This window comes from Melitaea cinxia, chromosome 7 (genome assembly GCF_905220565.1).
Source record: "Melitaea cinxia chromosome 7, ilMelCinx1.1, whole genome shotgun sequence".
NCBI classification, from domain to species: domain Eukaryota; kingdom Metazoa; phylum Arthropoda; class Insecta; order Lepidoptera; family Nymphalidae; genus Melitaea; species Melitaea cinxia.
The window spans coordinates 10463461-10515748 of NC_059400.1; the positions used below are offsets into that span (position 1 = coordinate 10463461).

Below are 52288 nucleotides of genomic sequence, written 5' to 3' on the forward strand. Positions count from 1 at the left end.
CTGTCAACTGAATTTGAAATTATTAATAAAAAATCCGTAACAGATCCGCTAGAAAAGTGACGGATCTCATTTTTCCACGGATATTCGCGGATACGGATACGGATACGGATATCCAGAACTTCACTGATTGTAATTTACCAATTAACCATTATCGAAAAATTATTTAGCAAATACTATAATTATTTTTATACCAACGAACGTTTAACCTATAACTAAATATAAATTGAACGTATCACGTTTTCAAACGTAAACAATGCGCTAGAGTAGAATACGTAAGAATTTATTTTTTAGTTTTCAATAGCTATCTAGGTACCTACGGTTAGTAATAGAAGTAGTAGGTACGTATTAAAAAATGGCTTCAATTAGAAATTTAATAAAGGTTTTAGTACAATGTACAACGTGTATAAAACAGATAAACTACAAAAATTCTGTATTGAAGTTAGATGATGAATATGTAGGAAAATAACATTGTACATACATATTATATACTAACAATAAACATGTTTTTGTATTGAAAGGCTACATTTTTTTTTTCTCTTGTTTTATAGATCTTCATAGCCCATACACTTCAATAAAACTGTTCCTTTTCTTCAAACTTGTAAATCCATTTAAATAAAAATAAATTTTTCAATTTTGAACTAAATATCGCCTACCCAGAAATTTTTATTCAAACCCTTTCGCGATTATTTTTAATATAAGAAATGTGTGGCTTATCCCCATATATACAGACTTTTTATATAGAAATAACAATGAAACCTCATTTCATGTTTTTATATATTTGATAAAAAAAAATTTTGATAGATGTCAAGAAGTTGTATGTTAAATTCTATTTTATATTTATACTACCAAGCACGTTGTTTTGGAATTCTATTGTATATTTTGATAGGAGTACATTGTATTTGATTTTACTATTCATTAATAAAAAAAAATTACTGTAGTTAGAAGTATAATATCAATACCACATTCGCTAAAAATATAATTTTTTTAAGAATATGGCGATATATAAAAGTGTAGAGTGGAAAAACATAGACGTGGCGAATTCGTATTAGCAAGCTTCGCTCTCACTCCTTCCCATGATCTACCTAAGTCTAGTATTCGCCAATGTAACAGTAACGGTCTTTAAAGGTTCAAAAAGTACCAAATTAATTAGTCATGTGTGGTCAAGTCTGAGAGCATCGCCAGGCACCTTTTAGAGTGTTTTGAACTGAAGCCATTCACGAGGGATACTGGTTTACTTCAGTCAGTCAGCACCACTCCTATAAGTCGTAGCTTGACATCCTATAGCAGAAGCTTTTGACAGGCGTTCTAAATTAAAAATATTTGTCAAAAATCCGACTTTTGTAGTACATCATCATCCAGACGGTAAGAGACTTTAGAAACCTGCAACAGCAAAAACATCGCAAGTGTTTTGCTAACCCTACCCGCGAATCCCCTACAGGACCTTATACACCACGAGAGCGTAACTCTACTTAAGAGCAGTACTTCCCCACTCGGACTACGCCTAATTTTCAACAAGAATATTTTTTTAACTAACTAATAAATAACAATTATATAGGTTTATAATTTTTTTTGTCTATATGTCATAAGCATATTTCTATTACAATAAGAGTATACTTAAATATTTCAGTTGTCACAGTTAGAATTTGCACTGCGCTGCGTTACGTTTGCTGTGCTGCAGCATCTCAACGTATGATATTTTGCGCATCGGTGCCGAAAGACGGCACTAATAGCAGTACTAAAAATTGATTTTTTTTTTGTTATTGTGATATCTTATGTTTAAATTCAGATTTCAATTTTAATAATTAACTTATATATTGGTCATATCAAGCAATGCAACTTTCTACTACTTAGTGAGAAAATCACATGAGAGCAGAGCAAAACAGGAAGCAATAAAAGAAAACAAGTGACAGAATAGGGCAAACAAACAAAAATATTAATATATTTGTTATATATTTATCCTTCTATTGTTGTAATTTCTCCACCATACATATTTTAAAAGATAAAAGCATAAAATTGTTGTAGCTCCCCTTATTGAAGTAAAAAGCGTGCAGAGGATCCTTATAAAAATGTAGGATCTTGGAAAAAGATCATGCTTTACCCGAAGTGGGTGGCCGCCTCCCTTCTGATTTATGGTAACATGTCGCCAGGAGCGCGTACGGCAAGCTCGCTTTTTGTCATTAACTGATTTTTATTCTATTTCCTTTGCTGGCCCACAATTCCTATGTAACAAAAAACAAAATCTTATTTACCTGATATAATTTATTAGAAAATATTTTCAGCTAAAAATAGTAATTGGGGTACCTAGGTATTTATAGGAATAAAGTATTGAAAATTTTACAAACTTAGTTACCAAACTTGTCCGTAGATGGCGTTGTAATTATTTGTTAATATTCGTATTCCACAAATAATAAATGTTAGTTCATGATATTATGCTAAAAATCCATTAGGTCTTCATACTTCAATTAGATTTTTTCATTCTACTAAATTATTTTGTTACATGCAAAGTGCACAATTTTTAACATTCTAAGCGTTTGATTTTCCATCTAGCGTCAAATAAAAAAAAGATAAAATAAATTGTATTCGTGATCTATATCAGGTATGCTATATGTTTTGAGGAATTTTTTCAAGCATTAAAATGTCTACATTCAATAATATATGCTAATGAAAAAGGTAAAAGTAATTATAAAATGTTTTACGAAGTTGTACATAGAATTCCGTTTACGATAAATAATTTATCGATCAGCACCACCTAGTGTCGAGTAGTGATATTGCTTTACTAGAAATGTTTCAAGCAGTTGAAATTTAAGTTAATAGATGGCGAGCTACACCTACAATTTTTTTTTGTAAAATTAAAAAGTATAATTTTTTCGGTGAAAATGGGTAGTAAATTACTTATTTAAATACTTACTTAGTAAATTATACAAAGGTCTTTTATGCAAACTTATATAATTATTAATAATAGGATAGAATTTATTGTTTACATGTTGTCGAAAACGGAATATTTTTTTCTAAAAGATAAATTATGGACAGTATCACAAATTAATAATACTTGTAGTATGTAATGTAATATAGAGCGACTCAAACTGCTTTACTATTCATGATACGATTATAACTTAGCTATTTACGATATCGATGCGGCAGTAGAGGATTGAAACAACACAAGCATTTGAAGTATTTTAAAGATGTCAAGATAATAACATCAATTCATTTAATTTCATTTATTCTTCAACCATTAATCAACAAATAAACATACATAAGTAAACTTTAAAACCGATATTAATAGTCCTATGGCGTTACAAGAAAAAAAAAACACAGGGTTTACTGGGAATCCAGCCGAAAATTATTTCGAGCGATCGAATCATTTTACTGTCTCCAGTAAGTACTCGTATTTTCTTTTTTACCAACTTATAGTTTTGGCCGCGATAACGACATAAACCTAAAGCCACTTTCACAATTTCTGACTTTCTGACGAGATGTGGTATATAATGCTGTTCAGTCACAAATATTTTATGACCTCTTGTAGCTTTGATCGATTCACGTGCGTTTATGCGTAGCTTTCCAGTTTCATAGCGATAATTCCAATGTCAAACATCTCTTCAGACATGTCAAAACGGCTGCAAATTATAATTTGCATCCGTTGTCACTTGTCATACGTGACATGACACTAACATGACAGAAAATTGGGATGATTTGCTTGAACTTTACGCAATCAACTGATAAGGCAGCTTTACTTTTCTACAGAGGACCCATCAATCTGTACAGATAGCTTTTTGTAGAGATTTAAATGTTTTATTCTCTGCGCCGTTACCAAGGTTACCTTGGTGAAATTGCCCTTACAAAAAAGCTAGTAGTGTAGACTAAGCAGGAAATTTATTATAGGTACTTGGGGTGCCTTACATGCCGAAAAAAACCACACGTTTACGACTATAACAAGAGTAGAGAACTACCAGAGAGCCAAGATACCAAGATTTAAACATAATTGCATGTTGCTTTCGAACTCTTGCGGATAGTCTCATTTCTAATCCTTTTTTTAAAGAAACCCTCAAGCACAGCCTGTTCCATTGCACGTTGAGCGACTTTAAGACTTGTCCGTTCGTCACTGTCCACGTCTCGTCATCGTATATTACAATAAGCAGGGCGAAGACTTTTACTTCTCGACGAAGCCTGCCAAACGTCGCCCCGTCCAACAGAACCCTCCTCGGCTTCGTTCTAATTTTGTTTTGGCGCAGTTGAATTGTATGGCTTCATCACATCATATCATCACAGCAGCCTTTCGCAATCCACTGCTGGACACAGGCCTCCACAAGTTCACGCCAAAAATAGCGCGAACTCATTTGTTTTACTCAAAGTCACCACGCTGGGCAGGGTTGGTAACCGCAGGGCTGGCTTTGTCGCACCGAAGACGCTGCTGCCCGTCTTCGGCCTTTGTATTTCAAAGCCAGCAGTTGGATGGTTATCCCGCCATCGGTCGGCTTTTTAAGTTCCAAGGTAGAAGTGGATCTGTGTTATCTCTTAGTCGCCTCTTACGACACCCACGGAAAGAGAGGGGGTGGCTATATTCTTCGATGCCGTAACCACACAGCATTGTATGGCCTAAGCAGACATAAGCCTGACAACTTCGAGGTGTTAACTGGGTTGTTAAAAATAATTTTCGTTTTGTCCAAATTCATACCGATACCGACTATTCGAGAGGACTCGTTTTATTTCTAGCTCCGTCAACGTCTCCGCAAAGATGACGAAATCGTCGTCGAAACGAATGTGAGAGATTATTCGCCGTTGAGGCTTCGTAACCGTCCAAGTTCTTAAAGATAAGTAATTAAATACAGGTAAAATGAAGCTACTATATATTCGTAATGTAGACTCTGCAGAGAAATTTTAAAAAAACTGAATATAAACCATTAACCCGAAACTTTACTTAAGCTAACTTCAAGCGGTCTTAGTCCACATGGCTCTAATTTCTAGTCCTATCTTGGATAGAAACTCCCATTACCCGTTCCATAGCAAGTTGAGTGACTTTAAGCTTGTGAACTAGTCCCATTATCTGTGTCCACGTCTTGGCATCGTCAATACTGGCAGAATAGTAGTTGTTTACTTTCTTTTAATTTTGACTCTAGTTTTTTTTTCATACAATTATATGTACAATGTATGTTAAGTACAATGTATGTTATGTACGAGTACAATGTGTATGTTTGCTGTACTAAATTTAAATCAGTTAGTAAGAATTACTTAGTAAGACACTCCAAAAAAATATTTTTGGAGTGTCTTACTAACTGATAACTAATTTCTAGAAAGCTAAAGAACTACTAGGGCTAGATAACAAAGTATTATCGTGCTTATATTCCAAGCCTGAGTTCACAATACTACCTAAGCGTTTGAAATAAAAAAAACAGGTGATATTATTTTGAAACAAATAATTTATGACAACGTGTCACGTTTTTGTGTTTAGTTAGTTACTAGCGTAAGATTAAAAATAGTAATCATAATTGTTTGATATACAACTACCCACTAATAAGTGATTCCTAGCTCCTTGTTTTTTGCATGCTTGTGTTCAGTCTAGGTTGCCTGGAAGATTGCTTTTAGCGATAAGGCTGCCTTTTGTAAGTACATATTTCTCTACCTAATTATTGTTAATGTTAGTAATTTTACTTAGTGTACAATAAAGTGTTTTTGTTTTTTTTTTCTATTATTAGGTATATAGTCAACACACAAAAATTATTATTCATTATCATTACGAGTCAATGTCACCAATATTAATAATCAACATCACTAACTCTTTCCAAATATAGCGTTGGAATTTGATCTAGTAAATAACCTATATGATGATGAAACATTGCAATAATGAATGTCGGTATACCTATCGTTACTCAGGAAATGCAATGTATTTACGGGAGGTTTCGTGTAGGTTGACCAATAGTATCGTTTATTTGTTTAACCGACTTCAAAAAAAGGAGGAGGTTACTCAATTCGACCGTATATATATATATTTTTTTTTTTATGTATGTTCGGAGATAACTACTTCGTTTATGAACCGATTTTGATAATTCTTTTTTTGTTGGAAAGGAGATATTCATAGTTTGGTACCATGATAAGGAAACCAGGATCTGATGATGGGATCCCAGAGAAATCGAGGGAAACTTTCAAAAATCGTAAGGGTGATTAGTAAATTTAATCATGTTTTCATTAAGTACTATAAAGCACTACTATTTAATAAAGGTCTGGAGTCGATCTGATGATGGAGAAGAAAGATAGTCGAGGGAACTCTTCAACAATTTATAGCAATTACCTTCTTTTTGAACTCAATTCGTTTCTATTGATGAGAACTTTGCACCTGTGTGAGTTATAAGTGCCATTACAGTCTGATGATGAAGACAAAAGTTAGTCGAGGGAACTCTTTAACGATTTATAGCAATTACCTGCTGTTTGAACTTAATTCGTTTCTATTGATGAGAACTTTGCATATATATGAGTTATAAGTGCCATTTCAGTCTGATGATGGAGATGAAAGATAGTCGAGGGAACTTTTCAACGATTTATAGCAATTACCTGCTGTGTGATCATCTGTGTCGCAGGACCAGGTTTGATGATGGAGCCCATAAACACTCGAGGAAATTTCGCAACAATTTACAGCAGCTACTTTTTGCTGTTTGACGACCGCTTTGATATAATGGTGCATGTGCCGTGTCGGCGGCGCCTAAACACCGACGGTCGCGGGTTCTATTCCCGCTCGGAGTGGATATTTATGTTTATACAAATATTTATTTTCGGTCTAGTTGTTAATCCTTGTGGTTCTCCCAACCTAGCCTCGGAGAACACGCTAGGCTGTCAGTCCCGGTTGTTATTACGTACACCTGATAGCGAACTTTACTCATAGTATGTCGACGCGTGAGCGCAGCGGTCACAGCACCGGCTGTTGCGCTGGCATTAGTGGGTTCAATCCCCGCGCACGACAGACATTTGTATTGGCCATATAGATGTTTGTCATGATCTGGGTGTTTGTGTTTGTGTATTGTGTATGTTGCCGAACCCCCGACATAAGAGAAAAAGCATCCTTGTTAGGGTCTACCCATCACTAAAAATTGTAAAATAAAATAATTTTTAACAAAAAAAAAAAAGACTTCAGAATTATAAAATATTTATTTAATCATTTCTGATTAACTAAATCAAAATACGAATTACTTTATACTAAGTAAATTTATTTTTCACTTTTTAGTTTCCTTTTTGAAGTCGGTTTTTTTTTTGTTAAAAATTATTTTATTAAGTTTTTTGTTTTATTCACAGATATTTGACAAAGCTTCAATAGTTAAAAATAATTTTTTCAAGGTCTATAAAATATTATTTGTTATTTTAGTCTGAATCTTTTTGATTACCATATTTTATATAGACCGAGTAATGAGTTGTCCAGACTCTGATGACTGTTGACTGACTATTGTGTTTACTGAGTATTGAGCAAACCTCGCAATTTTTTTAAGTTGCTTTAAAGTCTACAATGATACCTTCACCAAACGTGGTAATCAATGTAAGATCATTGATGGTGAAAATATTTTAATCGATACTAATATTATAAAACGGATGAGTTTGATTGTTTTTTTGTTTGTTTAAACGCGCTAATCTAAGGAATAACTACTGGTTCCAATTAAAAAAAATATTTTTGTGTTACATAGTCAATTTAACGAGGAAGGCTATTGTGATATTTTTTAGTGTAATCAAGTTTGTTCTAATGTAATGCATTATTTGCGAATGTGGATTTATAGACATGATATAAATCCTTACCTAAATAAGTACGTTATTCATCACAAATATTTCTTGTTGAACAAAATTGTTTATGACATCATTTGATTTCAATACCTTAGAAGATATCATAGTCTTAAAATAACTCCACGAGGAATTAATGATCACAAAAAAAAACGATAATTTCCTTAGATTATCATTAGCCAGGCATATGAATTCTAACGAATGAAAAATACTTCATCAACAAGGAAATTTTATGAAGATAAACTTTGATTTTTATAGTATTATATTTGGACGCATAGTGACATAATGCACTTCAAGTACAGAACTATAGAATTTTATAAGACTACTAGCTGACTCGGCAAAGGTTGTCTTGCCGCTAAACACTATTTAAAAATAGGGGTTGGTGGTAGAAAGGTGAAAATTTAGAGTTATGTGTGTTTTTCAACGCCAAATCATAATAAAATAAAGAATAAAAATGTATCTAAAAATGAAAAAAAAATTAGGTGTGGACTACCCTTAACATTTAGGGGTATGAAAAATAGATGTTCGATTCTCAGACCTACCTAATATGCACACAAAATTTCATGAGAATCGATCAAGCCGTTTCGGAGGAGTTTAACTACAAACACGCGACACGAAAATTTTATATATTAGATGACACAAGAGAGTGGCTCGCGTAAATATAACCTACTTGAGTGTCGACAGTACTGTAACAAAATGACGTAGCCATTGTCAAATTTGTGTCAAACGAAATTAAATTAAAAAAAAATTGCCTTTATGGTATGTTTTGTAATTATTTCATGGATGAAATGAAACTTTAAGACGCTACTGGTAACTGACTATTTTTTTTTTAGTAACGACAGAACGAACGTCAAAAAAAAAGCATGGAATTGAATACTTATCTTCACCGCATCACACTCTGGAGGAATAAACACAGAGTGCTAACGTGATTAATTACTGCAAATCGAACTGGCTAAATTACCACCCTTGGGCAAAGATCTGTTCTTCTATAAATAAATAAAAATCTTATAACATTCACACATAGCGATCTGTGTGTGAAGCAACTTAATGCTTTTGTTATAGGTAACAGCTGGCTAATATAGCTAAATATATTTTTTTTATAAATATAAATGGAAATAATCTATATCTATATAATCTATATCTTATATATAAAAATGAATCGCAAAATGTGTTGCTAAGCGCAAAACTCGAGAACGGTTGGACCGATTTTGCTAATTCAAAGTCAATTTGAACTTTAATACCATACGATAAAGTTTTTGTTAGGCGATACGAAGTTCGCCGGGTCAGCTAGTCTACAATCTATAATCTATAATAATAATAATATATATAAAAGCGAAAGGTCACTCACTCATCACGAAATCTCCGAAACTATAACACCTACAAACTTGAAATTTGGCAGGTAAGCTCCTTATAAGACGTAGACATCCGCTAAGAACGGATTTTACGAAACTCGACCCCTAAGGGGGTAAAACGGGGGTTGGAAGTTTGTATGAAAGTTCTATGGTTTTTATGTAAGAAACTTGAAATTTAAAATGTATGTTCTATAGATGGTGAGGAGGTGTCCAAATAATGTATCTTTAGAAATCAACTCCCTTTTGGGGTTAAAATGGGGGATGGTAGGTTGACTCACTCATCACGAAATCTCCGAAACTATAACAGCTACAAACTTGAAATTTGGCAAGTAGGTTTCTTATAAGGCGTAGATATCCGTTAAGAACGTATTTTATGAAATTCGACCCCTAAGGTGATAGAACGGGGGTTGGAAGTTTGTATGAAAGTCCTATGTTTTTGAACTAAGAGACTTGAAATTTAAAGTGTATGCTTTATAGATAGTGAGAAGGTGACAAAATAATGTATCTTTAGAAAACAACTTCCTTTTGGGGTTAAAACGGAGGATGGTAGGTTGACTCACTCATCACGAAATCTCCGAAACTATAACAGCTTCAAACTTGAAATTTGGCAGGTACGTTTCGTATAGGGCTTAGACATTTGCTAAGAACGGATTTTATGAAACTTGACCCTTAAGAGGATAAAACAGGGGTTGGAAGTTTGTATGAAAGTCCTGTTTTTGAAGTAAGAGACTTGAAATTTAAAATATATGCTCTATAGATGGTGAGGAAGTGTCCAAATAATACATCGTAATCTATATATATATATATATATATATATATAATCGTAATCTGTATATATAAAAGAGAAAGGTCACTGACTCACTCATCACGAGAACTCAAAAACCGCTGGACACAAGATGGACAAAGATGAAATTTGGCAGGGAGGTAGATTATAGTTAGTAGACGTTCGCTAAGAATGGATTTTGCGATATTCCACCGCTAAGGGGATTTAATTGGGGTTGATAGTTTGTATGAAACATATACAGCAGCTGTAAGTTCGCCTGAAAGGCTATTTATACTGCAGCCTGAAAACTAAAAATGTGGTGTATAGAGAGGTTTTATAAAAATAACTATTAAATTATACTAAATTGTGCGTTTCAAAAAGTTACTCAGTGACAAGCATTTCAAGTGACTGAAATAAAAAAAATTTTTTTGTCAAGCAGCTTAATAGTAATGCATATCTTTATAAGCACGCGGACGTAGTCGCGGGCAACAGTTAGTGTATTATAAAACAAAGTCCCCAAAAGCATGTGTGATCGATTCCCTCAAAATCTACTGAACGGATTTTCATGCGGTTTCACCAATGGAGAGAGGGCTTCAAGAGGAAGGTTTACGGAACGGCTAAGCCGATTTTGATGAGAGTTTCACTGAAAGTTTGCCGGGAAAACTTTGAGACAAACTGATTTCAACGCGGGTGAAGCCGCGGGCACAGCTAGTACATATATAAATACAAATATTACATTCAGACTCAGGCGGGAATCGAACCCACAACCCGCAGAGCAAAAAGCAGCGCCACTACATGGGGCTAGCTATAATAAAAGTTTGCAAATATACATATACGTATAGCTCCAGGGAATGCGCTGTGTTGACAGCAGGGTCGGAAATGCACTTATAATGTAGTGCTACAGATTATTATCCATAGGCTATACTAACAGCTTATCAGCATTAAAATGTGCGGTTATTTTTTATTCCCTTTCTGTAGTATGTGGTATGGTGGAGTACCATTTGAACCATTGATTTAGGGCACAACAAGAAATATCCTGCTCAAAATCTGGAGCAGGCCGACCGGAGAAGTATCTACTCAACTTTCAAAAAGATTGTAGCCAAAAAACACTGCTTTGAAGTAGAGTTGTGTTCCTAATGTATAAATTGTAATGAAGTCAGTTTATATATGTAACTTTTCATTAAACCGCAATCGTTAATAATTAACCGCGTGATCATTATTTTTGCGAATTTATTTATGTTTTTTAGTTAATTCTTGTTTAAACTAAAAGAATAAATGTTAAAGTTCAGTCGGGCTAATACGAGTGCTCTCAACTTTTCGCTTCGCTACCAATGAACGGTTGATAAGAGTATCAGTAACGGGTTGTTATGGGCATCTCGTCAAGTCAACTGCGCGCGCCGGCCTAGTGCGCACGCCGCGAACGAGTCTACGAGTGCAAAATATAATCGCCTCTCGTACATCTGAATCGTCGTAACATACATAGTTATTTCTGAACCGCTAAATATTTTACTGTAAGTAAAAATTTATTATTATAATCAACAAAAAAACAAAAATATTGCTTAGATTTTAGTGCTCAATTTAGTTAATGTTGTAAAAATTCTTATATCGCTTATTATCGTTTAATTAACTTTAACGTTTTAAACGATTAAAAAAATTAACTAAATTAGTTAATGTTAAGATACACCTGTTTAAAAATTAGAAACAAAAAACTTAACAAAGCATGAAATTTATAAATAGCAAGTAATTACGTACCTATTTGCATTTTTTATAAATTAGTAAGTAGGTATATACTTAATATGTTAACAAAATAAAAATATATTTATATTATTATTATATTTTTTCAATGTTTACACTTTGCTACTACAATCCAAATGAATCGGTTTTCTTTTTGAAGTGAGAGCGATGGTTTAAAGAAATAGAAAGTAGTCGATTTCTCGACACAGTTCACGGGCGAATTATTTGCAATTCTAACAATAAGTTTGATTACTCTGTAGATACTTATTTTGAATTTAAAGTGCAACTTAGGTGGTTATGTTCCTTTTATACTACACAATGTTTAGCTGTGTATTGTGTATAACAGATACATAGACAGGTTAATATATTTTTATGTTGGAAAAAATTTGAATAATTTAGTTGGGTTTAGTGATTTTGTCGTTTTCATTTTTCTTCATTCCAATGTATATAAATAGGTATGATGAATAATTTAGTTGTAAACTATTCGGTTGATGAATTCGCGATTTGTAATTCAAACGATCTTTAATGAATTTTTTACCTGCGTGTAAATTTTTAATTCGTAATTAATAACGTCGTTTTGGTTTCTTAATGATATCAAGAAATAATAATTTGTACGTACAAAAAATAAAATATTCGAGCTTGGTACCTCTATAATTATTCAAATGAAAATATGACCACATATGTGATTAAATGATCAATAAATTATGAGGAAAATCAATAAATAGTATCCCACTGAATCGTTTTGTGTTGGTTGATTCTCTTTTAGAAAATTATTCATCATTCATCATCATTCCAGCCTATTGCAGTCCACTGCTGGACATAGGCCTCCACAAGCTCGCGCCAAAAATGCGTGAACTCATTTGTGTTGCCCATAGTCACCACGCTGGGCAGGCGGGTTTGTGACCGCAGGGCTGGCTTTGTCGCACCTAAGACGCTGCTGCCCGTCTTCGGCCTGTGTGTTTCAAAGCCAGCGGTTAGATGGTTATCCCGCCATCGGTCGGCTTCTTAAGTTCCAAGGTGGTAGTGGAACCTTTTTATCCCTTAGTCGCCTCTTACGACACTCACGGGAAGAGAGAGGGTGGCTATATTCATTGGTGCCGTAGCCACACAGCACGGAAAATTATTGTTAATATTAAATTGTCATGCTCCTGCCCTTAATTTAAATGGCATGTTTCGGTAATATTTGCAGATAATAATATGTACTTTAGGATTATAGTCACGATCAGCCTGTAACATCTCACTACTGAGCATAGGCATTTTTCTTCATGTAGGACAAGAATCGGAGCTTAATCCACCACGCTGCTCTACTGTGGTTTGGTGGATATATGTATTCCCTACTATGAGTAACGATCGCTATCAGCCTGACGTGCTCTGAGAAGCACGGTGGAAAGATCCACAAGAACAGATATCCATGCTAAAAAGAAATAATTGTTCAAATAGAAATGTCCATTTCGATGTAAATCGAACCCTCCAACAACCGCAACACACTAGAGCGGTTGTTGGTAATATGTACAAACAATAAATAACAAATTTATATGTATATGTATCATGATCTTTACAAAATTTTATAAAAATCCGTCCAGTAGTTTCGGCGATTAGTCCGGACAAACATCGTGACATGAGATTTTTATGTATATAGATTATATCTTACATTTTGATCTGTCGAGTCAATGGAGTTTATATTATAGAGCAGTGGCCAAGAACTTCATATGCAGATATAAGAGAAGTTGGTTTTATTGATAATTTGAAAATTTATTCGATTTTATATTACGAGTATACCATAAATGTGTCAAAAGTAGTGTCACATTTAATCTAAGATCTGAACTAGACGTGACCTTCACCCATCTGCTTAGGGGGTAAAATTAAATTATTATCTTCTCTAGTATCTAAAATAAGTTGTGAAAGGGTTGACTGTAAAATTCCTGGCCTTGTATTGGAATTATATTCAGCAACCGCCATTCAAATCAGACTTTTAGCAAGCAACCCTATGTCCCGTATTCGCAATGAAACAACGCTCATTTTTATGTTAGATTTATTCATTAAGCATTTGGGTGAAAGTAATTAAGACAATATATATTAATATACCTGTTTATACCTACCAACCCACGCATGCCAGGAAAATAATAAACAACCCAACGTTTGCATTTTCTACAGAATTCATACTGTCGGTAGGTATTAAATTTATTCTTTAAACTCGTAGAAGTCGTAGGTGCATTTTTAAATAAAAATATTTTTTTCAATTTTTTATTAAATGTACATTTTCATTTCATTCATGCAAATTTTATTTAATCCCCATTATATGTTTTTTTTTAAACAAAAAAACAACATTAAATAAAATTTGCTAACATTCGAGTATTTTACATCTTAATACTAACACCATAACACAGTAGAAACACCGTGCACTTACATTATTTTTATTACACTGTTTATTGCATTACTTATATTGTTTTCTTTCTTTCTGTAAATAAATAAATAAATAGTTAACCAAATAACGAAAAATGTCAATAAAGTCATAACAGAAATGTCGAGGGTGCATCAGACAAAGTAACATTATTTTGCAGTGACACTATAACTCCATTGCCACTTTGTGTGTTTTGTTTGCTAATGAAGTAATAAAAATGTTAATTTTAATAAACTTGTGTTTATATCACATAAAATACATATATATAGTAATTTACATAACATTAGTCAAAATAAAAGCTTTAAAATAACAACTATCAATTACTTTGTGGTTTTATTGTTTACTTTACACATTCACTCATACCGAATAATGATTGTTTATTTTTTTATTAAATAGACAGGGCTAAAATCAATAATTAAAAAATTGTCTTATCCTTTTCTTGTTCAATACTTTTCAAACTTTAACTATCCTTTTTATAATTATACATGACGAACGTGTCTGTATGTCAAATAAAACAAAGTACATAGGGCCGCAAAGAAAAAGGGTCGGTTAGAAAATCTTCAATATCTTCAAAAGCACCTGACCTAGCTTTATGAAATAAAGACCAAAATAAATTAAAACGGAGAATATCAATCCATCAGTTTTGCTTTTGCTTGTTATCACGAACGCCTAACGTCGATCGTTACTCTGTTTAAGTTTAACCCTTTAACCGCCATGTCATAATTCGCGTGAAGTGCCTGTAGACCCAGCAACTTTTAGGTACAATTTTGCATATGCATGTGGTAAAGTTTAGTTATCGATAAACAAAGTAATGAAATAAATAAAAATTACAAATTTTTAACCAAAGGTTTAATTTTTTTATTAAGTATAGTACCGCACATAAATTAATCTTCAAACATACGTTAATCAGTCTTTAAACACACCTAATCAGTCTTAATTGTTATTTCTTCATTAAAAAAATTAATACTCTGGAGATGAACACGGGTTGCAAGTCTCTTGATTTTGTTTTAATTTGTGTTAAGTCTTTTGCACGAGCATTACGTATTAAAATGATGTTTATATACCTACACCTATGACAGACATGGAAAAAAAAATAACCTACCTATTCAATATTACTCTCCGTTGAATTGCCACTACTACAAATAGCAATGTTTGATTTCTGAAATATATCTCATTTTAAGTGAATGTTAAATTCATATAAGAAATAAAAAAAATTAAACCTATATTTATTAGTTCTTCGTCGTTGTATAACATCATCGACAACTACTAGACACTAGCAAAGAACTAATCATAAAGTGTGGACGTGTTATCACGGCGACGGCGCTAGCGCAATCGACGTTTATTCAAAATATGACTAGTTGATCTTGAGCCGCACGTAAAATTACGGTGATGGCGTTCTCGGATCGCCTGCACTAGTGACGTTCTGTTATAAGTCGGTAATTTATATTTCTTTGTTGATTTCTGTATATTATTTCATTTTAGCTTATTGTATTTTGAATAAAAAAAAAATAGTCTTTAAAAAACTATGAAATTTTACTGAATATTTAGTTGATGGTTTGATTTACCTACTACTGTATACTCTATGAAAATATCCAACATTTTTTATGAGCAAATAAAACATCGATCGATTTATTTATTACTATCGATTATCGATTTTTTTTTTTATGTCACTAGGTCGGCAAACAAGCGTATGGCTCACCTGATGGTAAGCGATTACCGTAGCTTATAGACGCCTGCAACACCAGAAGCATCGCAAGCGCGTTACCGACCCAATCCCCAATTCCCCCAGGAGCTCTGGTCATCTTACTCACCAATAGGAACACAATACTGCTTGAAAACAGTATTATTTTGCTGTGATCTTCTGTAAGGTCGAGGTACTACCCCAGTTGGGCTGCTCCATATTTTGAGCAGGAAATTCCTGCTGTGCCCTACCTCAGTTAACTATTACTATAAATATACTGAATGAACCTAGCCTTTTCATTTCTCAGTAGTACCTTATCAGTCTAACAATTACAAGTAACATTTTTCAATAATAGGAAGTAGGAATAACCGATTTCGTCTAATTTTATAATTCATACACCTATTACAATCAAACATTCACAAATCGCATGTCTGTAGGTACCTATCACTTCACTGGCGGTGCAGCGTCGGAGCATTCATGTCATCACATGATTAAACTCGCGTAACGTAGGTATAACTCGTGTTCTCACCGTTTGTGTGAAGATAGAATAGATAAGATTATCGTTTCTCACTGCACAATAAATTTAAATAAAACAATTTAATAAAAGATATAATTACCTCTTCATCAGTATCAAATTCTTCGTATGGCACAAATTCGTCATCGTCATCACCTTCTAGAATTCGTATTAATTCTTCGGCAGTCGTCATGGTAAATTTTAATTTTAAAAACACGAACGAAAACTTACTAACTCACTACTATATCACAAAAACACGCGCAACACTAATAGAAAATTCCATACGGTTGTGACTTCATGGACGGTTGTGTTTATCCGACGCAGGCGCTGGCTATGTACTGGCTATACTGGCGAAAAGAATTCACTCTAGGGATGGGAATTAGCTTTTATAGTTGTCCGTACAAAAATAACTAAATCGCTAATTTCTTACAAAATATAGATTTACACAGAGCAAAAACAACACGTTAACGTTATTAAATAACAATTACATACTTAATGTACTTTTTTTTATTTAATAACTTGGTATTGAATATAATATTTTTGTTTATGAATATTCCATATCTTATAAATTCTAACATTATGTCTCATCACTACTGTCGGATAAATACGACATAGGCGTTGGACGTCAATACACTTTCTCCGGGATAATATTAGTAAATTTACCTTAATTGAAATAGTATTTTATTTTGTTTCTTGATATAGTAAATTTGAATTGTAACACTAAAAGGTTGAATAGATACACTTTCGAAAGAAAAATGTATTTTAGGCTAAAACATCAAAATACATTTAGAAATTGAATATATAGTACACATGGTTTTGCGTCGGATAAATCCGATTCAGGCGGAATAAGCTCGAAATCATTTGTCGGATAAATCCGACTCAGGCGGTGAAAAGGTTAAGGAAATTATCCGATAGTCTGCACTGGAACAACTTCGAAATAGAAGAGGAAGCTATTGATTAGCATTAAGACAAGACATATTTTAATTCAGTTACCTTTAATAATGGAAAAAGAAATATAGAGAAAATAATTTTACATATAAATACTCCACTTTTATTTATTACTTCTACCATTTTTAGCTTTAAACAATAGCGACAATCTCATCCTGTAACTGATTCACGAGAACGACGATAATATTATCTATCGGTGAATTTCTTATTAAAGTCATGTTTCTGACCCCGGAATCGACAACACTGACAACTCAAATTAAAAACATAAATACAAAACTATTGTATGAAACACACATACATGATTGTATATGTATGTTGTTTGTGTGTGTGTGTGAGAGAGAGAGAGAGTGAGAGTGTTTGTGTGTTTGTGTGCATCATAAATAATATTTAAATCTAAATTTAAATAAAGAATTGACTTTCTTGCAACAATGCAATTACATGACATTTGTCATACGACAGAAGAAAGATTATCTAAGTTACTGCACCCCACGGTCTTATACACAGGTCAGGCAACTACAGTAGTAGGGGAACATCGGCTTAATGGTTGCGCTTTTATTTCAATTTACGGCCGTCAAGGCATGACGTTAAATTATGTTTTAAAATATAACCAATTACAATGAAACGTCACTTAATACAACCAATTCAATGAAAGGTCACTCAACACGCGTACGCAGTGCGCACTGCGCACCGCACTATATGTGACCGCACCCGTCAATAGCAGTGACGTACAGCGGCGTTAACGCGAACGTAAAATTATGACACTATCGTACTAATCTGTATATAAGACCGTACTGCACCTACTTAAGCAAAGTGTAACTACAAGCCATATCCTTAAATTAATTGTTTTATTCCTTGTGAAACGTTAAAGATAGTTAGTGACATGTCACCGTTGATACTTCAGATATCCTTGTATCGCGATGACTAGTAAAAAACCTACACAAAATTAACTTTAAGCTATAGGTAAATATAGGTGATCTACAGTATTGATAATTAGAGATAATATCACATTTTTTCAAAAACGCTCTATCACTCGCATTTTTTAAGCGACTTCAAAAAAGGGGGAGGTTTTCGATGCGGCTGTATTTTTTTCTACTTTAAAGAGTGTTTTGCCCAGCAGTGGAATTTTACATGCTGAATCAATCAAAACACTACATTTTTAGTATCATATCAAAAATCGACCGTTCCAGCGGGGATCGAACCTGTATCTCCGACTGACCGTGTCGGTGCTCTAGCCAATTAAATATTAAATTAAATATTAGAATTTCCTAATGTGTGGGTTACACAAAAATAAAATCGTACAAATTAAAACGCTACATGTCAACACACGCTAACACTGGTACGGTACTTTGGGCCAGACGGCGTGTAGTTATTTATTTAACGATATGCAATTATGGTTGCATTCACTTTGAAGCTTGTGTCGAAATCAATAGCTATTTAAGCAGATTTTCTGCTTAAAATTTTAATATTTTTTTTAATTAGAGTCATTAAAATAGATAAGTTAATTAATTTATCCTGTCTTATGATGAATTTCATTAAGAGTATTATATGTTTAGTCTAAGCTTTAGTCTAAAGCTTAATTTTGAGCTCTTGTGAGCGTCTCTATACACTACAAAATTGTAAACTCATAGAGGCACCTAAGACAGAATAACTTATCATAAACCTGTTAAATGGTACCATACGCATTTCTAAAAATTTGTACGCGTTACTTAAAACGAATGAATGATTAACGTAATTTCTCGTATCGTAGCAAATCATTATCTTAGGGGGAGGTCGAAATATACTTTAGTAAGAAGGTTTGAAAACATCGCCAACATCCAAAGAAGAAAGTTTGAACATAAATATTGAAATAATTTTACATCATAGATTTAATCCAGCCTGTAACATCCCACCGCTGAGCATAAGCCTATTTCTCCATGTAGGAGAAGGGTTGGCGCTTAATCTACCACGCTGTTCCACTGCGGGTTGTCACATTTACCTAATGTTGCATAAATTCATACTTATAAGACCTGCAACTGGAGACTAAATTGATAACAATTATTGGACAAAGACTTTCGTGCTTAAACTCTGAGGAATTTTGGATACAAATTTACCAGCACTTTTGTGAAAACTGGTTTTTGACATCGTAAAGACCATAGGTGTTAGAAACCCAAACGTAGTACAAGTAGCTAACTATGCCTATAATCAGCAATTTGGGAACATCAGCTAACAAGGATAACGATACCTACAAATTCTACTTATACACTGTTAAATAAAAAAGTGTTTAGTCAATGGTAATTCTTCGACATTTTTGATTTTTCAACGTTGGACAGGATAGAAAAAAATATATAATCTATTCACGGTAGACAAAGGCAAGCAGCCAAGTGTATTTTTAAAATAAGATTAAATTATATTAATAAAATAATTATCTACCTATCTAATACTATTTATTAAACGAGCAATTCTTATATATATGTAGAATCTCAATCTCGGAAACAGCTCCTACGATTTTCATGAAATTTAATATGCAGGGGATTTCGGGGGAGATAAATAAATCTGGCTAGGATTCATTTTTAGAAAATGTCGTTCTATCCCAGTTTTTAGACAATGAAAAAATGGCTACAATACCGTTAGAATACGAAGGTAAATTTCTAACTTGTCAAAAAAGTTGTAATACCTCAGATGGGAAATCGGTAAGTCGCGATCGACTGAAAAGACCACGGTTCAAAACCTCATATTTCCAGATCGATTATTATTTTTTCTGTTTTTCTAATTGCACTCGTTATTTTTTATTTAAATAGCCAGTTCTTATTTTTTATTATTATGTCGGTAAAATCGAATTATTATTATTCATATTTTATCATTATTATTTTTTAATTATTTTTTTATTTTTGTTTTTTTTATATTTAGGTATATATAATGCGTAATTTTCTTCCTACTCCTACTAAAGTTGCTCTTGCCCAATCTCTTCCTCATCCTATCCTTAATTACGCTGACACTTGCTATCTAGACTTAAGGGAGGATCAACTAAACAAACTTGAGCGTCTCCAAAACCTCTGTATTCGGTTCATATATGGTCTTCGCAAGTACGACCACGTCTCTGAGTTCCGTGCGAAACTCAAGTGGCTTCCTATACGTCTGCGCAGGAATACTCATGTGCTATCTCTCCTATATTCTATATTATTTAATCCCATCCTTCCGTCTTATTTGAAAGAACGCTTTGAGTTTCTCTGTGACTCACACAATAGATCACTTCGTTCTAGTGAAAATCTTACTTTGAAAATCGGCAAACACTCTACTGCCTTCTACAGCAAGTCGTTCTGCATTGAGGCTGCACGGTTATGGAATACTCTCCCATTTCACATTAGACGTGCAACATCACTGGAATCTTTCAAAAAGAAGGTTAAGGAACACTACTTAAGACTTTGAAATTACTGTCGTTCACTTCGTCATTAGTCACTGCTATTTGGATAATATATTGATATACACTTATTTGTTCTACTACTGTAGTAGTGCATAGTTATGTATAATATTATGTATATATATGTGTATATGAGTATGTATGTTTGTATGTGTATATGTTTATATGTATTTATGTGTGTAATGTATTTATATATTTTTATATAATACGTTCTGTAATTTTTAGTATAGTTAATATTGTTTGTAGTATGTAGTATGTGTATATGTATGCATGTATGTGTGTATATTTGACTTTATTCTTGTTTTCTTTTATTTTAAGTCTGTACACCCTTTCCGCTTGTTTCACATTATCTCCTCCAAGCTGGTTGTCTGGAAGAGATCGCTGTTTAGCGATAAGACCGCCTGTTGTACATTTCTTTTCTAGAATAGTTTAATAAATTGTAAACTTCTTTTTATGTGTACAATAAAGAGTAAATTATTATTATTATTATATTATTAACAACAATGATAATTATATTATAAAAAATATAATTATTATTGTCGGCAAAAAATATTATTCATATTATATAAATATGTAATTCGTATTTAAATATGATTTCCAAAAAACACGATTTACTAAATATTCCGAGCTAAGCTCGGTCACCCAGGTACTGAAAATATTAGATATATGTGTAACATGTAGACGCCGTTGGCGTCTAAGATAAACAAGTTTTAAGCAACACCCAGCTGATACAAATACAAATTGTAAAAAATCATAAATAATACACAACACGTTTAAATTGTATTTTAGAATAAAGTTAGCATTTAAAAACGGTGAGGTTGTAATTTAAATTAATAAAACAGGTACAACGATATTTATTTTTAATTTTATAATAAGTATTAAAAAATCGTCTTTATCTAAAATGTCGAACAGACAAGTTTTATTTAAATAATTAACACAACAGCTCCCTAGTATTGGATTTGTAAAAAGTTACACGTGTCAAGGTTAAAATGATGTTTATTTATTTTTTTCATATTTCGATAACTTTATATTTGTAATATTATTCAAACTTAAATGAGATTATAATCATTCTTTTGTATTAATTTTACCGCACATATATACAATTAAATGATAAGATAACATGCGTGCCCGCGACTTTGTCTGCGTGGAATTTAAAAAATATATTGTACAGTTCGCAGACATACAAAATAAATAAATTTCTACCATAAAAGTAGCCTAAGTTACTCCTTATTACATCAGATATCTGCCAGTTAAAGTACCGTCAAAATCAGTCCATCCGTTTCAGAGATTAGCCGGAACAAACAGACAGACAGACAGACAAAAATTGTAAAATATGTTATTTTTGTATATGTACCGTGTATTCATCTATATGCATTTAGTAAAAAGCGGTTATTTTAATATTACAAACAGACACTCTAATTTTATTTATTTGTATAGATATAGATTAATACTAGTTGAGCACGTGGCTTCGTCTGCGTGGAGTTTAAAAAAAGTTAATGTTCAATTCGCAGAGTTATATGAATAAATTTCTAAAATAAAATAAACCTAAGTTACTCCTTATTACATAACCTATCTGCCAGTGAAAGTCCCGTGAAAATCTGTCCAGCCGTTTCAGAGAGTAGCCGGAAGAAACAGACAGACACACAGACAGACAAAAATTGCAAAAATTGGTTATTCTGGTACATGTATCGTGTATAAAGTATAAAGCAGCTATTTTAATATTACAAACAGAAACTCCAATTTTATTTATATGTATAGATTAAAGGAATTACAATTTTGTTATACAATAAAATTATTGCTATATTTTTTTAAACAAATGATACATTAGATTCCTTTCTCATAGTTTATTAAATCAATTTAAGTTTTAGAAAATATTTTGTTATTATTGACATTTTAATTGATTTTTAATTGGTATAAAATTTATGTGGAACTGTTAAACGACAATAACAACAGTTATATTTATGACTTAAATTTAAAAAATATGAATTAAAATAATAAAAAATAAAAATTTTAATTTTAGTTATACATATGTGACCGTTTCCGCATTATCTTACAATTATCGAGACCGATGTACGAAGATAAGCTTTGCCTTAAGTAGGTAATTTGTTGTTTGGACACATAGCTTAGGCTGAGAGATACGGGAAGATGCGGCCGCTGGGCAAATACTGTATGTAGTAGTTGACTTTGGAATCTACAATAATTATCGTCGTACAGGCAGAATATAACGTTTTGATAGCGTTTTACAAATAACGTTGAATAATTGATTCTTTTATTTATTTTCTTTTCTTTACAATCTCTTCAAAATAAACATACAATAAAATTAAAAAATAAATCTGATTAATTGAAAGGATAAGAGTGTGATAATTGTGATAGCCAAAGATTAAATATCTTTTAATCTTTCTTTATAAAATATTTTTACTGATATTTTATTAATTTTTACATAATTACAAAACTATACTTCTAAGAAAAAACATAGCATATAATTAAGAATAACATCATGCAATAACTCCTGGTTATTATCATAGTAGTACGAGTAGTTTATAAATAAAACAGTGAAAACGCCCAAATTTCAATAATGTTCAAGCTTTTTTCTAAGACAGACACCACATTTTCTCTAGCAGTAAAATATGCATGACAATGTCAAATAATATATAAACAAAAACATCTATCTAAACATCATTGTACGTAGCCGGCCTAATTTTCAACCTTTTTCGGATTCGATCAAATTTTTAAATTCTAACAGACTTTATTAAGTGTGAAAAAACAGTATGTGTATAATTTTTATGACTAATTTTAAAATGAAAGAATAATGAATTTCTCCATTTCAAAACAAATTGTATACCAATTATATACCAAGAGCTACAAGTGTAGATATGGGAAGAATCTCTCAGCTTCAAGATTTGTCACTGCCATAATTATTAACAAATCTTTTACCCTAGGTATCGTTACTTCTTATTCTACATATACACAAATAATTTGATCCGTTGCTTTGTCATTTTAACAGGTCTCAGCTCTTCGTTGCGATATGTCTCTCTTCACCGGGTTGCGAAAGTAAATGGTTGGAATAACTTGCTGTGACGTTTTTGTCGGTGTTTGTTTTGAGTTGCACAAGGTTTTCTTATACAAGTAAATTAAATTGATGCGCCTATCCGTTTTCAATGTCAAAATACGAAGTTTTTACTAAATACAATAACGTAGGTAACATTAAAAAAATACAAATTATTCTTATTATAATTCCAAATACTCTCAACGATGACTAGGTGACCTATTTGATGAGTCTGTCAGTAGAATATATAATAAGGAACGATTTAAGATGTTTATGCGTTTATAAAAATAGTTGGTATAAAATTTAACTTCATAAAGTTGTGAACAAAATGCCGTTCAATACTGATTTATACTAATTTTATTGTAAACAAAAACATCACATTCTTAGAATCAAACTTGGAATTGACGCCCATAAAGGTACTTTAACTGACTTTAACTTTTCCTATGAAAGAATAACTGTGTGGTTACGGCAGTAAAAATATAGCCACCCCATCTCTTCCCGTAGGTGTCGTAAGAGGCGACTAGCGATGACACAGTTCCACTACCACCTTGGAACTTAAAAAAAAACGACCGATGGCCGGATAACAATTTAACTGCTGGATTTGAAATACACAGGCCGGAAACGGGCAGCAGCGTCTTCGGTGCGATAAAGTCAGCCCTGCGGTCACCTACCCGCCTGCCCAGTTCGTGGTGACGATGGGCAAAACAAAAAAATCAAAACAAAACAAAAAAATCAAAAAAATCAAATCAATGATCATCAATAATCAATTATGTCAAAAATGGCGTAAATACATGTATTTACGCCATTTTTGACATGAACTTGTGGAGGCCTATGTTCAGCAGTGGACTACGATAGGCTGAAGTGATGAAAGAATAGAAAATTAGGAATGTAATACGATCCCTACATGATGGTTGGTCGTCACGAAATTTTCTTCAATTCATAATATAAGTTTATTTATGCATAAAATAAAAACTGTATGGACGATGGTGAGTGAAAAAATGGCCATTATTTCGTAACTCACAATATTTAATAGTCTTAGGAAGTTAAATTTACAACATATACTCACTGGTAGTAGAACACAGGCAATGGCGCAAGACGTTACTTGACCAACCAGAGCTGTAACTTCGAGTATTTGCACGATTTCCACACCGTGAGTACTGCGTAATAAACCTCAAAAGTACTGAGATGTCGAATTGTCTATAATTGTCTATGTACTACTATTACACGAAATCTACCACTTAAATTGTGGCATGTGGCATGTGAATGTAACAACGTTACTAAGCTTTCTTATTACCTATTTATATATCAATAAAACATATGATTAGTGTGTTTGAAGGTAATTTCTTTAGAAAAATATGCAAGTACGATTGAAAGAAAAAGTATTTTCTGGTTTAGCAGGTTGTAACATGAAGAAGGATATAGGTTTCAACAACACGTAGGTAGGATAAGAGCAGTGACCTCCAACGTCAGTCTGTCAATTAAGACGACGAGTAATAGAAGCGACGACCGACGAAGCAAAAACCTACAACAACTTGTTATAATAAGTTGCTCTTAGGTTGAGCGACTAAGCGTCATTTGGATCACCTTTGTTAGATTTATTCACAAAATCGACACAAAAAAAACGTATACCCGCATACACACTATGTACAGAAAGTAATAATTATACCTATGACACGATGACACGATGATATGATAAGGTCGTAAAAGAATAAGAAGATTATGGTGATAATATTGTCTGTGTAAGAATATTTATTATAAAATATTTTCAAACAATTTAATTTCTCATTCCTATATATGTAATTTGTGTTTCTTTTGGGTTTTAACTTAACGAGGTTCTACTGTACATATGTTCGTAGTTGACTTTGCACGCTAACTGAAATATTTATACGGGTACATATGTGTTACGTTTTATACTAGTTTCTTTTTTATTCCGATTCAGTTGTTTTGTATCATGATAACCGATTATTAGATTATTAGTTAACTTGTTGTTTTGTAAGTATGTACATAGTAAGACAATACGTAACAACACCACTAGGAAATATGTACGTATCATTAATTTTTTCTCGCAAAAATGTATAAATGTATCTATTGTAAATATATAGTTAAAAAGTTCATACTAAAATAATAGCAATATTATGTATGACTAACTATATATCATATAGACAATAAATTAAATTAAGAATTAAAATAAGAAGTGAAAATAGTGAGATCAAACAGTAAAACAAATTATTGTATAGGTTCATTAATTACTTAAAATGACCGTCAAAGGGAAAACCTCGAGTCGAGCCGAGCCCAAAGCATATGATGAAATATCAATATCTTGAAATAATAAATATTTGTGGTCACACAGAACAAATGGATGGATGAATAGCAAAATACCATATATACATGTAAGCATCAAGTACGTTTGCCTAATTATAATCAAACATACTCGTAAATTGTGAGCTTTTCTAACAACAGGCAATTTTGCTGACTTGACCCCGCAAACGTTGTTTTGGCATATATTTTATTAACCTTCTCAATCTCCCCCCCCCCCCCCCCATCTTATAACTTAGAGGAATGAAAAATAGATGTTGGCCCGATATGCACACAAAATTTCATAACATTTTATTAACCATCTTCACCCTCCCCTTATAACTTAGGGGTATGAAAAATAGATGTTGTTCGATTCTCAGATCTAACCAATATGCACACAAAATTTTATAAGAATCGGTCATCGGTTTCGGAGGAGTTTAACTACAAACACCGCGACACGAGAATTTTATATATTAGATAATAAAACTAGCTGATCTAGCGAACTTCGTACCGCCTTATAATAATAAGTATATATTTCGTGAATTTTATAGTAATATACCTATAACGAAATAAAATATAGCCTATGTTTTAAGTTGAACAAAGTTACATATCTGTGTAAAATTTTCAATAAAATTGGTCCAGTAGTTTCGGATATGAGCCCGGACAAACATCGTGATACGAGATTTTTATATGCATAGATTACAATGAATCACCCAAATGTATGTACGTATAACTTCTGAACGACTGCACGATATTGAATTATTTTATTATAAATAAATTATGGTATAAAAAACACTTCTACAAAAAATGAAACTCGCATAAATAATAGTCAATAAAATACTCCTTAGCAAAGATTACTCAAAAAGTACTCATTCGATACCGATGAAATTTAAATGAAACTGCGTCAAGCTTTCCTGTTGTGCCCAACTGAGGTAAGGCACAGCAGGAAATTTCCTGCTAAAAATATGGAACAGTTCGACTGGGATCGACCTCGACCTTACAGATGATCACAGCTAAATAATACTGTTTTTAAACAGTGTTGTGTTCCTGGTGGTAAATAAGGTGACCAGAGCTCCTCTTTTGCAGTTACAAAAAATTGTTTTCAGTAGTTTTTCCGGCGCAAGTGGAAGTAAAGTTTGAACTAGTTCTAATGTATTGTGACCAACTTCCAACCCCAGTCTGTAGGGTCTAGCTGATAACCAAGCCAAACTTGAACTTGACAATATACCCGAAAAAGATGACTGTGCATATTATGATGATTACCACTTTTACAAATTTTTGAATCGTTATTAATTGCAGAAGCGGTGGCTCGTAGGAAAAAAGTATTGAGACATTTTTAGACATAATTTTATGATCTACAATTTTTGTTTGAAGTATTTTTATGATAAAACTTACCGTTTTGTTGAAAATCGCGAAAAACTCATTTTTTTTACCTTTGACCTTGAATAAAAAAAATTCCATACAGGTGAGATGGGAAACTTTCAAATTTTATTTATAATTATATTTTGAACGATTTCACAAATATTCAGCTTGTTGTAAATTTATGTAGCTTCGAATGTCTAAATTGACCGGGCTCTAAAAGACTATGAAATTAAATGGGTATACCGAAATTCACTTGCAGTAATTATTTTCATCTTTATAATCGTATTCATTTTTCTAATTTTTTTATTATGAAGTAAGATTGCATTAAAAATCTAAATAAATGTCATATATGTTGGTAATTTTATGTAATAAGCATTAAAATAGTCTTAGTATTCTTTAAATTGAGGATTTATTTAATATAAGAAGCTATATTTATGCGCAAGCAATCGAAACATTTACGTTCAATCATTGGAGCTTTACCGAAACCGCTGCCTCGCTGTAAGTAAGGTAAGCTCAGAAAGAAAGGGGGATGGAGGTTACGCCGGCTTTTAGCAAAATACACCCTACGTAAGATACTGATAGGTTTTATGAGCAGGAGGTATAACGAACTCAAAGATACTATCTCACCTCAACTAGTAACTGCTGGACATAGACCTCTTTCTCTATATAAGAGAAAGATCGGACGAATATTTTCCCTACTATGAGTGACGATTGCTATCTTGTATATATATATATATATATATATATATATATATATATTAGAACAACCGAGACTGACAGCTTAACATACTCTCCTAAGCACCTATCATGAGTTTTATTTTCAATAAGGCTGTTATATATCAGATAGCTTTATCAGCAACTAGTAAAGTAGACCTTAGCTTATGCTATTTTTATTTTTTAAGCACATGTTAACTTTTTTTAGATTATATAGATATATCTCAATTTTGACACACATATTTGTTGAGTATAGTTTAGAACACTAATAACTAATTCGGACATATTTCTGAAACGATTTTAACTATAATCTGTCATTAATAAATAAATTATTTAAATAGTGTCTCATTAGGGCTAATAAACGTGACGATAAGACTTTTTAATATTTATATCTAAAAGTGTTACTTAATCTCCAGATTAACAACAATAAGTAATGCAGCTTATCCGCCATATAAATCTTATCGGCACGTAATTACCTAAAGGGAAACACAGTTTTATCTTTACCACTAATCTAATACTTTATTGTACTGATTAAAAATCTCAACCCAACTAATATAAAACTTGTACTACATAAATGACCTAATAATGAATATCGGGAAATACAAAATTGAGATACAGAACATGACTGAGACGCATTGATAAAGGAACTTGTATTGTGGTAGACGAAAATATAGTCAAGTAAATACGCGTTATCAAAGATTACTCAAAAAGTTATTATCAGATCTCGATGAATTTTAAATGTGACCACAAGATAAACATCAGCTTTCGATTAATTAAAAATCATCAAAATTTGGTACACCCAGTAAAAATTTATGCGGTATAATACAACGTAGGTCGACGAAAAAATTGACAAGTATAAACGCATTATTAGATATAACTCGAAAAGTTGTTGTTAGATCTCAAATAAATTTAAGTGGGACCAAATGACACACACCACCTTTTCAAAAGTTCTGAAGTAACATACATAAAAAATACAGTCGAATTAAGAACCTCCTCCTTTTTTGGAAGTCGGCTAAAAACTAACCGAATAACAAATATAATTAAACCTAATAACCCAAGAGCCCGTGTGGGCCAGACGTTCGTTATTTATAAAAGCTGAAAGTTTCTCAGCGCATGCTCCCAACACAGTTTGAAGCAATGGTCAAATATGAAGTTCAACTCATAGTTACTTTGGTAGATAACAGATATCAAAAGCGTATAAAATTACTTCGCACTCGCAGCCACGGCCAACCTAAATGTTTGTCTAGGTCGGGATTGGAGCTATGGAAATTGTCGAATTGATTATATATATATACGATAACTTCGTCGTTTATAAACCAATTTTGCCGCTTATTTTTTTGTTAGAAAGAAGATATCTCAAGGGTGGTACCATGATAAGGAAACCAGGGTCTGATGATGGCATCCTAGAGAAATGGAGGGGAATCTTCGAAAATCGTAGTGGCGACTAGTGCGTTTGTTGATTTTTTTTTCGTCTACTTACGTTGTATTACTTGTCGATGTGATTAAAGTCGGTTTTTTTCGTTTGCTATCAAACACAATTATGATTAACTCTACTTTCAATAAGCACACAACTTGAGTAATGAGTAATATAATATAAATAATGAAGTAAATTTTGTAAAATGTATACTACACATTATTTAGCATTGCAACTTCATTATCAAAACATCCAATTAAAAAACAATTTAGGTATATATATTTATTGATAAAACGCAGTTATAAGACGATAACTTATCAAACTATTTGTAGAATGACCTTTAATTTACACACACAATCAGTAATACAGAATCATTATAGATTTTACTACCGTCTTAGCGTATTGCAGAAGATAGATGTTTAAATAAAGTTAGAAATACTTGTTGTCACGATGAAAAGAATACTTAATTTATCGTTGTCATGTTTTAACTTTGGGCTGAAAGTAATCACTCGTATTATTTTAACTGTTCTAAGTTCAAGTGTTTACCATAGTTTTGTATTGGTTAAAATTTTATTAAATAATTTGAATGTGCGGTGCCCAAAATGTTTTTCGAATTGTGTACATCGCATTCAGAAATATGTGGCGAGGATAACTTTTTTTATTTTACAGAGAAGTACAGCTAAGGTAATGCTAGCAATAATATATTGATTTTGTATTAAAAAAAAAATGTTTTTTACAATAAACTAAAATATCACACTAATGACAAATAACGAGACGATAAAATAATAAAGCCAGAGAACGACACGCACAAACAACACCAATGGTTCCATTTAAGCCCCAAAACACAGTAGTCAACGACGAACGATGAATATCAAACACTGCCGTCTACCGCGGAATCGGATGCTAACGATGCTGATACGTCTGCGAGAAGATCTAAACTTCGACGAGTCATACGCCCACCACCGCGCTAACGCGCTCCCACAGGAATTCCCGCTGCCGATGGTGCTATGCGTCGCATGAGATGTGTTCAAAAAATGAATGAGAGTGTTATGCGAGCGTACTATGAGGCAAGGGGTGTGGAATTAATCACAGTGCGTATCCTTCAACGATGTTGTCTCTGCTTCAGGCACTTGAATCCACTGCCAATGGAATCGCACAACGGCTGCGCGTAAATTTACCACAACTTAATACTTGACTACAACTTAGAAAGGATGTAAGTCTAGTAGTCGCAGTAAATTGCAGTATAGGAACTTCCTCTCATATACATAACCATATGCAAACAGATACGTCGAAACCAGAAAAATCTGACTGCTGCTGTGGTTGACTACAAGAAAGTGTATGATTTAGTACTTCATACATAGCTTATGAAAGTTATAAAGCTGTACACAATTGATGAACTTCATGTTCTTTCCTGAGTACGTATATAAGACAGTGGAACACATTTTTACGTAATTCGGGTGCGGTCGATGTTCCAGGATCGACCGAACTGATAAGGATTACGCGGAATATTTTTCAAGGTGACGGTTTTGCCCTGGACCCTTTAAGCATTTTATCAGACAATTAAGGGTTACACCTTCGTAAAGAGAGCAAAGCAATATCCCACCTACTTTACATTAATAATTTAAATCTTGTTGCATCCAAAGAACCAGATTTATACAAGTTGTTAATAATAACACAAACTTAACACTTGTATAAACATGAAGTTTGGTATGGATAAATGTGCTGTCATCCATGTAGAAAGAGGTATTATTTCATCTGAAAATGTACAACTTATTAACTCTTTATCTTTCACATCTCTCAACAAAGGTGAAACCTACAAATATCTCGGAATGTCAGAGTCATTGGGCATTGATGACAGAGCCATGAAACAACTGATCAAGGCAAGATCCTTTGGTAATACGTTTTGTGCCTTTAACGGTTGGGTTATGCCCCCTTGATTGTCTTTACCTTCGGCATTTTAGGGTGAATTCAAAAAAAATTAATTCCCTTAATTGCCAAGTCCGTAAACTATTAAACAACATAGAGAATAGATCACCCTTGATCTTCTCTGATGAGATTAAACATCCCACGAAAATTTTGAGATCGTGGCTTTTTAAATGTTAAAAATCTCCACTATGCGAGGTATATAATCTCAGAGAGTATTTTTAAATATCAAGAGCCATTTGCACAAGGATATTGCTGCAGTTGATAAGGGTTTCACTCCTCTGTCCTTAGGAAAAGAGAAATGACGTAAACCTCTAGTAATAACTACCGTTTACCGCGTGGCCGTTTGGAATAGCAAAGAACTGCATAGTCGATTCTACAATGTTGACTGACAGACCAAGATGTAGACCAACTTAGTTCTATATCCTGATTACAACATGGAACTTCTTTGGAGAAACCGAAGGTTTTGTCTGTACAAATATGAACGAAGTTATTAAGACGAATAACTACTGGAAACATATCGTGAAAAATGGAACTCCAGACAAATACCGAGCTTGTCATAAACCTGTTGTTTCCGTTAGTATATATATCTTGCTAAAGGTGAGTACTTGCACAGACCAGTAAAAAGGATTATCTACCAGCAACTTGCTACCGATACGGCCTCGTTGAAAATTATATATCGCCTTATTATATGTACAACCCAGCGATTTCTTCAAAATGGGCGTTTATTGCTCTACTGGAATCGGTCTATTGTCACTGTCAAGTTTATTGTAGCCAACAAACCTGATATAGTGATAGTACACCGACCGGCGCGCCGAGCCATTATTGTTAACATTACAGTTCCACATGATGATAATCTCGCATAGACGGAAAAAGAAAGATAATAGTAAATATATACCTTGCCTACGAGATTACCGACATGTGTAATGTAGACTTAACAATATTTGACCCTATTGTTGTGTCGGTCTATGGTCTATTATCGAAGGGTTTCGACAAAAACCGTAAGAAACTCTCGCTTGACTGTTGGATCAAGAGTCGGATTCAAAAAGCGGTGTTGCTTGAAATGGCCGTATTGTGAGGAGGATCCTCAGCCTGAAACCTTAACTACCGGCGGCCTGGGTCTCAACTTGCCACCAGAGGACTACTGTTTTTATATTTTTAAATAGTATTTTTTTATAAATATGTTTAAAAATGTAATAATAGGGAAATATATTGCATAAAACATAATGAATAATACCCCGTTACAGAGATCATAACTCCTTAGTTTCAGTGAAAAACTTTACTGGTTATATTTAATGCCTTTATCAAATATTTTAATTTTCACACTGCGTTTGTGCAACAGTCACAGCACTGCCTTATGGGTTAAGGCTGTTGCACTGGTGGTCACGGGTTCGATCTCCGCAGATGGCATATACTTGCATAAGCGATGGATAGATGTTTGCCGTGGTCTGGGTGTTTGTTCTCGTGTAATTTGTGTGTTTCCAGACCAGATGAAACTTTTATTTATTTATTATTAATTTCTTCAAGTATGTTGTTATATAATTACAGATGTTAGCCTATCATTCAGTTATAGCATTATAATTTTTTACACTACTTTTTATAAGAAAACTTTTTTCCTTCACTTTACAATCTGTAGAATTTCACTGCAATACTGTATACACACAGCATATGCCAATCGATTGCTTCCTTTTTTATAGTTAAAATAAATTTTAGTGCATGCTATATTTCTTGTGACTAGAGTTTAACAATCTTTAAATTATTTAATTAATACATTTTTAGGTAGGTACGTTTAAAACTCATTGTCCCTGGTTTTAATTCACTTTTAAAATAAATTATTTCGAAAGAAGTGTACTTTAGTTATAATTATTTGTATGTGACTATTTCTGACCGGGAACGTTTTGCAATAATATTACATATAAAATAATTATAAAAACGTGAAGGATAATGTAGTAAAGATGTATCAGCAACGGTTTCATGAGTAAGAACGTCAGAATGATATGATCATTTATTACACATACCTATATGCCTACATACAATAAATTTATATATATCATCTATACTAATATTATAAAGCTGAAGAGATTGTTTGTTTGTTGCTTGAATGCGCTAATCTCACGAAGTACTGGTCCGATCTAAAAAATTCTTTCATTGTTAGATAGCCTATTTATCGAGAAAAGTAGAGGCTATATAATATTTTAGTACTTCTTTTAAAAACTTTTCTTAAATTAACGAGGGTAAAACGCGGGGCACATCTAATTATGCCATAAAACCATAGGTCACAACGTAAAAGCTAATATAAATATATCAAATCCCCGCTTTTAATTCTGGTAATTTTAAAGTAATATTCACATTTTTCTGAATCCACTTTTCCGTAAAGAAACTTTCAGATTTAGTCAACATTTTCCTATTTTCATTTCAGATAGTCATGCTGAATTGCTTTATGAGATGGCTTCTACGTTTTTTGGTGTCCTTGTTAGCTATCGTTGTACACCCACTAACGTACTTGATAAATATCAAAAGGAATAAAAAATGTCCGCCGCCATCAAATCCTCTACTCTTCAAGTCTGCTACTACACTGGCGATGATGATCAGAAACAAACAGGTATTTTAGTGTTTTCATTACTAGAGACAACTTTAAAGTAGTTGATATTTAAAGTAAGTAAATGTGTTTAAGATATCGACACACAAGACAGGCAACTTAATGTCTGCAGTTTAAGTAATGGCTGGCTGATATAGATAAATACTTTTTCCTACACACACACACACACACATATATATATATATATACACATATATAGACAATGCATAAATACGTTAATACATTTTATAGAGGCGAGAATCGAAGCCCATAACCCCTGGAACAAAAAACAGAGTCACCGCCAACTGGGCCACATGCCTAACCAAGTCATTGTTATAAACGTGATTATAAAATAAACGCTTAAATTGTAGTTCTATCATAGACAATCAAGCGTATGTTTCGATTTTATCGAAATTTCTGATTTAGTAGAAAATACCAATACCAATATAATTCTTAAAGTGAGCGGCAACACTAATAGTTATTTCACTATAATTTACCGTACATTCCGTTACACAACTGATTAAAAAAGAAAACTAGTAGCCACTCGTGATTTTAATTCAAGTTCTAACAAAATGTTAATTTTTAGTCCTCCGTATAGGCTCAGTGTAGTTTTTGAATTAATCGCAAACAGACAGACAAGTCTGTCTGTACGTCTATCAGCCAGTCGGCTGCCAAGATCGGTGATTTTTTTTTACAATACGCTTACAATTAATTTTTGGCACAACGTTAAACTGTGGTGATCAAAATTTTGACATTACAGGTAACATCCGAAGAAGTAGTGACTGCGTATATAGAACGATGTAAAGAAGTAAATCCGTTCCTAAATGCTATCGTCGAACCGCGATATGACATGGCTATAAAGGAAGCTAGGTGTATAGACAAAATGATTGCATCGAATGAACGTTCCAAAGAGAATTTGGCTAAAGAATATCCTTTACTTGGTATCCCTCTAACTGTTAAAGAAAGTATAGCTGTTGAAGGTAATAATTCAGAATTTTTCCTCAAATTCAAACTGTAGATTACTTCCCAACAATCCCAAGATCTTCTCCTTGACAAAAATATTAGTGTCGTAAACGCAACATTTCTAATTGTTTTATAAAACAACGTTTAAATAATAGTTAATACACTTCAGCCTGTAATATCCTACTAATGGGCATAGGCCTCTTTCCCCATGTAGGAGAAGGATCAGAGCTTAATCCACCACGCTGCTACCGTGCGGGTTGGCGGATATATTCCCTACTATGAGTAACGATCGCTATCAGGTGTACATGATAACAACCGGGACCGACGGCTTAACGTGCTCTCCGAGGCACGGTGGGGAGACCCACAAGGACTGCACAAACACCCAGACCACGGCAAACACCTGTATGGCCAATACAAATGTTTGTCATGTACGGGGATCGAACCCGCAACCGCCAGCGCAACAGGTACAATCCATGACTGTAACCGTTGCGCCAACGCGGCGTCGAATAGTTAATAGAATAATATATATTTTTTATATATTTTTTAGGTATGAGTAACGATAGTGGTACAGTATTTCCGTATAGGAATCCAGCTAAAAAAGATGCTGATATAGTCCGTCGCGCCAGAGCCGCTGGTGCTATACCGATAGCTGTAACAAACACGCCACAATTGTGTATGAATTGGGAAACGTACAATAATGTCACCGGTTTGACTATGAATCCTTATGACCAGAAACGTACAACAGGGGGATCGTCTGGTGGAGAAGTAAGCTTGCAAAATATACATATGTATATACTAATTTTCAGAGGATGCAGCTAGTTTATGCTTATGTGTTACTCCTTTCAATGTTATTTCATTTTGTCTCATTTTCTTGTGTTTTTTTATTCATATTTTCAGGCAGCATTAATTGCTTCAGCAGCTTCAATTATAGGTGTGGGTTCAGATATTGCGGGATCACTAAGATTACCACCGATGTTCAATGGCATATTTGGTCACAAGCCTACGCCTAGACTTCTGTCAATCGAAGGTAATGATTATATAAATATTTATTAATATTAAATATATTAAGATTGATTTATTTGCTGTGTATAGCCCATACACACAAATATTGTGTGTTTTGTATTGTGTGTAAGCCAAACTACCTTATAATTTTGAAAACACTGCCTGTATGTCTTTGTTACGTTTGTCACATAAACCTCTAAAAATTTTCTATAAGTTTTGAGACAGACATGTCGGTGATACATGAGACTGTATTATTGGAACGAAGTTTCTTACGGCAGGCTTGACATTTGGTTGGGCGACCGAACAGAAAAAAATGTGATACTAAAACCGTAAGAAAAATTTATAACGCAAGTGACGTAATATCAGTCACACGACTCTATAATATGACGTTTGTAAAACTAAAATATTACTAGTAAACTTTTTTAAAATTATTTATGTAATTTTATACTGTCGACAAAAATAAAGACATATGTTTTTTTATTTCACTTAATAGTTTGAATTATTATTATTATTATTGTTTTGTTTGATTTATTTTATTTTACGGTATTTGTTATTTTCTAAAATACTAAATTTCCAAAATACTTATATGTACTTAATTAAAAACTAATCAACTAAATTTAAAAAAAAATCAAGAACTAGAAAATATATATAAAATTCAACATTTTTTTTCAAGTTGTGTTGCTTCCATACTATCCAAAGGAACTTCGTTTCTACCAGGTGTCCCATGACACCACATAATTTTTTATTGTATATATTTGTATGGGAAATTCATCATTACTCAAATTAGGGTCATGATAATTGAACTTTTAACTTAGCTAAGAGTTTAAATAAAGTAAATTACCTTTTTCCAAAATTATCACTTGAATACAGGTATAATCGTAATTTGAGGTAGTCCGCCAGTATATTTATTCGATTTAAGAATGTAAACAAAATTGAATATCTTTTAAGAGCCATTTCACAATTTTACGCTCTGCAAGTTTAGGTAAATTTGGTCGCATCGCGCGAGATAAACATAATAAATTTAAGAGGCTCCCCTCAATGACCTGGAGCATTTAGACTTTGCCACACCCCACCCACCCGCACTTCACCTGATCAGTATTACGTAAAGGTTATTAAACTCGGCCATCTACCGGCTCTAGCTTGTACTACTAGGACATGCAATTGATCCGTTTCCTAGACCAAGAGCTTGCGTACAAGTTGTGATCATCCATAATTATTATTTAATTTTCTTCTTGTCGTGTCGATCATTTAGGCTATAAAATTATATTAATTACTAGTTGTTACTTGTTGTTCAGTTCGCAGTTATAAAATAAATAAATTTCTAAAATAAAAGTAGCCTAAGTTACTCCTTACTATATCAGCTATCTGCCAGTGAAAGTCCCGTCAGAATCGGTCTAGCCGTTTCAGTGATTAGGCGGAACAAACAGACATACAGACAGACAAAAATTGTCAAAATGCCATATGAATTTAGTAAAAAGCGGTTATTTTAATATTAAAAACAGCCGCTCCAATTTTATTTGTATAGATATACTAATTTTATATTTTATTCTATTATCGGCTCGGTGAAGATCGACTTTAGGTTCGGGTCTTAGACCACAAACTAAGCAGCTTTACATTTACACAGCTCAAAATGAATAATTTAAATTATTTTTTTATTTTAAGTAAATACAATTGCAAAATTCAAAAGTAAGTCTGTCTGTCTGTTACATTTTCATGCCTATCTTGGATTAAAAAAAGTAAATAGATTTGCGCGTAAGCAAGAGCAGCGTGCGATGGCGAGCGACACAAATTCACCGTACAAAGGCCTCTGGCCGTCTGCCGCGACGCGAGCCGCCCGTCGCCCGGCAAATAACCAGAAATTATATTTTTACGATTTTCTAATAAAATACAACACTTAATAAAAAACCCTTCTGTAGAATTATTAAGTACAGGATTCTTAATTAATAAAAAAAAATATTCACTATTGTAAGTAGTAAAATTAGAAATCCTATACGATTTTTATACGCGAAAGGAGGTCCAGGTAAACAATTATTTCTCTTTATTTAGAGAGTTTTATAAAATTATCTTACAGTCACATTAATAAACTGAATCTGAGTTACAACATATATTTATTTTATATTTTTAACGTAACTTTAACGTATACTTTATAGCACATGAAAACGGCCGAATTTGTCTGGGATCCCCTTAAATTTTATGAAACAATTTTTTTTAATTGATTTAGTTTTTTCAGTTTACGAATGAATCTAATATTTACGATATGAATAAAATAGCATTTTATGACATCGACACCGACAAACATATTAATTAACAAATAAGAAGACAAACAGATTGAAATGCCTATTTGTATTGATAATGAAAGAAAAGAAAATTAAATTATACATTTGTTTACAGAAATTATCATTATATTATTTTACAGTCATTTTCGTAATATCTTTATTTTATTTATATTTTATTATGAAAGTATCAAATGCGGTTTATCCGCTATAACAACAGGCGCTTGGCGCGTGTGAGCGAAAGAGACGGCTGCGCAGAATTTGGCGTAAACCCTACCTCTAAGAGCACTAGCGCTCGACTGATTTACTGGGCTTGATGCGTGGTAATATATACTATCTTTATAAAATGTATTAAAAATGATTACATCTTTTAATTATTTTTTTTTGTATTCCTTAATGATGTAAGTTTACTTTGATGAAGATAGTTCGTTAAAGTTTCTTAGTTTTCTAGGAAAAATATTACTTTTAAAATTATACTTATTTGGAAAATATTCGTAACTTTAATTTTTTTTTATCGATTAATAGAGATACAAATGGAATAAAACTCTGTTCTATTATTCAACAAAATTATATTCCACATATTACGTATTTTTTTTAAATGGTTTCAACGTAGAGGTTATTGAAAAGTACGACTTCAAAGTATACATTGCGACCGTTTACCCAGGGAGGAGACTGATGAAAAGGTTAAAAATTTTATACACATAATATAAATCAAAATTCTGATCTGACTATCGACTACAACAAAGGTTGGTCTATTATATTTCAAGAATATAAATTACATTATTGCATCCAATACTGAGATTAACGACGTCAAAATATTACAATTTCGCGGATTGTTACCGATTTTTGTGAAATGGCTCTTCAAATTAACAAACGTAAAACATAATTACGTCAATCATTTTTAAGCTTCAAATCAATAATATTGATTAACAGGTCATGTACCAGACTGCCTAGATCCAGAGTTTGATGAATACTTCGCATTGGGACCTATTGCACGTTACGCTGAAGACTTACCCCTGCTTTTAAAAGTTTTAAGACAACCCACTGGGCCACATGTACCTTTAGATAAACCGGTAAGAATTGAAGTAACTCAAAGATTCAAACTAAAAAAAATAATTATTAAAAAAAATAACCGACTTAAATTAGATCGACAAGTAATACAACGTAAGAAGACGAAAATTACTCAAAATTTAGTCATGAGACCTCGATCAAATGTATATGGGACGAAAAGACAAGCATCAGCTTTCGATTAAAGCAAAAAGCATCAAAATCGATGTACCCAGTGAAAAGTAAAGGTTATAGGTAATCAGGTTAATACGAATTATTAGATATAGCTCGAAAAGTACTTATCAGATCTCAATTAATTTAAATAGGACTAAATAACACGCCCAACCTTTCTATTAAAAAAATCATTGAAATCGATCCACACAGTCTAAAATTCTGAGGTAACATACATAAAAAAGTAAAATCGAATTGAGAACATCCTCCTTTTTAGAAGTTGGTAAAAAATGGAATGTTGATTCATAAAGGACGTACCTTGTGTGTTTGTGTGTGTGTGTGTGTGCGTTTCCGGACCCCCGACATAGGAAAAAATAGTAGTAGGTACCTTATTTTAATTTAAGTACGGTACTATTTCATATGATTTTTTTTTTCGTCTAAAAGTTTTTTTCTTCTGTGCCTTGCATATAAATCAAAATAAATCAAATTTTTGTACAATTCTTCGAAACTATTTTCGTTGAAATGTAAATTTTGTGTCAATAACTTTTTTTATTTATTACAGGTGGATCTTACAAGTCTTAAATTTTATTATATGGAAGGAGATGGCAGCAGCGTTACAGACAAAATCGGCTCAGACGTAAAACAAGCATTAGAAAAGGCGAAGGCTTATATCAAATCTACTTATAATGTTGAAGTTCAAGAGGTTTGTAATGAAAACAATAGTTACTATTTTCGTAAATAGGGCCTGTATAGGTTTGGTTTACACACACTGAAAAAATTACGAAAATCACAAGGGGATGTATATCACGTGTATTTATTTGTCATTGAATGCGCGATTTTTAAACCAAAATAACCCGCAAGCTTGATGCCTCTCCAGATTTGTATCACGATACTTAATTTTCCAAAATTTGATCAGATTATACCTATAACTATTATAATATAATATTCTAAAAAAATTCTATAGACCTTACATAAATATACCGCTGTTTTTTTGGTATGGTTTGTTTAAAACCAAGAGGGGGAGGGTATAGGATTAAAAGGTTGTTTAAAAACATCACATATATAATAGACAACCCTTAATAGAAGTATATTTAGCTAAAATGAGTTTCTTTACAAAATAAATAGAAACTCTTACGTGAACAAAACACATAATTTATACAATTGAAACGGAGTTACAAATAGCTATGTCTCAGAATTAGAGTAAAATAAACCCATCGTTTAATAATAATAATAAGAGCTTTATTATTTATTAATTTTTTTAATTAAAAATATGCAACCTAATGCGTTGCTGTCGGGGCCCACACATAATTATTGCAAGTTACAATTTAACATTTTTTATTTGCAAACCTAACATTCTCTAAAAATTTTGATTTTCTTTAGGCATAATATTTTAAAAATCCTTTTTATATGCTTTCTAGAGCTGACTAGAGATTTAATGCAAAATTCCTTATACACCAGTTTTTTTTCGCTTCAGCCTGTAATATCCCACTGTTGGGCATAGGCCTCTTACCCCATGTAGGGGAAGGATCAGAGCTTAATCCACCACGCTGCTCCAATGCGGGTTGGCGGATGTATTTCCTACTATGAGTAACGATCGGTATCAGGTGTACATGATAACAACCGGGACCGACAGCTTAACGTGCTCTCCGAGGCACGGTGGGGAGACCCACAAGGACTGCACAAACACCCAGACCATGGCAAATACTTGTATGGCCAATACAAATGTTTGTCATGTGCGGGGATCGAACCCGCAACCGCCAGCGCAACCGGCACAATCCATAGCTGTGACAACAATGTGTCTGTGTTACAAATAATCGATAAATTAATAGGTAAAACTGCATAAATATGCAAATAATAACTATTGTTGAAATAAAAACATAAGGCTGATGCACAGTGATAATTTAAAAGCGCCGAATCACTTTCTACATTTTGTCCTTTCAAATAAATATAACTTACCTAATCATTAGCTATATGCGTAAATGCATGTTCTTCTAATTGTCATTTACTAACAAAAAAGGCCGTATTAGGAATATACAACGTAAAGTTGTAAGTCGTATTGTTTATATTTAAATCCAATCGATATTGTTTACATTTAAAAACAAACAAACAAAACGCGTCACATTCAACGGCCCCCAGTAGGAATTTCTCCTGTGTCGGAGGTTCAGAAACACACACAATACACAAGTAGAAACGCCCTGACAACGATAAACCTCTGTATGGCCAATAGGTATGTTTCAATCAACAACAACTACCGCCTTGAATGAATTTTAAATACCGATAAATGAAGAAAAGAAATGTGTTTGTGTGAATACATTAAATTTATGTTTCAGCTAAAGATAGCGAATATAGAACACATGTGGGAAATAAGTGTGAGAGTACTATTTAACATACAACACGTAAGAAATATCTACACGGACCCAGAGAAACGGGACCAACTCATCTCGGTGTGGCCGGAAGTCTTGAAGAAGATGATTGGGATCTCGGAACACAATTTGACGTGCGTTGCTTATGGACCGGCAAAGAAGTTCTTCGACGCGTTACCAAAGAGTTATTATACAAAACTATTAAAAGTTTTTGAAGGAATCAAATCAGATTTCAACGTAAGTTTAAATATTTTTAAAAATAATCCCAACTTGAATTACTTCTATTATCAGTTCACTATCGTGTGATATGGCTATTCTTTGGAACTAATACTGTATACCTGGATAAAGATATTAAAGAGGATATTTTTATTATTGCTTCGTCAAATAAACAATCCAAAATGTAAATTTAAATTAGAATGTAAATACATACTAGGAACAAAAGAAACTTCATTTGTGCTTTTGCATTAATGTTAAAAACCGTACTGGAAAACTTAAGTTCCAAACGAACTTGACCGATATCTATAATATGGTTCAATTTTTTGTTAAAAATACATGATCCAATTTCTCACATCCACTTTTCTTTCTTACTTGATTAATTACTTCTTAACTTTTTATATTTTTTTCACATTTCATTATATATGTACTAAATTTAAAGTTCGTTATTTCGATCTTTTTTTCAGGACGCTCTATCTGACAATGCAGTATTATTGTTCCCAACGTTTCCCTACCCAGCACATTTACACTACAGGATATTTTATAGATTTTTAAATTTCGGATATTTAACAATATTTAATGCTCTGGGGCTTCCTGCCACAGCGTGCCCTCTTGGTCTTACGAATAAAGGACTACCTGTAGGTTTACAAATTGTTGCTAACAAATGCAACGATCATTTAACTTTAGCTGTTGCTAAGGAATTTGAAAAAGCTTTTGGAGGATGGACGCCGCCTAATAAAGACCTCTTAAACAGCATTAAAACTGCATAACCAAAGGAATAATGTAACACAGAAAGTAAATAGATATATTTTTTATATTATTATGAAAATAAAGCTTTTATTCTTTAGGAGTTGTTACTAAGATAAAACTTAGAATAAGTGCTATGAAGAACTTACAAGGAATATTAAAGACAATGCCTGACCTGCCTGAATGTTTTTATAAGTATGAAATGGATAAGTATTTTAAAGTTAGATTGGTGTTTTGAATAAGTATATTAAATTTTTATTCTCAAAGTATTTATATTTTTTTATTTTCCTATCCAACAAACGCTATGGTTGTGTATGTTGTATGTATGTATATATGTGGATGTATAGTTGTGCGAGTAGTTGCCTAAAACGCCGACAGTTTGCGTTCTCTATAATTCAAAGTCATCACGAGCTACCTACAAAATCTCTTTATATTTCGAACTAAATCTATATTTTTTATACACTTGGTAATTGGAACGAACTTTCGGATTTTAACTGGGGTAGGGCAGGGCACAGCAGGAATTTCCTGCTCAAAATATGGAGCAGCCCGACTGGGGTAGTACCTCGACCTTACCACAGCAAAATAATACTGTTTTCAAGTAGTATTGTGTTCCTGTTGGTGAGTAAGGTGACCAGAGCTCCTGGGGGGATTGGGGATTGGGTCGGCAACGCGCTTGCGATGCTTCTGGTGTTGCAAGTGTCTATAAGCTACGGTAATCGCTTACCATCGGGTGAGCCGTACGCTTGTTTGCCGACTTAATGACATAAAAAAAAAGAAAAAAACTATTGCCACGTAACAAAAGGACGCGTTAATTCGAACTAATCAGCGTGAAGGCTTAGTATTACATTTTATATGTATTTTAACATATGAGCTTTTTCCACGCCACTCTTTAACTACACATTTATCTAATATATAAAATTCTCGTGTTGCGGTGTTTGTAGTTAAACTCCTCCGAAACGGCTTGACCGATTCTCATGAAATTTTGTGTGCATATTGGGTAGGTCTGAGAATCGAACAACATCTATTTTTCATCCCCCTAAATGTTAAGGGTAATCCACCCCAATTTTTTTTTTTTTTTGATTAATTATTTATTTTTATTTTATTATGATTTGGCGTTGAAAAATACATACAACCCTAAATTATCACCCTTCTACCACCAACCCCTATTTTTAAATAGCGTTTAGCGGGAAGACAACGTTTGCCGAGTCAGCTAGTATCAATATAATATTTCAACTACTATTAAAATTGGTATTTAATTTAATTGGTATTTTATTAAATGAAGCGCAAACATTTATTTATAACAAATACTTAGGTATTACACAACATAAAGTATTAACAACCGCAAGTCACCTAAAATACCGAGAGCAACGATTTCTTGGTTCGCTTCCCGCTCGGGATGAATATTTGTAATTGTACAAATATTTCTTTCCGGCTTGGATGTCTGTCCTTGGGGGCTTCCCCACCGTGACTCGGAGAGCACGTTAAGCCGACGTCGGTCCCGGTTGTTATCAACTTTTTATATACACCTTTCTCGATCTTTTATCATATTACGGAGTATATCCATCAACCCGCAGTGGAACAGCGTGGATTAAGCTGCGATTCTCAGTCCATCAGATCGACAGTGATGTTTTCTCTTTTGTGGCTGTTTCTTCTGATGTCCCCCAGGGTTCGCACCTTGGTCCTCTCCTTTTTAATATAGGTATTTATAAATTATACAAATATACTTTTTGAGAACTAAGCAATAATTCTTTATGTTGATGACATTAAGATGACATGAAGACGTGTATCTAAAAATTCTGACTGCATACTACTTCAGAGCGACTTAAGTAAATTACTACAAACACACAACAACACAAATACTGCTCAGTGAATGCCATATAATATCTGAACATAAAAAAATGGTACGTGATATCCTTTTCTCGCAAGACTAACATAATTAATTGTAATTATTAACTAAATCAGGATACAGTAACACGAGCTACCGAGGTGCGAGACTTGGGTGTTTACATTGATTGCAAATTAACTTTTAACGCCAAGTTGCACGAAAAGAAATTAAAATTTAAGTAGTGATTAAACTAATTTAATTGCAAGAATTGTATGAAATACTTGTGATTAAATTAGTTTAATCTCTACTTAAATTTTAATTTTGTTTCGTGCAACTCGGCGTAAATTAGTTTAATCTATACTTAAATTTTAATTTTGTTTCGTGCAACTCGGCGTAAGTCACATACCTACCAATTTTGTTATTGCTAAAGCATTCCGAATTGGTTTTGTTTATTTATTGGGGCGTGATTTTAAATATTTCAGTACAATTGTTCTCCTTTATAATTTTTTTGTAAGGTCTATCTTGGAATATTGCTCAACCATATGGAATCCATTTTACAGATGTCATGTTACTCAATTGGAAAAAATTAACCATAAATTAATAAAAAAAATTAGTTACAACTTTGCCGTATCTTCAAGATAATCCGTATGTTCCTTTTTCAGAAAATCGTCGATTAGAGAGAGACAAAATATTTTTATTTAAGTTACTTCGTAATTTTATTGATTCCCCTTATCTACTAGGCAATGTATCATTTATTCTTAGAGCATGTAAAATGTACAACCAATGTCTTTATCACATTGATTTTAAGCAGTAAAATCTTTAAGGAGTGAATTACGAATTGCTATAAATTTGTAATTTATTATTATTTACATAATTCAGAAATTTCTAGTAGGTTGGTTTGATTTTATTTTAAACTAGCTGCTGCCCGCGACGTCGTCTGCGTGAACGTTATACAGCACCAAAAATACCTACGATTACACCTTTTAAAATAACATCCATTTACCCGCTTTTTCTTTACATTTCATATCTACAGAAAAATCTCATAAATGGCGCTGCTTTAAAATTGTCTTGTCTACTTATATTCATTTAATTATGTTTATCGGCTTAGTTACTTATATTGCGTGATTTGTATAGTGTGAAGCTAGCTTATATAGCATGGTTAATAACATAATAACAACATTCAAATATGCGTCGTTAGATTACACGTTGTTACAGAATGCGTTAAAGAAATAAAGGATCACTGCTCGTTCCCCGTAGGTGATAGCGTGATAATTTGTAGCCTGTATGTTGACCCGACTTCTAATAATATTTGTGCCAAATTTGAAGTAAATCCATGCGGTACTTTTTGAGTTTATCCCGGACATACATACAGACAAACAGACAAACAGACAAAAATTCTAAAAACTATATTTTTGGCTTCGGGATCGATTGTAGATCACACCCCAAGTATTCTTTTAAAAAAATATTCAATGTACAGTTTTAACTTTCCTAGCATTTATTATATGTATAGATTATAATTGTATAGTAGTTGGTAAAATCAATCAATTTTCAATTTATAAATGTATATATTATAGTATTTGTTTACCTGATTATTGAATTTACTACTTCTTAAATTATTTATATTTCTGTGTGTAATTTATCGATTGTTTCTTATTAATGTGTGATTTTTAGCTCATTTATGAATTGTACACTTTACTATTGGAAACTTTATTGGTTTATGTATGAGCTGTATAAATTATTGTTTTATTTGTTGTATTATTGTACTATTTTTTTCCTAAATGATATAAAAATAAAATAATACAAATCCTTCTCCTACACGGATAAAGCCTTAGATTTGATTGGCACTGAAACACTGACGAAAACAATTTGTAAAAAAACGAGGGTGCTTTATACCACACGACTGAAGTAAAACTTATGAAACGTAACTCTTTCTCTTTTTATCTTCACTAACTTATATCTCCGTCTCAAATTCCATTCGCCTCGTCCGATCACACTCTTCGTAACGCTCTCCTCATGCATTTACGAGCTTACCCCTCAAGCCAAGCGCGCGTAAAGAAGTTTGAGGTACTACAATTAAATCTATAATTTTCTGAAAACAGTTGTGTGTTAAAATTCTCGTGACATTTTGATGTTTTATTAGTAATCGTTAACCAAATAATACACGTTTTTAATCTGTCCTTAATGCTTTGACAATGTAAGTAGTTAATTTAATTATGCGGATTTCACATTGCATTGCTTGATTATCAAGAGGTTAAATAATCTTTATTGAAACCAATGCTTTGACATAATACATGTATGTATTAATGCAATGCAATGTTTTAACTATTATATCTTCGCATTTAGCCTGGAACATAATAATATCACTGTTGGGCATAGGCCTCTTTCTCCATCTAAGGAAGTAATGAAACATAATATATTTGTACAAATAAAAATATCCATCTCTTTCGGGAATCGAACCCGCAAACCTCCGATGTTTAGACATCTACACGATACACGCACCACGACACCAAAGCGGTTGTTGGCGATTATAAAAATTAAACACATTGAATCAAAATCTCACTACAATTATACCAATTGTATATATACCTCTACTATAATATATATATATATATATAATACTAGCTGTGCCCGCGGCTTCGCCCGCGTTGAAATTAGTGTGTCACAGAGTTTTCCCGGCAAACTTCCAGTGAAACTCTCATCAAAATCGGCTTAGCCGTTCCGTAAACCTTCCTCTTGCCAATGAGGCATGAAAATCCGTTCAGTAGATTTTGAGCGACTCGATCGCATACACTTTTGGGGACTTTGTAATATAATACACTAACTGTTGCCCGCGACTACGTCCGCTTGGTTATGAAGATATGCATTACTATTAAGATGTTTAACGCAAATTATTTTTTTATTTCAGTCACTTGAAATACTTATCAAACTGAGTAACTTTTTAAAAGGCACAATGTAGTATAATTTAATAGTTATTTTTATAAAACCTCTCTATACACCACATTTTTAGTTTTATTTTCAGGCTGTATATGTTTCATACAAACTATCAACCCCAATTAAACCCCGTTAGCGGTGGAATATCGTAAAATCCGTTCTTAGCGGACGTCTGCTAACTATAATCTACCTCCCTGCCAAATTTTATCTTTGTCCAACCTGGATGGATAGACCATCTTGCGATTTTTGAGTTCTCGTGATGAGTGAGTTAGTGACCTTTCTCTTTTATACAAATATAGATTACGATGTATTATTTGGACACCTTCTCACCATCTATAGAGCATATATATTAAATTTCAAGTCTCTTACTTCAAAAACATAAGATTTTCATACAAACTTTCAACCCCCGTTTTATCCCTTTAGGGGTCGATTTTCGTAAAATCCATTCTTAGCGGTAGTTTACGCCCTATAAGAAACCTACCTGCTAAATTCCAACTTTATGGCTGTTATTGTTTCGGAGATTTCGTGATGAGGGAGTCAACCTACCATCCCCCGTTTTAACCCCAAAAGGGAGTTGATTTCTAAAGATACATTATTTGGACACCTTTTCAGCATCTAAAGAGCATACATTTTAAATTTCAAGTCTCTTACTTCAAAAACATAGGACTTTCATACAAACTTTCAACCCCTGTTTTACCCCCTTAGGGGTCGAATTTCGTAAAACCCGTTCTTAACAAATGTCTAAACCCTATAAGGAGCCTATCTGCCAAATTTCAAGTTTGTAGGTGTTATAGTTTCGGAGATTTCGTGATTAGTGAGTAAACCTACCATCCCCCGTTTTAACCCCAAAAGGGAGTTGATTTCTAAAGATACATTATTTACGGTTTTCTGTAAAGAGCTCACTATAGACGGCGCCACGGTTCGCTTAAACCGTAATTTAAAATTATCATATCGAAAATTTCGCTCGAGCGGGTGTATCGTTCCATAGCTTAATTGGCTAGAGCGCCGACACGGTACGTCGGAGACGCGGGTTCGAACCCCGCTGGAGCGGTCAATTTTTGATATGATATTCAAAAAAAAAAAAATGTTTAGAATTCCTAATGTGGGTAACACAAAAATAAAAAAATCTTAGATATTAAAAATAGCACGGTGTCGTCTCCTGTCAAAGATTTTCATTGTAATATGAAACTTTGAATAGTTACGGGTTTCTGTAAAGAGCTCACTATAGACGGCGCCACGGTTCGCTTAAACCGTAATTTAAAATTATCATATCGAAAATTTCGCTCGAGCGGGTGTATCGTTCCATAGCTTAATTGGCTAGAGCGCCGACACGGTACGTCGGAGACGCGGGTTCAAACCCCGCTGGAGCGGTCAATTTTTGATATGATATTCAAAAAAAAAAAAAAAAAAAATGTTTTCAAGTCTCTTACTTCATAGGACTTTCATACAAACTTTCAACCCCTGTTTTACCCCCTTAGGGGTCGAATTTCGTAAAATTCGTTCTTATCAAGTGTCTAAGCTCTATAAGGAGCCTATCTGCCAAATCTCAAGTTTGTAGGTGTTATAGTTTCGGAGATTTCGTGATGAGTGAGTAAACCTACCATCCCCCGTTTTAACCCCAAAAGGGAGTTAATTTCTAAAGATACACTATTTAGACACCTTTTCATCATCTATAGAGCATACATTTTAAATTTCAAGTCTCTTACTTCAAAAACATAGGACTTTCATACAAACTTGCAACCCCCGTTTTACCCCCTTAGGGGTCGAGTTTCGTAAAATCCGTTCTTAGCGGATGCCTACGTCTTATAAGGAGCCTACCTGCCAAATTTCAAGTTTGTAGGTGTTATAGTTTCGGAGATTTCGTGATGAGTGAGTGACCTTTCGCTTTTATATATATTATTATATTATTATTATTATTATATAGACTAGGTCGGCAAACAAGCGTACGGCTCACTTGACGGTAAGCGATTATCATAGCTTATAGACCACTATAACACCAGAAGCATCCCATGCGTGTTGCCGACCTTACCACCCAATCCCCCCAGAAACTCTGGTCACCTTATTCACCCCAGGAATACAGCACTGCTTGAAAGCAGTGTTATTTAGCTGTGATTTTCTGTAATATTGAGGTACTTCCCCAATCGGCCGCTCTATATTTTGAGTAGGATATTGTTTGCTGTACCCTACTCAGTAAAACTGTGCATATCTCATTGTGCCTTCATTCGAACAATATTTCTTTCACTTTAAGCCTATCGCAATCCACTGCTGAACATAGGCCTTCACAAGTTGGTGCCAAAAATGGCGCGAACTTATGTGGTTCGCTCCGATGTCGGTTGCCGCCCCAACACTCAGAAAGGTTGCGGCTGAAGCAGCCTTGCCCAGTCAAAATCTGTCTCAAGTTAAACGACACCGCACCGTGTCTCTTTTCAACACAGCCACGCAGGCAGGGCCGAATCACCGTCACCAGTTCCCGGCTCACCTCTGGATTCTTCAGGTTGGCCGACCACTTCCAAAAGAGGTCGTCGTGAGTCGCTCCATCCACGAACGATATTTTTTTGTACCTAGGCCATTAAAAATATTATTTTAAATATTTTAAAAACAATTATATATTGTTACAATATAATGTTTTGTACTTGAGCTATAAATACAATGTTTTTTTTTTAAATGATGTATCTGTTTGTGAATTATAATTATCACGATTACTTACTTGTCCGTAACTTAGTAGGCGTAATTATACCAGACTAAATATCACGGTATAAGACTAAAAGTCATATCACTAGAGCTACGAGTATTAACGTTAATACAGGTGAATTCATGTAGGTCGCCTAATTTCATAATTTGTAATAACAAATGATTACACACTTTAAGGTAGTTTTAAAATTAATTTCTCGTTTTAAATTATCGTTACTCATTTTAACTTGATATAGATAGGGTTCAATAAAATTTGTATACTTTATTGTCGACATATAACTGAAACAGGTTGACGAGCTGCGAGGATAGGTGGCTATATCCCTTCTACATCTATAATCTTCTATCTATCTATCTATCTATCTATCTATAATATATATAAACGCGAAAGGTCATTCATCACGAAATCTCCGAAACTATAACACCTACAAACTTGAAATTTGGCAGGTAGGCTCCTTATAAGACGGAGGCATCCGCTAAGAACGGATTTAACGAAACTCGACCCCTAAGGGGGTGAAATGGGGGTTGCAAGTTTGTATGAACGTCTTATGATTTTGAAGTAAGAGACTTGAAATTTAAAATGTATGCTCTATAGATGATGAGAAGGTGTTCAAATAATATATCTTTAGAAATCAACTCCCTTTTGGGGTTGAATCGGGGGATGGTAGGTTGACTCACTCACCACGAAATCTCCGAAACTATAACACCTACAAACTTGAAATTTGGCAGGAAGGCTCCTTATAGAGTGTAAACATCCGCTAAGAACGGATTTTATGAAATTCAACCCCTAAGGGGATAAAACGGGGGTTGGAAGTTTGTATGAAAGTCCCATGATTTTGAAGTAAGAGACTTGAAATTTAAAATGTATGCCTTATAGATAATGAGAAGGAGTCCAAACAATGTATCTTTAGAAATCAACTCCTTTTTGGGGTTAAAACGGGGGATGGTAGATTGACTCACTCACCACGAAATCTCCGAAACTATAACACCTACATACTTGAAATTTGGCAAGTAGGTTTTGTATAGGACGTAAAAAATAAAACGGGGGTCGGAAGTTTGTATGAAAGGCCTATGTTTTTAAAGTAAGAGACGAAATTTAAAATGTATGCTCTATAGATCGTGAAAAGGAGTCCAAATAATGCATCGTAATCTATATATATAAAAGAGAAAGGTCACTGATTCACTCATCACGAGAACTCAAAAACCGCTGGATGGTCCATCCATCCAGGATGGACAAAGATGAAATTTAGCAGGGAGGTAGATTATAGTTAGTAAACGTCAGCTAAGAACGGATTGTTTGTTATTCCACTGCTAAGGGCGTTTGACAGCAGTTGGATGGTTATCCCCCCACCGGTCGGCTTTTTAAGTTCCAAGGTGGTAGTGGAACTATGTTATCGCTTAGTCGCCTCTTACAACACCCACGGGAAGATAGGGGGCGGCTATATATTTTATTGCCGTAACAACACAGTTATTTTGTCCAAATAAAAGTCCAGTAATAAAATAAAAAATAAATAAAACAACTACCGCAGGTTAGTTGGAAGAGATTTCTTCTAGAGTTATCTCTACCGGCTTTCTACATATAAATTATACCATTAAAATACTTTTGTAAACTGTTAACACGTATATTATTAAATTTTTAATGGTCTGTAATTAAATTAAGTTTATCTTTTTAATTTTTACAGTACGCACTTGCCGTTGGTTCCAAGGGAATAAGTGTCATCTACAGAACGAAGCTTTTCCTTATCTTATTGGCGCCACGTGTGCGTTCCAACGCCTGACTGAGCGCAGTAGTCAGTGGTCGTTGTCCGGGCTACATCTGACGCCCGTTAGTTTTCATTCATTAGTTTTGATTCATTGCATATTGGAAAGAACACGCCAATGTGCCAATACGCCAACACGCCAACAGTCCAAAACGCCAACATGCCAACACTCTAACACGCCAATACGCCAACACCCCAACACACCAATACGCCAACAGTCCAACACGCCAACATGCCAACACACCAATACGCCAACACGCCAACACGCCAATACGCCAACACGCCAATACGCCAACACGCCAATACGCCAATCCGCCAACACGCCAATACGCCAACACGCCAACACGCCAACACGCCAATACGCCAATACGCCAATACGCCAATACGCCAACACGCCAACACGCCAATGCGCCAACACGCCAACACGCCAA

At 33.4% G+C, this 52288-nt stretch overlaps 2 protein-coding genes across 2 annotated transcripts; both read left to right on the forward strand.

The window, feature by feature from the left end:
• The first annotated feature begins 20040 nt into the window (after nt 1-20040).
• Nucleotides 20041-20550, forward strand: LOC123655168. The gene has a single exon (XM_045591003.1). It carries the CDS (start codon nt 20041-20043, stop codon nt 20548-20550), a length of 510 nt encoding a protein of 169 aa, XP_045446959.1.
• Nucleotides 20551-24943: 4393 nt separating this feature from the next.
• LOC123655170 (fatty-acid amide hydrolase 2-B-like) lies at nt 24944-42922 on the forward strand. The gene is made up of 11 exons (XM_045591004.1): nt 24944-25010; nt 29807-29961; nt 31077-31253; nt 33716-33898; nt 34635-34854; nt 35385-35602; nt 35735-35864; nt 39046-39185; nt 39893-40033; nt 41661-41930; nt 42374-42922. Exons 1-11 carry the CDS (start codon nt 24944-24946, stop codon nt 42674-42676), a joined length of 2004 nt encoding a protein of 667 aa, XP_045446960.1. The 3' UTR covers nt 42677-42922.
• Nucleotides 42923-52288: the final 9366 nt, after the last annotated feature.

Bases quoted from the DNA above. Each gene is read 5' to 3' on its own strand.
- LOC123655168 (XM_045591003.1), top strand. From the start codon at position 20,041: ATGCGTAATTTTCTTCCTACTCCTACTAAAGTTGCTCTTGCCCAATCT.
- LOC123655170 (XM_045591004.1), top strand. From the start codon at position 24,944: ATGCAAGTACGATTGAAAGAAAAAGTATTTTCTGGTTTAGCAGGTTGT. The intron at 29,962-31,076 runs GTGCGGTGCCCA...ATAAACATGAAG, and splicing joins TTTTATTAAATAATTTGAAT to TTTGGTATGGATAAATGTGC. The intron at 41,931-42,373 runs GTAAGTTTAAAT...TCTTTTTTTCAG, and splicing joins GAATCAAATCAGATTTCAAC to GACGCTCTATCTGACAATGC.